The sequence below is a fragment of the Triticum dicoccoides genome, chromosome 5A (assembly GCF_002162155.2).
Source record: "Triticum dicoccoides isolate Atlit2015 ecotype Zavitan chromosome 5A, WEW_v2.0, whole genome shotgun sequence".
NCBI lineage: Eukaryota > Viridiplantae > Streptophyta > Magnoliopsida > Poales > Poaceae > Triticum > Triticum dicoccoides.
The window spans coordinates 113,155,997-113,228,085 of NC_041388.1; the positions used below are offsets into that span (position 1 = coordinate 113,155,997).

General features: G+C 45.4%; 1 protein-coding gene and 1 long non-coding RNA gene across 2 annotated transcripts; both read left to right on the forward strand.

The window, feature by feature from the left end:
* The first annotated feature begins 44,628 nt into the window (after positions 1-44,628).
* LOC119297067 lies at positions 44,629-45,062 on the forward strand. Its single transcript, XR_005145507.1, has 3 exons — positions 44,629-44,659; positions 44,838-44,909; positions 44,983-45,062. It is a non-coding gene; the product is annotated as an uncharacterized LOC119297067 (long non-coding RNA).
* A 140-nt stretch (positions 45,063-45,202) lies between these two features.
* LOC119299257 (probable LRR receptor-like serine/threonine-protein kinase At2g28960) lies at positions 45,203-47,403 on the forward strand. The gene is made up of 5 exons (XM_037576508.1): positions 45,203-45,349; positions 45,429-45,670; positions 45,741-45,867; positions 46,288-46,356; positions 46,541-47,403. The coding sequence occupies exons 2-5, from the start codon at positions 45,437-45,439 to the stop codon at positions 47,224-47,226; spliced, it is 1,116 nt and encodes a 371-aa protein (XP_037432405.1). The 5' UTR covers positions 45,203-45,349; positions 45,429-45,436; the 3' UTR covers positions 47,227-47,403.
* The last annotated feature ends 24,686 nt before the right edge of the window (positions 47,404-72,089 follow it).

Consider the following 72,089-nt stretch of genomic DNA (forward strand, 5'->3'; position numbering starts at 1 on the left):
CTTAGGAGTCAAATGAGAACATTTGATCATAGGTCATACTCATCGTTTAAGCACAAGTGGGGTTACCACTTTTACATAAAGCGTTGTTGTTTTCACACTATTAGAGTTGATTTAGCTCAATTCTTAGAGTAAAGCTCCCCCTAGATGTGAGATCCCCCCTAAGAGGGATGAACTAACCTTGGGTTTTGTCGATGATGACTTCATGTAGGTGTTGAAGATGTGGATGCTCAATGTTGATGTAGATCATTTGGAGAAATCCTTTGTAGTGAGTTGCACTTTCAATACATACACGGGTTAGTCCCACAAGGAACAAACAAGGATATCCATAGACATAGAGTGATGCACACACAAGATGATGTCTATGAAAGCATTAGGTTACCTTGTCCCTTGTCTTACCAACAAGAGGGTTTGTGACTCCTTGAACTAGTGCAAGATGTGCAAGTTGATTGCACTTGTTCTTGCCAAAATGATAAGAGTGAAGTACGTTGGCGGAGTCACCCTCAAGAACTCTCTAGTTCTTCTTCTTCGGGATCCACATCATCTTGATGGGAATCCTTGGAGTTGTAGTCGTACTTGATGAAGTAAAACTTGATGTAGTCTTGGGAACCCACTTAACCAAGGCCTTGGGTGCTTCTTCAAATGCATCAATTTCCTCTTGAAGCTTATCCTTGCCTTTTTGCTTGTGGTCATGTGGTGGAAGATCATCTTGAGCATGTGTCCCTTTGAAGGAAGTAGGATCATACTTCTCTTGTTGAGGAACAAACTTTGTCTTGGGGTATTGATCTTCTTCCCACTCAACTCCATTGGCATTGAACTTTCGTTCAAAACCAACACCTTGGTTCTTCCGGTGCCTTCCTTGCTTGCGTACAATTTCCTCGAATTGCTTACTCCCGGCAAGGCTCTTGTAAACACCTTTATCTATAATTCCCTTCAATAAGCTATTTTCTTGCTCAAGTGTAACTTGGCTAAGAGAATCATTAGTGGAATCAAGAGAACTACTAGAAGCAACAACATTAGATTTAGCATGATTATTGTTACTACTAGAGGAAGAATCTTTCTTGTTCTTGTTACTAGACTTGACTTGAGGCATGTAAGTGGATAAGAGTAAACGCTTGGCAATGTAAGAAGAACTTTTCTTGCGAAGATCATCATTGATTGCCTTTAAGAACGCATGCTCTTGCTCAAGGTTGAGCTTTCAAAACGTAATTTCTCATGAGTCCTTAAAAGTTCTCGATGATCTCCTAAGATAGTTTCATGAGCTAACTTAAGAGTGTTTAGTTCTTTAGTTAGAAACTCAATCTTCTCCTTATCATTGCCATTCGTTTTATCTTGATTAGCATGATTAATTGACGTTTCGTCATAGTATTCATCACTAGAATTGTCAACAAGTAAATCATCATCACCTAACAAGTCATCTTCATCACTATTGGAATCAACATATTCGAGGTGTGATACCTTTGGGCCTTTAGCCAAGCATCTTCCAAGTCCTTCATTTGGTGAATCAAATATGTCGTAGGAGTTGGTTGACACAAGTGCTAGACCGGCAACACCTTCATCTTGAGTATATTCGGAGTCGGAGTGATTGTCGGAGTCGGAGCCGGATACCCATTCACCAACATGATCTTGATGTCTTCGTTTTGTGTAGCTCCTTGATGACTTGTCCTTCCTTTCCGAATCCTTGCTTCTCCAGGATGTTCTTCATTCATAACGATCATCTCTACTCCTTCTCTCTCTTGATGGTGATTCTTCTCTTCTACTTCTTATTTTAGGAGAATCTTCTCTTCTCTTGTAGGGTGCCGTACACTCATTGGAATAGTGTCCGGGTCTTCCACAATTGTAACAATTTTGCTCTCGACTAGAAGATCTTTTGTCATTGTAGGACCTTGACTTGGAACTTCTCTCTTTGCTTCTACTCTTGTAGAACTTGTTGAAGTTATTCACCATTAGGCTCAATTCTTCATTGAAGGTTTGTTTCTCACTTGATGATGTGGGAGCTTCACATGAGGCTTTGTAAGCACCACTTGACTTGTTATGGAGCTCCTCCTTATCCTTGAGTGACATCTCATGAGTAACAATTCTTCCAATGACTTCCGTTGGCTTGAGATCTTTGTAATTTGGCATCATTTGGATCAATGTGCATACGGTATCATATTTTCCGTCCAAAGCTCTTAGGATCTTCTTGATGATGAATTTGTCGGTCATCTCTTCACTTCCTAAGCCGGCGATCTCATTTATGATAAGAGCAAGCCTAGAGTACATTTCAGCGACACCTTCACCATCCTTCATTTTGAACTTGTCAAGCTGACTTTGAAGTACATCCAGCTTGGATTTCTTGATGGAGTCGGTACCTTCGGCATATCAATCAAAGTATCCCAAATTTCCTTTGCATTCTCAAGACGGCTCATTTTGTTGAATTCTTCGGGGCACAATCCGTTGAAGAGGATATCACAAGCTTGAGCATTGTATTGCAGCATCTTCAACTCTTCCGCGGTAGCTTCATGGTTCGGTTCTCTCCCATCAAAGAATTCACCTTGCAAGCCAATACACACAATAGCCCATACGGTGGGGTTATGTCCAAGAATATGCATTTTCATCTTATGCATCAAACTAGCAAAATTAGTACCATCAAAGTAAGGACATCTACGGTGGTAATTTCCCTCGCTAGACGCCATACTCTCCTAAGTTGTGAAACCAAGGCTATGACTACCAAAAGCTATGGAAATCAAAGCAAATGGAAACCAAAGCTCTGATACCACTTGTAGGATCGAAAGTATGTCTAGAGGGGGGGGTGATTAGACTACTTCACCAAATAAAACTTATCCTTTTCCCAATTTTAGTTCTTGGTAGATTTTAGCAACTTTGGACAAGTCAAGCAATCTTAACACAATTCAAGCAAGCATGCAAAGAGTATATGAGCAGCGGAAAGTAAAGCATGCAACTTGCAAGAATGTAAAGGGAAGGGTTTGGAGGATTCAAACGCAATAGGAGACACAGATGTTTTTGTCGTGGTTTCGATAGGTGGTGCTATCGTACATCCACGTTGATGGAGACTAACCCACGAAGGGTAATGGCTACGTGAGTCCACGGAGGGCTCCACCCACGAAGGGTCCACGAAGAAGCAACCTTGTCTACCCCACCATGGTCGTCGCCCACGAAGGACTTGCCTCACTAGCGGTAGATCTCCACGAAGTAGGCAATCCCCTTGCCCTTACAAACTCCTTGGTTCAACTCCACAATCTTGTCATAGGCTACAAAGTGACACCTAGCCAATCTAGGAGACACCACTCTCCAAGAAGTAACAAATGGTGTGTGGATGATGAACTCCTTGCTCTTGTGCTTCAAATGATAGTCTCCCCAACACTCAACTCTCTCTCACAGGATATGGATTTGGTGGAAAGAAGATTTGAGTGGAAAGCAACTTGGGGAAGGCTAGAGATCAAGATTCATATGGTAAGAATGGAATATCTTGGCCTCAACACAAGTGTAGGTGGTTCTCTCTTAGGAAAAGTAAGTTGGAAGTGTAGGTTCGTTCTGATGGCTCTCTCCCCGAATGAAGAGGAGGTGGAGGGGTATATATAGCCTCCACACAAAATCTAACCATTACACACAACTTGCCAATCTCGGTGGGACCAAACTGATAAACACAGTCAGACCGATTCAGCAAATCTAGTGACCGTTAGGATTTTCGGTGGGACCGACATGCAACTCGGTAGGACCGATATGGTTAGGGTTAGGGCATAACGTAATCTCGTTGAGACCGATTACACAAACTCGGTGAGACCGATTTTGGCAATCAGCTAGCCAGAGAGTTGGCCAGGTAAACTCGGTGGGACCGATTCGCTCATTTCGGTGAGACCGAAATGTTATGAAAGGGAAACAAAGAGTTTACATTGCAATCTCGGTGGGACCGATCGCTCATCTCAGTTGGACCGAAACGTCACGAAGGGAAACAGAGAGATTACAATCCCATCTCGGTGAGACCGAGATCCCTATCGGTGAGACCAATTTGCCTAGGGTTTGTGGCAGTGGCTATGACATCTGAACTCAGTGGCGCCGGATAGAAAGAATCGGTGGGGCCGAGTTTGACTTTCGGTTTAGGTCATATGTGGATGTGAGAAAGTAGTTGAGGGCTTTGGAGCATATCACTAAGCATTTTGAGGAAGAGCCTCATTAAGCAACACATCATCCCTCCTTAATAGTATTGGCTTTTCCTATAGACTCAATGTGATCTTGGATCACTAAAATAGAAAATGTAGAGTCTTGAGATTTGAGCTTGAGTCAATCCTTTTGTCCTTAGCATTTTGAGGGGTCCACTTTTCTCATCCATGCCATGCCAATCATTGAGCTTTCCTGAGATATTAATCTTGAAATAGCATTAGCTCAATGAGTTATATGTTGTTAGGAATTACCAAAACCACCTAGGGATAGTTGCACTTTTGACCTAAGCCTGAAACTGAGTGCTTCTACTGCAAAGGGACTGGTCACTAGAAGTGGAACTGCCCCAAGTAATTAGCGGATAAGAAGGATGGCAAAGTGAAAGGTATATTTGATATACATGTTATTGATGTGTACCTTACTAATGCTCATAGTAGCGACTGGGTATTTGATACTGGTTCTATTGCTCATATTTGCAACTCGAAACTGGGGCTACGGATTAAACGAAGATTAGCTAAGGACAAGGTGACGATGCACGTCGAAAATGGTTCCAAGGTTGATGTGATCGCTGTCGGCACGCTACCTCTACATCTTCCTTCAGGATTAGTTTTAGACCTGAATAATTGTTATTTGGTGCCAGTGTTGAGCATGGACATTATATATGTATCTTGTTTGATGCAAGACAGTTACTCATTTAAATCAGAGAATAATGGTTGTTCTACTTATATGAGTAATATCTTTTATGGTCATGCACCCATAATGAGTGGTCTATTTTTGTTGCATCTCGATCGTAGTGATACACATATTCATAATATTGAAGCAAAAAGATGCAAAGTTAATAATGATAGTGCAACTTATTTGTGGCACTGCCGTTTAGGTCATATTGGTGTAAAGCGCATGAAGAAACTCCATGTTGATGGGCTTTTGGAATCACTTGATTATGAATCATTTAATGCTTGCAAACCATCCCTCATGGGCAAGATGACTAAAACTCCGTTCTCCGTAACAATGGAGCGAGCCACTGACTTATTGGAAATAATACATAGTGATGTATGCGGACCGATGAGTATTGAGGCTCGCGGCGGGTATCGTTATTTTTTGACCTTCACAGATGATTTAAGCAGATATGGGTATATCTACTTAATGAAACATAAGTCTGAAACATTTGGAAAGTTGAAAGAATTTCAGAGTGAAGTGGAAAATCATCATAACAAGAAAATAAAGTTTCTATGATCTAATCGTGGAGGCGAATATTTGAGTTATGAGTTTGGTCTTCATTTCAAACAATGTGGAATGGTTTCACAACTCACACCACCTGGAACACCACAGCGTAATGGTGTGTCCGAACGTCGTAACCGTACTTTATTAGATATGGTGCGATCTATGATGTCTCTTACTGATTTACCACTATCGTTTTGGGGTTATGCTTTAGAGACTGCTGCATTCACGTTAAATAGGCACCATCTAAATCCATTGAGACGACACCATATGAACTGTGGTTTGTCAAGAAACCTAAGATGTCGTTTCTTGAAGTTTGGGGTTGCGATGATTATGTGAAAAAACTTCAGCCTGATAAGCTCGAACCCAAATCGGAAAAATGTGTCTTCATAGGATACCCAAAGGAAACTGTTGGGTACACCTTCTATCACAGATCCAATGGCAAGATATTCGTTGCTAAGAATGAACCCTTTCTAGAGAAGGAGTTTCTCTCGAAAGAAGTGAGTGGGAGGAAAGTAGAACTTGATGAGGTAGTAGTACCTTCTCTCGAATTGGAAAGTAGTTCATCACAGAAATCAGTTCCAGTGATGCCTACACCAATTAGTGAGGAAGTTAATGATGATGATCATGAAACTTCACATCAAGTTACTACTGAACCTCGTAGGTCAACGAGAGTACATTCCGCACCAGAGTGGTACAATAATCCTATTCTGGAAGTCATGTTACTAGACCATGACGAACCTACAAACTATGAGGAAGCGATGATGAGCCCAGATTCTGCAAAATGACTTGAGGCCGTGAAATCTGAGATGGGATCCATGTATGAGAACAAAGTGTGGACTTTGGTTGACTTTCCCGATGATTGGCAAGCCATAGAGAATAAATGGATCTTCAAGAAGAAGACTGACGCTGACGGTAATGTTACTGTCTACAAAGCTCGACTTGTTGCGAAAGGTTTTTGACAAGTTCAATGAGTTGACTACGATGAAACCTTCTCACCCATAGCGATGCTTAAGTCTGTCCAAATCATGTTAGCAATTTCCGCATTTTATGATTATCAAATTTGGCAAATTGATGTCAAAACTGCATTCCTTAATGGATTTCTTAAAGAAGAGTTGTATATGATGCAACCAGAAGATTTTGTCAGTCCTAAAGGTGCTAACTAAGTGTGCAAGCTCCAGCGATCCATTTATGGACTGGTGCAAGCATCTCGGAGTTGGAATATATGCTTTGATAGTGTGATCAAAGCATATGGTTTTATACAGACTTTTGGAGAAGCCTACATTTACAAGAAAGTGAGTGGGAGCTCTGCAGCATTTATAATATTATATGTGGATGACATATTGTTGATTGGGAATAATACATAATTTCTGGATAGCATAAAAGGATACTTGAATAAGAATCTTTCAATGAAAGACCTCAGTGAAACTGCTTATATATTGGGCATCAAGATCTATAGAGATAGATCAAGTCGCTTAATTAGACTTTCACAAAGTACATACCTTGATAAAGTTTTGAAGAAGTTCAAAATGGATTAGTTAAAGAAAGGGTTCTTGCCTGTGTTACAAGGTGTGAAGTTGAGTCAGACTCAATGCCCGACCACTGCAGAAGATAGAGAGAAAATGAAAGTCATTCCCTATGTCTCAGCCATAGGTTCTATCATGTATGCAATGTTGTGTACCAGACCTGATGTGTGCCTTGCTATAAGTTTAGCAGAGAGGTACCAAAGTAATCCAGGAGTGGACCACTGGACAGCGGTCAAGAACATCCTGAAATACCTGAAAAGGACTAAGGATATGTTTCTTGTTTATGGAGGTGACAGAGAGCTTGTCATAAATGGTTACGTCGATGCTAGCTTTGAAACTGATCCGGATGACTCTAAGTCACAAATCAGATACGTATTTATATTGAATGGTGGAGCTGCCAGTTGGTGCAGTTCCAAGCAGAGCATTGTGGCGGGATCTACGTCTGAAGCGGAGTACATAGCTGCTTCGGAAGCAGCAAATGAAGGAGTTCATATCCAATCTAGGTGTAATACCTAGTGCATCGGGTCCAATGAAAATCTTTTGTGACGATACTAGAGCAATTATCTTAGCGAAGGAATCCAGATTTCAGAAGAGAACCAAACACATCAAGAGACGCTTCAACTCCACCCGCGATCAAGTCAAGGAGGGAGACATAGAGATTTGCAAAATACATACGGATCTCAATGTTGCAGACCCATTGACTAAGCCTCTTCCACGAGAAAAACATGATCATCACCAAGAATCCATGGGTGTTAGAATCATACAATGTAATCTAAAAGTGTGTTATATCGACTAGAGGGGGTGAATAGACAATTTTTATGAATTCTTCACTAAGGAATTTTTGGGTGAGGAAATTCCTGAGTGAAGAACTACTTGCAGCAGAATAAGTACTCAGAAGTAAACATAGCAGTGGATGAGCATGGTCTCCATGATGAAATGAAAACACACACAGAGTACAGAAAGCGTAAACACAGGATAACACGGGATAAGACAAACAGGCTGAAGAAATTGAACTGAGGAAATTGAGAAAGTCTCCAGTCAAAGTCTTCAAAGAGATATGAACAAGCACTCAACACATAAAAGAGGAAATGGAAGGGTTGATGAAATAGAACCAGGTAACTTGGTGAAGACAATGATTTGGTAGACCAGTTCCAACTGCTGTGACAGTTGTACGTCTGGTTAGGGCGGCTAGGTATTTAAACCTGAGGACACACAGTCCCGGACACCTAGTCCTAAACACGCAGCTCAGGACACTCAGTCCTCACCATATTCCCCTTGAGCTAAGGTCACACAGACCTCGCCTAATCACTCGTGGTAAGTCTTCAGGTGACTTCCAAACCTTCACAGACTTGGTCACTCGGCGACCCACAATTTCCTCTTAGATGCTCTAGACCATGACGCCTAACTGTCTGGAAGATGCACAGTCTTCAAAGGTAAAAAGCATCGGATCCACGTAGGATCAATCTCTTCAGTGATGCTCAATCACTTTGGGTTTGTAGGTGTTTGGGTTTGGGTTTTCCTCACTTGATGATTTTCACTCAAAGTCCTCGGAGGATGGCATGCTCTCAAATGACAAGTGTCAGTTTCTCTCGGAGCAGCCAACCAGCTAGTGGTTGTAGGGGGCGCCTATTTATAGCCTAGGGAGCAGACCAACATGATAAGACAGAAATGCCCTTCAATGATATGATAGTTAAGTGGGTAGATATTTTGGGACAGCTGGCGCATAGCACAGCAACGGTCGGAATTTAGAGTATCAAATTCCTCAGGGCTATCATGTTCCTCACTGTGTAGGCAATCCGCACTGGCGAATTCCTAAGTCCTCAGTCAGAAAAAATTCCTCGGAGAAAGAAGAACTTCATCTCTGTCACTGAAGAAATTTGAGTGAACTGTACGAGATTTCCAATGGCTTCACTCGAAAGAATTGGTAGGTAGGATTTGAGTTGAGCATCACATGGAAATTTTTCCTTAGTATTTCCTCGACCCCCTTTAACAGTACGGTGTTTCCTATGACTCAAGAAAGAGAAAATGAAACAGCGAAAACAAAAGTCTTCACCCTTCATGTTCCTCGAATGAATACCAAATATTCAGGATTACACCAATTTCTTCATGTTCAAAGTCTTCAGAAAGTCTTCAGAAATCCAAAGTCTTCAGTCGAAGAACTTCATTTTTAGGGGTCGAATTTTCCTGTAAATATCAAACTCCTCATAGACTTATGGACCTGTGTACACTCATAAACACATTAGTCCCTTAACCTAAGTCTTCAATACACGAAAATCACTAAGGGGCACTAGATGCACTTACAATCTCCCCCTTTTTGGTGATTGATGACAATATAGGTTAAGTTTCAACGGGGATAAACATATGAAGTGTAAATACTGGAATTTAGGAATTTGATTGCAAGATATAGAAGAACTCCCCCCGAAGATGTGCATAGTGAGGAATTTGCTTTTGAAGCAAAGCATACTTGAAGAGTAGAATCATGGAGATCTCCCCCTATATCTTGTAATTCATACACGCATTGACATATAATATGAAGAATTTGAAATGCATGATGAAATATGGTGACTGATATAATCCAGCATGCGTGCATTAACATTAATAAGGAATAAGCATGCAGGAAAGCACAACAAAAGTTTCAGGCCACCATAGAGTTTAAGATTACAACTCGATCCAGCAAAGTCTTCAAAAGAATGAGAGTTGTAACTTAGAAAAAAAACGCCCATAAAAGTAGACCCGCTTGAAGACTAACTCAAATTTCTCCCCCTTTGTCATCGAATGACCAAACGGGTTGAAAATGAAGACTAACGCCCCTGAAGAATATCAAGTTGATGGAGGAGCGCCAACGTTGTTGGGATCATTTGTCGTTGTAGGGCCTGCCGCAGTGTTGTCCAAGTCTTCATACTCGTCGGTGTCGCGGGATGAAGAATATGAACTGGCCACCAAGGTAGGAACTTTGACCTTCTTGAATTTCTTCGGAGGAGGTGCAGACCAGTCAAAATCTTCCTTGAGACCCATTTTCTTCAGATCTTCTTCACCATACAAATGAGATAAGATAGCCCAGGTGCGACCGAAAACTTCATGGAGGTAGTAATGGTTTTTCTTCACTGCATTATGTGTAGCGGTCATGTTGTCAAGAATAGAACCAAACTGGCGCTTAACCCATTTATGATTTCGATCCACCTTCTGGTGAAGACTAAGAAGCAGCTCATGGTCAGTCATCACATGCGGAGATGTGGCTTGAGGAGTAGACACTAGTAGAAAACGGAGCTTTAGCGCCGGTTCGTAAGGGCCTTTAGTGCCGGTTCCATAACCGGCACTAAAGGGTGGGCACTAAAGCCCCCCCCCCCCTTAGTACTGGTTCGGCACGAACCGGCGCTAAAGTGCCACCACGTGGCGTGAGCTCGCGCCCTGGTATGGGGGACCTTTAGTACCGATTGGTGTTACCAACCGGTACTAAAGGTTTTTTTTGATTTTTTTTTCTTTGAAAATTTTGGAATTTTTTTTTGATTTTTAATTTTTTTTGAATTATTTGATGATTTAGTCTCTAATCACCTCTCTTAACTGCTCAAGTGTGGATCACCCATTCCAAATCATCTAACTTCCCGACCGGTCACCCATCCCTCTCACTACTCCAGCCCGAGCACGCTTAACTTTCGGGTTCTATTCTCCTTCGTTTCCGAGTCTGCACTTGTTGTTTTCCTGACAATAGTAAGATGTCAATCCTATTAACCCTCAGGAGTTTAGCTTGAGCATGAAGTCACACATTTCACCGTTTGAGTTTGAAACTATTATTCTAGAAAACAGTAATTATTTAGTAACGCTAATATTTCTTGAATAAGTTTGACCATAGTTTGACCACAGTTTGACCATAGTTTGACCAGATTTGACCAAAATTCAAAAAATTGAAATAATTATTTAGTAACACTAATATTCTTGAATAATTATGTAGTAACATTAATACTTCTTGAATAAGTAGTTTGACCAGATTTAACCATTTTTTTAAACAAACTGAAATTTGACCATATCTTTTTTTCCTTTTGGAATTTGAGGATTCTAAAAAATTCCAAACAGGCCATAAGCTGTCTCCATCGGATGCGGATTTTCATGCTGAATTTTTTGATATATTATATGTTTTTTCCGACATCGTATGCAAAAGTTATAGCCGTTTTACATTTTCCCTACACTTTTTGCAAAACATGTCCAAATTGTAGTTTTTAAATTTTCCTAACTAGTAGATGTAGTAATATAACTACCTCTCGAAGGATTTTATTTTTTGAAGTTTTTATCATTTTCTTTTGATTTTTTCAGAACTGAAATGGCGACACACGAGGGGGGGTAGAGTTTGAAAATTGCCCTATAGTGCCGGTTTGTGTCACAAACCGGTACTATAGGTCAGACCCCTTTAGTACCGGTTCATGGCACGAACCGGTACTAAAGGTTAGACCTTTAGTACCGGTTCGTGCCACGAACCGGTACTAAAGGTGATCGTGGGGCCCCGGCCTGATGCCATCCTGCCACCACCCCTTTAGTACCGGTTCGTGCCACGAACCGGTACTGAAGGTTCAACACGAACCGGCATTAATGCAAATCCGTTTGAACCGACACTAATGGTACCATTAGTACCGGGCCAAAATCAAACCGGCACTAATGTGCTTCACGTTTGACCCTTTTTCTACTAGTGAGACTTGGGTGCATTGGCAGCAGAATCATGAGTGGCAGAGTCATCATTGGTGGAGTAAGATGCAGCTTTGCGAAACTGGCCATCCAATGGACGAATGCCTTCATCAATGATCAGAGGTGCCTTGCCATTTTCATCAGCTGAGGTATAAGTCTGCTTGAGGACTTCAATCGGGGGCAAGTAGCTGAGGTGATTCTGAAAATCAGCCTTGTAGTTTAGTGAACATCTTGTTTTGAGGAATCTCATAATCCAAGGAGCATAAGGCTTCAACTCAAACGGAGAGAGTGCAACATTTGCCAGAGTCCACATGAAGAAATCATAATAATTGGTTGGAATGCTATGAATGATGTTGAATAGTAGATTCTTCATGATGCCAACTATTTCCTCATAGATGAGTCGTGGCCTTTGATGGGACTCATTGTCCTCGTTAGAATGCGATAGGCTGTTCTGGGCACATAGAGTAAGTCCTTTACGAGGAATTTGGTCCTTGGGGCTTGACCGGGCTTCGAAGGCTTCACTAACACTTGCATGTAATGAGCAGTGAGTTCAGGTTCTTGGTATAGGCAGCAAGCTCCTTCACTGGGTGGACTGATGGGCAGGGCGTGAAGCAATTCAGAGGCCGGTGCCTTATAATGAGTATTATCGGTCATCCAGTCCAAGACCCAGGAGTTGATATCTTCAGGATCACCTGTGATATGCAGTGTAGCATAGAACTGAAGAATAAGCTCTTCATTCCAATCAACAATGTTAGAGCAAAAGTTGAGGAGGCCTGCATCATGAAGCACACTGAGCACAGGAGTGAAACAAGGCAATGATTCCATGTCCACATGAGGAATATGCTCATGGTAGAAGATTTTGTCCTTGTTGAAAAGCAGCGAAGAATAGAAATTGGCCTGGCTGGTAGTCCAGAAGTGCTTCCTCCTAAGACGAGCAGAGTCATAAGGATTGTAGTCAGTGAAGAATACATGCTCGCCAAAGAAGTCATCAGCCTTGAATTTTTGTTTTTTGAGAAGGGATCCTTTGGCTTGGGGTGAGGAGTGTCAGTCAATTGCATCACAACCTCAGGGATCTCAATCTCAGGTTCCACAGGCTGAGGAATTTCAGGTACTTCTTCAGTGGCAGCCTGGGACTTCAATTCTTCATTTACATGTTCATCGACACTAGTGGCTGGAATTTCTTCATGGATGGACGGAGTTGCACGAGGTTCTTCAGATCCAATTTGGACTTCAGTAGTTACTGGGGACTGAGGAATTTGTTGAAGAGGTGTGAACAGAGGAGAGTTGGGGTGCTGACTTTCCCAAAAGTCATCATTCAGCACAGGCGTGGTGCATACAATGTCCACATCGACTTCTTCATCCATTTATTCAACGCCGGCCTCTTCAGAAGTGAACTGGGGCATGGGCGATGAGATAATTGGGGTTGAAGGGATTTCATGCACTCCAATTTCTTCATCCAACTGCTCTGACGAAGCAGCAGAGGGATTCTCTTCATCGGATTCACTTGGAATCACATATTCTTCATCAAAAGGAACAAGGTCCTTTGATGGCATGGTTGAGATAGGAACAACATCAATTGGGTTGGCAAATGAGCTGGTCAATGGCTTCCAGGAATGCCTCCGCACCAGCCAGTTGAATTCATCATCGATCTTGAGCCTGGCACGGAACCTGCTTGCAAACATCCTTACAAGCTTGGACCTGGAGAGTTGAAGGAGCTGAAGAAGCAACTCGATATTCAAGAGTTTATGGGTCTCATCCGACCAAGTTCTTCTCCATGGGGTTGTGGAGTTCTTTTTGTGAAGAAGAAGGATGGAACGGACCAACTTTGTGTCAACTACCGTCCATTGAACAAGAAGACTATAAAGAACAAGTACCCACTTCCCAACATCAACAAGCTGTTTGAACAACTCAAAGGTGCTCAAGTATTCTCCAAGCTTGATCTCTGTATGGGCTATCATGAGATTCTCATTCGTGAGCAAGATATCCCTAAGACAACATTCAGAACAAGCTATGGTTCATATGAATACACTGTCATGTCTTTCGGTCTCGTCAACGCTCCTCCAACATTCTCTCGCATGATGAATTTCATCTTCAACGCCTACACATATGACTTCGTCTTGGTCTACCTCAATGACATTTTGGTCTTTTCCAAGAACAAGGAGGATCATGCCAAGCACTTGCGTTTGGTGCTGGATAAACTCAAAGAACATCAGTTCTATGCCAAGTTTTCAAAGTGCGAGTTTTAGCTCGATGAGGTTCTCTACCTTGGACATATCATCTTTCCCAAGGGCATAGCGGTTAATCTTGAGAAGGTGTCTGCAATTGTGAATTGGGAACCACCTCAGAACGTGAAGCAACTCCGCAGTTTCCTTGGGCTCGCAAGCTATTGTCGAAGGTTCGTTGAGAACTTCTCTAAGATCGCGAAGCCTCTTTCCAACCTTCTCCAGAAGCACATCAAGTACGTTTGGTCTCCTGAATGTGACATCGCTTTCAACACCCTGAAAGAGAAGTTAGTCACTGCTCCAGTTCTGACTCCTCCTGATGAATCCAAACCGTTTGAGGTCTTCTGTGATGCTTCTCTTCAAGGTCTTGGTGCAATGTTGATGCAAGAGAAGAAAGTTGTGGCCTATACCTCTCGCCAGTTGAAGCCCAACGAAAAGAACTACCCCACTCACGACCTCGAGTTGGCGGCAGTTGTGCATGCTCTTTTAACTTGGAGACATCTCTTATTGGGAAGAAAAGTGGACATCTTCACTGATCATAAGAGTCTCAAGTACATCTTCACTCAGCCAAATCTCAACCTCAGGCAGACTCGTTGGGTCGAAATGATTCAAGAGTATAATCCGAGAATCGAATATACTCCAGGCAAGGCCAATGTAATTGCTGACACATTGAGCAGGAAGGCTTACTGCAACAGTTTCATTCTCAAGCCTTACCAACCCGAGCTTTGTGTAGCTTTCCGCAAACTCAATCTGCAAGTTGTTCCTCAAGGATTTCTGGCAAACCTCCAAGTCTCTCCTACTTTGGAAGATCAAATTCACGAGGCTCAACTTCTTGATGCTATGGTGAAGAAGGTGAAGATTGGGATTGCCAAGAGTCAACCTAAGTACAAGTGCTATCGCCTTGATGACAAGGATACTCTATTCTTCGAGGATCACATTGTTGTGCCTAAAGGTGACCTTCGTAAAGTCATTATGAACAAGGCTCACAATTCACTCCTCTCTATCCACCCTGGGAGTACAAAGATGTACCAGGACCTCAAGCAGTCATATTGGTGGACTCGAATGAAGCGTGAGATTGATCAGTTCGTGAATGAATGTGATGTCTGTAGAAGAGTGAAGGCAGAACACCAACGACCAGCTGGTCTCCTCCAACCTCTTTCCATTTCAGAATGGAAATTTGACCATATTGAGATGGACTTCGTGACTGGATTTCCAAAGTCCAAGCGTGGCAATGATGCTATCTTCATTGTCATCGACAAACTCACTAAAGTGGCTCATTTCCTTCCTATCAAAGAATCTATCACAGGAGCTCAATTGGCAGAGCTATATACCTCCAGGATTGTCTCTCTGCACGGCATTCCACAGTTGATATCTTCAGATCGTGGAAGCATCTTCACCTCCAAGTTCTGGGATTCTTTTCAGAAGGCCATGGGCAGCAACATCCGTTTCAGCACAACTTTTCATCCTCAAACTAGTGGCCAAGTCAAGCGTGTCAATCAGATTCTTGAAGATATGCTCAGGGCTTGCGTCATCTCCTTCGGTATGAAGTGGGAAGATTTTCTTCCATATGCCGAGTTCTCCTACAACAACAGCTTCCAAGCGAGTTCGGGCAAGGTCCCATTTGAGATTCTCTATGGCAGGAAGTGCCGTACTCCTCTTAACTGGTCAGAGACTGGTGAACGTCAACTTTTTGGAAATGACTTGATCACAGAGGCAGAACAGATGTGCAAAGTCATTCGTGATAATCTCAAAGCCGCGCAATCGCGCCAGAAGAGCTACTATGATAGCAAGCATCGTGACTTGGCTTTTGAGATCGGAGACCATGTCTACCTCCGCGTCTCTCCAATGAAAGGTACTCGTCGCTTCGGTATCAAAGGGAAGCTTGCCCCTAGATACGTGGGTCCTTTCAAGATCGTTAGCAAGAGAGGCGGTCTCGCCTATCAACTTGAGCTTCCGTCCAACTTTGCAAACGTGCACGACGTGTTCCATGTCTCTCAACTCCGCAAGTGCTTCAAGACTCATGACCGCACCGTCAACTTCAAAGACATTGATCTCCAAGACGACCTTTCTTATCGTGAGCACCCCGTTGCTATTCTTGAAGAAACTGAGCGCAAGACTCGCAACAAGTCTATCAAATTCCTCAAAGTCAAGTGGTCACATCATTCCGACCGTGAAGCCACTTGGGAATGCGAGGATCACCTCCGTTCTGAGTACCCGGAGTTTTTCCAGTCCTAGATCTCAGTACGAGATCCTTTCGTAGTGGTGGCGTGTTGTAACACCCCGGATGTAACCTACCTTAGTTATATTCCAAATCTTGCCATTTTCGGCACTAAGTTATGTTATTTTCCTCGTTGTTGGGTTTTTGTCTCCATGTGTTTTGTCTTTGTCATGCATCTCATATCATGCCATCATGTGCATTGCATTTGCATACATGTTCGTCTCATGCATCCGAGCATTTTCCCCATTGTCCGTTTTGCATTCCGGCGCTCCTATGTCCTCCGGTGTCCCTTTCTACCTCTTCTCATGTGCGGGTGTTAAACATTTTCGGATTGTACCAATACTTGTCATGCGGCCTTGGTTTACTACCGGTAGATCGCCTGTCAAGTTTCGTGCCATTTGGACTTCGTTTGATACTCCAACGGTTAACCGAGGGACCGAAAAGGCCTCGTGTGTGTTGCAGCCCAACACCCCTCCAAAGTGGCCCAAAACCCACCTAAACCTCCTCCATCATCTAGAGCGTTCGATCACGATCGCGTGGCCGTAAACCGCACCTCATTTGGAGCTTCCTAGCTCCCTCTACCTCTATAAATAGATCCCCCCCAAAATTTTCGTACAAACCCTAGCGAAATCCACTCCTCGCACGCCGGACAAAGTTCTCACCGACGGACGTGTCCGTTTCGTCCCACCGCCGCCACGTGTTGCTACGTGGTTCGCCCGGCCGCCGCCCCACTTCGCCGGCACGGGAGCCCGCGACTGGCCCCCGCGGCCCACGTCGCCCGCCGCCACCGACCGCGCGCCCCGCGCCTCCCTCCTTGCCATGTGCCGCCTCTCCTTCACCGGCCACCGGCGACCTCGCCTCGCCAGCGACCTCGCCGCCTCACCGGACCGCCGCCTCGACCGACCGCTCCTCGCCGCCCAAGTCCGCCGCGCCGCCCCACTACTCCGGCCGCGCCTCGACGTCGACGCCCGCAAGGCCGGCGAGCTTCTTCCACTACTCCGGCGACCCCCCTCTTCTCCAGTGAACCTCGGGCGACGTGCACTGCTACAGTACCGCCAGATCTGAGATCCAGATTCGGTTGACTTTCCCCCCGAACCCTAATTTTTTGCAATCTTTGACGCATCACAACTTCCTCATTGTAGCTCCGATTCGTGCGAGTAGCATATCAAAATGTTCGTCTCGACGAGTACAACATTCCATCTCATTGCATCATTCTCATTTGAGCTCATCTTGATGCCCGAAATGCTGTTGGAAGAGGGCTATGATGATAACTTCAGGTCTGTTTCAGCAAATGCACTTTTGTCATTTTTTTCATGTTTAATGTGTGCATGCTATGATCCTGAGCTCTACATGTGTTTTGAAGAATGCCATGTCATCTTTACAGGGGTGTATGTCATGTATTTTTTTTAATCTTCGTGGTGACTAGCACAAGCATGCAAAGTAGCTTACTCAATGATGTTGATTTCAGGGACTTAGAATTTCACTAAGTCCTTGCCCTGTCATTATTTTTATGCCATATGTTCATGTTGTTTCCTAGTGATCCGTGCCTCTTTTGAGCATGATCAGTAAGGATGTTTTGTAGATAATGTTGTGCTCTATCCATCCATGTCTTTGTTTGCAATTATGTAGCACCCTAGCTTGAGTCAACCGAGCTCTACTTTTGCTATAAAATGTTCCTGGCAGATTGTTAACATGTTTAGCAATTTTGCCGAGCTTGTTGTTGTTGATCTGTGCATGCTATGTTGTTGTTCTTGCCATGTCTAGCTTCCATGCTATGCATATTTGCTGGGTGTATGCTTATTTTGTCATGCAATGCCTCGTAGTGAGTGCATCGAGCTCGTAAACATGCCTACTCGTTATCTGTTTTGCCATGCTCCAGTTTTTCACTAAGTCTGAATCTGTTTATGTTTTTGCTATGTTCACATGCTTGCAATTGTATTTTCTGATCCCTTTTTGGCTTATGGTCACTAAGGGACTTTTGTTATATGCTTTGAGTAGTTTCATGCCATGTCTTTCTTTTCCATGATATGTTCCTGTAGCATGTAGTTTTCGTGCTCTAAACTTTGCTTCCTGCTGATAAATTCCTGACATGTTGTTAATTTCACTAAGTCTGAAACCTGTTATCATTTGCACTTTTGCCATGCTTGTTTGAACCTGTTAATGAGTGAATTAGCCGTAGCTCAGTGTTCATCTTTTGTCAAGCATCATGAGTGGATCCCTGCCATGTATTTTGTTGTCATGTTGGAGTGATGTAGCATGTTGTTCTTGATGCATTTAGATGATCTCGTGCTGATTATCACAGACCGGTGCCATATTTGTTTTGCTTGCCATTTCCAAACCGTGTATCCGATTCCGGTGATCTTTATTTCGTTTTCGACTGAAATCACCTCACCTTTCCAGTGGCACTCTTAGATTTCCAAGTTGAGGCCAGGTTCAATCATTCCTTTCCAAATCATGCCTATGCATCACATATCGCATCCCGCATATCATACCATGTTTGCATCATGTTGCTTGAGTATTCCACATGGTTGATTGTGTTCCCTTTTGCTTGTTGTTCTTGCTTGGGTAGAGCCGGGAGACGAATACGTGAACGAGGAGCCCGTTGAGTACACTTACGAGGATCAGGACAATTATGAGAACTTTGCAGGCAAGATGACCATACCCTCGAAATCACTTCTATCTTTGCTTGCTAGATGCTCGCTCTTTTGCTATGCCTATGCTTCGATACCTACCACTTGCTTATCATGCCTCCCATATTGTTAAGCCAAGCCTCTAACCCACCTTGTCCTAGCAAACCGTTGTTTGGCTATGTTACCGTTTTGCTCAGCCCCTCTTATAGCGTTGCTAGTTGCAAGTGAAGATTGGAGTTTATTCCTTGTTATAACATGTTCATTGTTGGGATATCACAATACTATCTTGTTTATCTTAATGCACATATATACTTGGTAAAGGGTGGAAGGCTCGGCCTTATGCCTGGTGTTTTGTTCCACTCTTGCCGCCCTAGTTTCCGTCATATCGGTGTTATGTTCCCGAATTTTTGCGTCCTTACACGGTTGGGTTATAATGGGAACCCCTTGACAGTTTGCTTTGAATAAAACTCCTCCAGCAAGGCCCAACCTTGGTTTTACCATTTGCCTCACCACCACCCACTTTTCCCTTGGGAGTCGCGCTCCCGAGGGTCATCTTATTTTAACCCCCCCGGGCCAGTGCTCCTCTGAGTGTTGGTCCAAACTGAGCTGCCTGCGGGGCCACCTCGGGGAAACTTGAGGGTTGGTTTTACTCGTAGCTAGTCTCATCTGAGTGTGCCCTGAGAATGAGATATGTGCAGCTCCTATTAGGATTTGTCGGCACATTCGGGCGGCTTGGCTGGACTTGTTTTACCATTGTCGAGATGTCTTGTAACTGGGATGCCGAGTTTGATCGGATTGTCTTGGGAGAAGGAATATCCTTCGTTGACCGTGAGATCTTGTGATGGGCTAAGTTGGGACTCCCCTGCAGGGATTTGAACTTTCGAAAGCCGTGCCCGCGGTTATGGGCAGATGGGAATTTGTTAATGTCCGGTTGTAGATAACCTGAAACTTAACTTAATTAAAATGCATCAACCGCGTGTGTAACCGTGATGGTCTCTTCTCGGCGGAGTCCGGGAAGGGAACACGGTGTTGGAGTAATGCTTGACATAGGTTGTTCTAAGATCACTTCTTGATCATAGTTGTTCGACCATGCCTTTGCCTTCTCTTCTCGCTCTCTTTTGCGTGTGTTAGCCACCAAATATGCTAGTCGCTTACTGCAGCTCCACGTCATACCTTTACCCTTCCTATAAGCTTAAATAGTCTTGATCGTGAGGGTGTGAGATTGCTGAGTCCCCGTGACTCACAGATTCCTTCGAAAACCAGATGCAGGGACCAATGATACCGCTCCAGGTGATTCAACTGAACACAAGTGGCTGTTCGAAGAGGACTCAGGACGATACTACGTGTCTTTCCCAGATGATCAGTAGTGGTGCCCAGTTGGGGCGATCGGGGACTTTGTCGCATTTGGGGGTTGATCTTTATTTTGGTTTCGTAGTTGGACCTTGAGTGTATTGGATGAATGTAATGACTTATTTACGTATTTGTGTGACGTGGCGAGTGTAAGCCAACTATGTACCTTTCCCTTTATTTATTTACATGGTTTTTTGTGAAGATTACCTCACTTGCGACATTGCTTTCAATGCGGTTGGAACAACATCAATTGGGTTGGCAAATGAGCTGGTCAATGGCTTCATCTTCTCCGGGGCTGAAGAATCTGATGAAGTTGATGCCTTCCTTTTCTTCACTGCTGCACGCTCTGCAGCCTTGGTCTTCTTCACATCTGATGCAGATGGAAGTATCAAAGTTGGTGTAGGCGCAGGAGGAGCAGAGGAATTTGGTTGAATTTCTTGAGGCGCAACTGATGCAGTTGCCCTAACGTCTTCACTTTCTTTAGGCACAACTCTAGTGGTTGCCCTGGCAGTTTCTCCAGTGGCTGGAATGCAGTCATCAGCCCTGGAATTAGCATTTTCTTCAGCAGCCTGATTGTCATCAGCGGTGCTGTCATTTTCTCCGGTAGGCCGAGGAGATGCTTCAGCCTGAGGAATTTCCTGTTGTGTTGGGGTTGTAACATTTGAAGTGAAGTTGTCAGCGAGTCTCATAAAACGAACCTTGGCTCCCAGCGAATCAGCATGGTATGCGTCAAATTCATCACTGAGTTTCTTGATCTCAGACTGATTATTGACGAGTTCTTCAGTTGTCATAGAGACAACGTTTTTCTACAAGTAACGCCCCTTTTTGTACTGCGCTTTCTTGATCTGTCTGGCCTTCTCAAACTTCCATTTTTCTTCTTGTATGAAGTGAGTCAACATATGGCTTTGGCCAGGAGTCAGCTTGAAATCAGGAATAGGAGTATTTGGGTCCTTGTGCCATAGGTCAATGTACTCAAGGATCAACTTTGGATCCAAAAGCAGAGGCACACTTGTGCCCTTGGCTCTAGCGGCCTTGACCTGCCTGTCTCTGATGATTTCTGCAAGTTCATCATCATCAGCTTCGTCTTCATCTGACGGCACTTGAAAAGCGACCTGCTTCTTTTGAGGACTTGGTTAAGAGCCTCGTCCAACAGTTACCTTGGTCTTCAACAGAGTGGGACCAGTTAAAGAATGCAGTGGTGCTGAGGAACTAGCAGATGCTCCTAAGGCAATAGAGATGCCCGTCGTCCTTTGGCATGTGGCGAGATGCGCAGGTGCTAAGGATTTGGTCGGAGCAGCTGAGGATTTGGCGGAGGTGCTGAGAATTTTGAAGTGGGAGCAGCTTGAGGAGTTGGCCGTGAGGGCTTTGAAGAATCTGGACGTGAGGGCATTGCTGAGGAACTTGGCCGTGAGGGCATTGCCGGTGAAGCACTTGGCTTGTGAGCAGGCTTCTTTGTCATGGCCTTCTTTGGCTTGCTTGTAGAGGCCTCAGCAGTGGAAGCAACAGCAGCAGAGTCTTCATTGAATTTCCTCACTGCTTCTCTTGCTTATCTGGCCAACTTGGCCTGGCGCTTGGCCCATTCATTAGGATAATCCTCACCACGCTTGAGGCTGGTGGGATCTGCTTCTTGGCCAGGTGCCAATGGAGGTCTTGGGCATGGAGGATTTAGAGATAATTTATTCATGTACTTGGGAGTAACATACCTGTACTCCCTCCACTCTCTTGCCCATCTCCTCTCTATTCTTTGAATGCACACTTTGCGCTCATTCTTGGTTTCCTTTCCATGAGTGGCCTCATCAGGAGTGCAATAGTCCTTGTATATGTCATCAGGGATCTCAAAAGCAGTATTGACCTCAGGCCTCTTTCCTCCCTTCTGTGGATTCCTTCCATCAGCCATTTTCTTCAGATGGGGAATTTGAACAATGGAATTATTTGAAGATGTATGCAACTTTTCTTCGAGGAACGCTGCAAATGAGTTAAGTTGATGAGAACCTAGTGATTCAGCAGCTGACATGAGTACCTGTGAACAGAGTATAGTTGAGAGGAATATGGAGAGGTCATATGCGTTCTCAGAGTTTTTTTAAAAAAGAAGCAAGTTTGAGGAATTTGACTAGATGAGTCTTGAAGAATTTCACTAAATGTTCTTTGTCTTAGGTTCCAGAGATGTATAGATCGAAAATCCACACATTTGAGGAATCTTGAAGAAAAATATAGCTTTAGAGAAATGAATCAAGAATAGATGACATGTGAAGTGTTCAGTGTGTGATGAATTTGAAGTATAAACACCTTTGAAGATTTTGTAGTTATCATTTGAATCAAAGAGGGCAGTAAAAGTAACTTTTAATTACCCTGGACGAAGAACACGACAAACTAAGAGGTGTAGATGTGAAGTTCATCAGTTTAGATCTTCCACGCCCTAACTTGGCAGAGGAAGACAGCTACGGCAGCGGCGGAGTGAAGAAATCCATAGCCGGTGCGAGTACGACGGCGACGAAATTGAGGCAGTGAAGCTCTTCCTCACCGACGACGATGAAGTACCGGCCGTGCTAGGGTTTGAGAAGCTCGAGCTGGGGTGAGAACGAGTGGAGTAAAAGTGAAGTGAGGAAGGGAAGGGGTATTTATATCCACGATGAAAAAACTGTCCGCCCAAAGAAATTGGATGAATGTGCCCCTGACCCTTCTCATTCGTTTGACATGTGTCACCCACGTACTGAGAAGTGGAGATCGTGTGAGATCATGGGTGAATGGATAAGTGTTGTCATGGGATGTGGAACGGTTTGAGCGGCAAAGCCGAAAATTTAGATAAGATAGGTTTTAAAGTTCCGTTCGCAATTTCTTCGGCTGATAAGGACATAGTGAAGATTTTGAACGAGTTTCAAATAAAACGCACATGAAGAATTTGTGAATATAGTGGGTTGAGTTTAGCAAAGAGGGGGAAGGGTCCAATCGCATTCACTTAGTGGAACAAGCAACTTGAAGTAATAGCAATAAGTGAATGTTGTAGAGGGCATAAACTCATATATATATATCCAATGAAGAAAAATGACGGAAATGATGAAGACAATGCAAATTGAAAAACAACTAAGGAATTTCAAAGAACTGAGGAAAAGCTCAATTGAAGATTTTCAACATTTTGTGGTGGCGTGACCCACCGTATAAGAATGATGATTTCAGACACCGCGTACAATTGTTGTAGGATTCTGAGAATTAAATTCTTCGTTAATTTCTTCACACTTAGAGTGTTAGTCTTCATTGATTGAAGAAAAACATTTCTTCATGTGTTGCACATCTAAGTCATCAATTTTGCATAAGTGTTAGGATGGCTGTCCTTTTCAAAGAACATTCGAAGATTCTAGGATATTTAGCTCACACCACAACTTGCTAAATCTCTTCTCATCCAAGGGCTTAGTGAAGATATCGGCTAGCTGTTCTTCAGTCTTCACATGCTCAATAGAGATGTCGCCCTTCAACACATGATCACGAAGAAACTGATGATGAATCTGAATGTGCTTTGTCTTCGAGTGCTGAACTGGGTTGTGAGCAATCTTGATGGCACTCTCATTTTCACAGTAGAGTGGCACATTCTTCACGTTGACGCCGTAGTCCTTGAGAGTTTGCTTCATCCATAGCAGTTGAGCACAGCAAAAACCAGCAGCAATGTACTCAGCTTCAGTAGTAGACAGTGATACGCAGTTCTGTTTCTTCGAGGACCAACAGACCAAAGATCATGCAAGAAAATGGCATGTGCCAGATGTTGACTTGCGATCCACACGATCACCATCATAGTCAGAGTCTAAAAATCCAATGAGATCAAAAGCAGAGCCCTTGGGGTACCATAATCCAAGTGTTGGTGTGTGAGCTAGATATCAAAGAATATGCTTCACAGCCTTATGGTGTGATTCCTTCGGTGTAGCTTGAAATCAGGCACACGTGCAAACACTAAGCATAATATCTGGCCTAGATGCATATAGGTACAATAAAGAACCAATCATGGAGCGGTATACCTTTTGATTGAAGTCAATACCATTTTCATCAGTGCATAAATGGCCATTTGTGGGCATAGGGATTTTGACTCCTTTGCAATCTTGCATGCCGAATTTCCTCAGTACATTCTTGAGATATTTCTCCTGAGATATGAATATGCCATTGCATTGTTGACGAATTTGAAGACCTAAGAAGAATTTCAATTCTCCCGTCATAGACATTTGATATTCTTCACTCATCATATAGGCAAATTCATCAGTATAATGTTGGTCAGTACAGCCAAAGATAATATCATCAACATATATTTGGCAAACAAACAATTCACCATCATAAGATTTAGTGAAAAGAGTTGGGTCAAGTGAACCGGGTTTGAAGCCTTTCTTCATGAGGAATTCCTTCAAAGTATCATACCATGTCCGTGGCGCCTGCTTGAGGCCATAGAGGGCCTTATTGAGTCTGAAGACTTTGTCAGGATGCTTTGGATCTTCAAAACCTGGGGGTTGAGCAGCATACACTTCTTCCTCAAGCTTACCATTGAGAATGCACTTTTCACATCCATTTGATATAAAGTGATATCATGATGGTTAGCATAAGCAAGTAATATGTGAATAGCTTCAAGTCTAGCAACAGGTGCAAAAGTTTCATCGAAATCAATTCCTTCAACATGTGTGTAGCCTTGAGCTACAAGCCGTGCCTTATTCCTCACCACAAGGCCATTTTCATCTTGCTTGTTGCGGTAGATCCACTTTGTGCCAATGATATTGTGCTTGCGAGGATTTGGATGTTTGACCAATTCCCAGACGTTGTTGAGCTCGAGTTGATGTAATTCCCCTTTGTCAGTGTCAAAACCGGTGGATCTCGGGTAGGGGGTCCCGAACTGTGCATCTAAGGCGGGTGGTAACAGGAGGCAGGGGACACGATGTTTACCCAGGTTCGAGCCCTCTTGATGGAGGTAATACCCTACGTCCTGCTTGATTGTTCTTGATAATATGAGTAGTACAAGAGTTGATCTACCACGAGATTAGAGAGGCTAAACCCTAGAAGCTAGCCTATGGCATGATTGTATGTTGTCCTACGGACTAAAACCCTCCGGTTTATATAGACACCGGAGGGGGCTAGGGTTACACAAGGTCGGTTACAAAGGAGGAGATATACATATCCGTATTGCCTAGCTTGCCTTCCACGCCAAGTAGAGTCCCATCCGGACACGGGACGAAGTCTTCAATCCTGTATCTTCATAGTCCAATAGTCCGGCTGTCCGAGACCCCCTAATCCAGGACTCCCTCACTCTTGCATAGCTTGAATCCACTCAGGCTCCAGAAATGCTTCATCTACCTTAGTGGGCTCTGTGATAGAGACGAAATCAAAGTGCCCACAAAAGTTAAATAAATGTGAAGCTCTTGAGCGCGTGAGAGTACCTGGAATGTTGGTGTCGCTGATGATTTTCTCAATTTGCACTTCATTTGCGACGCGAGGATGAGCGGGTTGACATTGAGGAATTTGATCAGCATTTTCTTCAGCACCATTTTCCTCAGGTGCATTAGCATGACGTTCTTCATGCTCTGGAACAACTTCTTCAGCTGATTCTTCAGTAGGAATAACATCCTTTGTAGCCTTGAGCTTAATAGATTCCTCAGGAGGTATTTCATCCGTCACAGGAGGTAGGTGCTCTCTTTGCGAGCCATTAGTCTCATCGAACCGCACATCTACAGTTTCAACAACCTTCTGATGACAGGTGTTGAAGACTCTGTAGGTGTGGGAATCCTTACCATAACCGAGCATAAAACCTTCATGTGCTTTCGGTGCAAATTTAGAACTATAATGAGGATCTCTAATCCAACATTTAGCACTGAAGACTTTGCAATAACTCACATTGGGTTGCTTGTCAGTGAGAAGTTCATATGTTGTCTTCTTGAAGAATTTGTGAAGATATACCCTGTTGATGATGTGGCATGCAGTATCAATTGCCTCAGCCCAGAAGCGAGGAGGCGTCTTGTACTCATCAAGCATAGTGTGGGCCATCTCAACAAGAGTCCTGTTCTTGCGCTCCACGACGCCATTTAGCTGAGGAGTATAAGGAGCAGATAACTCATGAGTAATACCAAGTTCATCAAGATAGTCATCAAGGCCAGTGTTCTTGAACTCAGTTCCATTATCACTCCTGATGTGCTTGATCTTCACACCAAAGTTAGTTGAAGCCCTCGAGGAAAGTCGTTTGAAGACTTCCTGCACTTCAGTTTTGTAAGTGATAATATGGACCCATGTATATCGAGAGTAATCATCAACAATGACAAAGCCATATAAAGATGCAACATTGGTAAATGTGGCATAGTGAGTAGGGCCAAAGAGATCCATGTGAAGCAATTCAAATGGTCAAGTAGTAGTCATGATAGTCTTTGCTAGATGCTTGGCCTTGGTCATCTTTCCAGCTTCACAGGCTTCGCATAAGTGATCCTTGAGGAATTTGACATTTTCAATGCCAATGACATGCTTCTTCTTCGTGAGCGTGTGCAGATTCCTCATGCCAGCATGACCAAGTCGTCGATGCCATAGCCATCCTTCTGAAGCTTTTGCAAGAAGACATGTAGCAGGTTGTGGTCCTGTAGAGAAATCAACAATATACAAATCTCCTCTCCTAAAGCCTTCGAAGACTTTGGAATTGTCAGTTTCCATGATCACAACACAACGATACTTGCCAAAGACAACCACCATATCAAGATCACAAAGCATTGAGACAGACATGAGGTTGAACCCTAAGGACTCGACAAGCATGACTTTGTCCATGTGTCGATCCTTTGAGATTGCAACCTTACCTAGACCCAATACCTTACTTTTGCCTTTGTCAGCGTAGGTGATATGCTTCAGATGTGATGGAGATAAAGCAAAGTCCATCAATAAGCTCCTGTCACCAGTCATGTGATTTGTACATCCACTATCGAGGACCCACTCAATGGCTTTGGGTTGATCATCCTGTAGTGCAACTTACGAACTCATATACTTCATCAGTGAAGAATATGGTATCAACTTCATCAGACAATAGAACAGATAAAACAGTATGAGGACGTGAGAAATGAAAATTCATTTCTTCATGAATAGCTTGCATCCTTTCAAGCATATTTAGGTCTCTAGCAAATTCTTCAGACGATTAAGTTCGTCTGGAGACTTGACCCTGCATAAGAGATTAGTTCTTTTTATTCACCACCCACATCTGAAGGGGTGGCAAAGAGTTCATCATTCTGCGAGCTCCATAAGAGAAAGGTGGCATAGATGCCAATCCACTTCGTTACACATAAGAGGGGTTAGGATAAGCATAAGAGTAGGCAGAGAAATTCTTCGAGGACTTATGGACATAATGATTTGATGAATAATGCACATATCCATTATTCCTAGATCTTCCCTGAGAAACAGACGGGTTAGCATGATGATGTTCATATGAGGACTTTGATCCTTTTGAGGAATTTGATCCATGAGAGGAGTTTGGTCCGTATGAGGACTTGGATCCTTATGAAGAATTTGGTCCATATGAAGAATTTGATCTGGGGTTCCTATTCTTCACAGGTGGTGTCATGATGACATTTACTTGAAGATTTTCAAGGCACCTTTTGGGAACCCATATTTTCTTCATAGGAGGACCGTTCCTGCAGTTAGTGCCAACATATCTAGCAAATACTTCACCATTCTGATTTTTGAACAGTTTATAGTTAGAGTCAATGGACTCATCAGAAGAATATGAAGATTCACATGTAAAGCCACATAAAGTAGATGGATCCACTGAAGGTCCCTTTGCAGCAACCCATGAGGTTTTGGGATACTGCTCAGGTTTCCAATAGGTCCCATCAGCATTGATTTTCCTCTCAAAGAAAATACCCTCTTTCCTAGGGTTCCTGTTGAGGATCTGCCTTTTAAGCACATCACAAAGAGCCTGATGCCCCTTGAGGCTTTTGTACCTGCCTGTCATATACAATTCCTTCTGCCCTGCATCATTAGTGATACTAGCAATGTCCTCAGATGAGGAATTAGTGATAGCAGAGGTAGTTGAAGAATTTGCAGCAATGGAAGTATTTGAGCATTCAGGTGAAGAATTAACAATTTCACGTTCAATGCACTCCAAACATGGAGGAACAAATTCATCCTGAGTAGCGCTGATCTGTGGAGCAAGTAATGAATCACGCTCCTTCTGAAGATCTTCATAACTCACTCTTAGCTTCTCAAGATCTTGCTTTCTTTAAAGAAATTCATAAGAAAGCTTCTCATGATCAGATAGGAGAGTGTTATGATGAGCTTGAAGATTATCAAACTTGGACTGAAGTCTCTGAAGATTTTCAGTCAAGATTTTAGTGCGATCCATTTCCTCGCCTAACATATCATCGCTTTTATCTAGCATATTTTGAACCTTTTCAATAGCCTTTTGCAGTTTCACAGCAATCTTAGCAAGTTTAGAATAGCTGGGTTTGAGGTTTTCATCATATTCATTCTCACTAGATTCGGATGAGGGATATTTGAGTACCTTTGAGCCTTTTGCCATGAAGCAATAGGTGGGAGTGTAGTCCTCATCGCCTTCATCAGTGGTGTTGGGGAGGTCCTTTTCTTCAGAGTTGAAGATGGACTTGCTTACGAACGCGGTAGCGAGGGCTAGGCTCGCCACACCAGAGTATGACTCCTCAGATTCCTCTTCTTCCTCATTTTCCTCAGATTCAGCCTCAGAATCCATTTCCTTGCCAATGAATGCTCGAGCCTTCTTGGAGCTGCTCTTCTTGTGAGATGAGGACCTTGAGGGTCTTGATGACGAGGACTTTGAAGATTTCTTCTTCTTCTTCTTCTTCTTTGAATCATCAGAACTATAATCCTTGTACTTCTTCTTCTTCTTCTTCTTCTTCGATTCCTTTTCCCACTAAGGACAATCTTGAATGTAGTGTCCAGGTTTTTTACATTTATGGCAGAGTCTCTTCTTGTAATCATGGGATGAGGAATCTAATCTCAAGTCACCACCTCTTGAGGATTTACCAAAACGACCACGTCTTGAAAACTTTTGGAACTTCCTCACGAGCATTGCTAGCTCCTGGCTCAGTTCTTCAGGGTCACCAAGGCTGCTGTCAGAATCTTCACCATCAGATTTGGATACTGCCTTGGCCTTCAGAGCCCGTGATCTACCATAACTTTGTCCATAGAGATCTCTCTTCTCAGCAAGCTGGAACTCATGAGTGTTTAGTCTCTCGAGGATATCAGCGGGATCAAGTGACTTGTAGTCTCCACGTTCTTGTATCATCAATGCCAGGGTATCAAATGAGGAATCAAGCGATCTCAGCAATTTCTTCACCACCTCATGGTCGGTGATATCAGCGGCACCAAGTGCTTAAAGCTCGTTTGAGATGTCAGTGAGGCGACCGAAGGTTTGCTGAACATTTTCATTGTCGAGTCTTTTCAAGCGGTTGAGGAGATTTCAAAGAACGTCAACTCGAGAGTCACGTTGTGTTGAGACTCCCTCATTGACCTTGGACAGCCTATCCCAGATAAGCTTAGCTGTCTCCAGAGCACTCACTCTGCCATACTACCCTTTGCTTAGATGGCCACATATGATATTCTTCGCCTGAGAGTCGAGTTGCTTGAATCTCTTCACATCAGCAGCATTGATGGTGGGAGTGACAGAGGGAACACCATTCTCCACAATGTACCAGAGATCGTTATCAATCCTCAAGATGCATGCGCATCTTATTCTTCCAGTAGGGGTAGTTTGTCCCATCGAAGGTAGGACACGCAGCAGAAACCTTGATCATACCTGCGGTCGACATAACTCAAACTCTAGGTGGTTAAACCAAAATCACACAGAACAAGGGAGTACCTTGCTCTGATACCAACTGAAAGTGCGTTATATCGACTAGAGGGGGGTGAATAGGCGATTTTTATGAATTCTTCACTGAGGAATTTTCGGGTGAGGAAATTCCTGAGTGAAGAACTACTTGCAGCGGAATAAGTACTCAGAAGTAAACATAGCAGTGCATGAGCATGATCTCCATGATGAAATGAAAACACGTACAGAGTACAGAAAGCGTAAACATATGATAACACAGGATAAGACAAACAGGCTGAAGAAATTGAACTGAGGAAATTGAGAAAGTCTTCAGTCAAAGTCTTCAAACAGATATGAACAAGCACTCAACACATAAAAGAGGAAATGGAAGGGTTGAGGAAATGGAACCAGGTAACTTGGTGAAGACAATGATTTGGTAGACTAGTTCCAACAGCTGTGACAGTTGTACGTGTGGTTAGGGCGGCTAGGTATTTAAACCTGAGGACACACAGTCCCGGACACCCAGTCCTGAACACGCAGCTCAGGACACTCGGTCCTCACCATATTCCCCTTGAGCTAAGGTCACACAGACCTCGCCCAATCACTCGTGGTAAGTCTTCAGGTGACTTCCAAACCTTCACAGACTTGGTCACTCGGCGACCCACGATTTCCTCTTAGATGCTCTAGACCATGACGCCTAACCGTCTGGAAGATGCATAGTCTTCAAAGGTAACAAGCGTCGGATCCACGCATGATCAATCTCTTTAGTGATGCTCAATCACCTTGGGTTTGTAGGTGTTTGGGTTTGGGTTTTCCTCACTTGATGATATTCACTCAAAGTCCTCGGAGGATGGGATGCTCTCAAATGACAAGTGTCAGTTTCTCTCGGAGTAGCCAACCAGCTAGTGGTTGTAGGGGGCGGCTATCTATAGCCTAGGGAGCAGCCCGACATGATAAGACATAAATGCCCTTCAATGATATGACCATTAAGTGGGTAGATATTTCGGGACAGCTCACGCATAGCACAACAACAGTCGGAATTTAGAGTATCAAATTTCTTAGGGCTATCATGTTCCTCACTGTGTAGGCAATCCGTACTGGCGAATTCCTAACTCCTCAGTCAGAACAAATTCCTTAGAGAAAGAAGAACTTCGTCTCTGTCACTGAAGAAATTTGACTGAACTGTATGAGATTTCCAATGGCTTCACTCGAAAGGATTGGTAGGTAGGATTTGAGTTGAGCATCACATGGAAATTTTTCCTTAGTATTTCCCCGACCCCCTTTAACAGTACGGTATTTCCTATGACTCAAGAAAGAAAAAATGAAACTGCGAAAACAAAAGTCTTCACCCTTCATGTTCCTCGAATGAATACCAAGTCTTCAGGATTACACCAATTTCTTCACGTCCAAAGTCTTCAGAAAGACTTCAGAAATCCAAAGTCTTCGGTCGAAGAACTTCATTTTTAGGGGTCGACTTTCTCTGTAAATATCAAACTCCTCATAGACTTATAGACCTGTGTACACTCATAAACACATTAGTCCCTTAACCTATAAGTATTCAATACACCAAAGTCACTAAGGGGCGCTAGATGCACTTACATAATCTAGATTATTGATTCTAGTGCAAGTGGGAAACTAAAGGAAATGTGCCATAGAGGCAATGATAAAGTTGTTATTTATATTTCCTTATATCATGATAAATGTTTATTATTCATGCTAGAATTGTATTAACCAGAAACTTGATACATGTGTGAATACATAGGCAAAACAAAGTGTCCCTAGTCTGCCTCTACTTGACTAGCTCGTTTATCAAAGATGGTTAAGTTTCCTGACCATAGACATGTGTTGTCATTTGATTAATGGGATCACATCATTAGGAGAATGATGTGATGGACAAGACCCACCCGTTAGCTTAGCATAATGATAGTTAAGTTTTATTGCTATTGCTTTCTTCATGAATTATACATATTCCTCTAATTATGAGATTATGCAACTCCCAAATACCAGAGGAACACCTTGTGTGCTATCAAATGTCACAATGTAACTGGGTGATTATAAAGATGCTCTACAGGTGTCTCCGAAGGTGTTTGTTGGGTTGGCATAGATCGAGATTAGGATTTGTGGGCCCTCTCAGTAATGCACATCACTATAAGCCTTGCAAGCAATGTGACTAATGAGTTAGTTGCGGGATGATGCATTACGGAACGAGTAAAGAGACTTGCCGGTAACGATATTGAACTAGGTATGATGATACCGACGATCGAATCTCGGGCAAGTAACATACCGATGACAAAGGGAATAACGTACGTTGTCATTGCGGTTTGACCGATAAAGATCTTCGTAGAAATGTAGGAACTAATATGAGCATCCAGGTTCCGCTATTGGTTATTGACCGGAGATATGTCTCAGTCATGTCTACATAGTTCTCGAACCCGTAGGGTCCGCACACTTAACGTTTGATGACGATTTGTATTATGAGTTATGTGTTTTGGTGACTGAAGATTGTTTGGAGTCCCAGATGCGATCACGGACATGACGAGGAGTCTTGAAATAGTCGAGAGGTAAAGATTGATATATTGGACGATGGTATTTGGACAACGAAATGGTTTCGGAACGTCTCGGATATTTATCAGAGTACCGAGGCGTTACCGGAACCCCTCGGGGGAAGTAATGGTCCTACATGGGCCATAGGGGAGAGGGGAGGCAGCCCATAAGGGGTGGCCGCGCCCCCCTCCCATATGGAGTCTGAATTGGACTAGGAGAGGGGGAGCGCCCCCCTTTCCTTCTACTCTTCCCTCTCCCTTCCCTCTTTCCCCCTCCATGAGAAGGAAAAAGGGGAGGGCGAATCCTACTAGGACTGGAGTCCAAGTAGGACTCCCCTTTCCTTGGCGCGCCCCTGGTGGCCAGCCTCCTCCTCCCCTCCTTTATATACAGCGGCAGAGGGCACCCCAAAGCACAACAGTTATTCTCTTAGCCGTGTGCGGTGCCCCCTCCACAGTTTACTCCTCAGGTCATAGCGTCGTAGTGCTTAGGCGAAGCCCTGCGCGGATCACATCACCATCACCGTCACCACGCCGTCGTGTTGACGAAACTCACCCTCGACCCTCTGCTGGATCAAGAGTTGGAGGGATGTCATCGAGCTAAACGTGTGCTGAACTCGAAGGTGCCGTATGTTCGGTACTTGATCGGTTGGATCGCGAAGAAGTTTGACTACATCAACCGCGTTAACCTAACGCTTGCGCTTCCGGTCTACGAGGGTACGTGGATACACTCTCCCCCTCTCATTGATATGCATCTCCTAGATAAATCTTGCGTGATCGTAGGAAAAATTTCGGAATTACATGCTACATTCCCAAACAGAACCTGTTTGCAAAATAGGCCTTGTTGCAAAAACATTGGCAACAAAGTTTGTATTCTAGTTTTTTTATTTTCGTCTTCACTTTTTTACAACATGGAGGTTGTTACGAAACGACTTTTGCTAATGATGTTACATAAAATTTTTCTCATGAGGATTGGGACTGGAGATGAAAGGTTGTATTGCAGAATTCGTCTTCACTTTTTTTACAACATGAGTTTTGTCGTGGGAGGACTATATTGCAGAATTTTTTTCTCTCGTGAGGATTTGGCGACAGAGCGGTGACGAATGGATATGTATCATGTGTAACTCTTGATCATCGTACGAGAACATTTGAGTCAACTATTGCTCATCCGGTCGACGAGCGAGCGATCAACCGGGTGAACTGAATTGTTCCCCTTCTGTTTAAGTAAGTATAAATAGAGATATATACTTGGCGATAGAACCTTAAGAATCATCATGTTATAAATTATACATAGCAAAGATACATGAGCTGAAGTAAAAAGAAAAAAGAGAAAATAATTATCATGTTAATCTAGTGCCTCAGCCATCTAAGGGAATTTTTAACTGATCCTGTATAACTGGTTAGAAAAGTAAAAATTCGATTTTACTTCTCTAACCGATACCTAGCCGATCCTTAATCCACTGTAGTGGAGGATAAATTATCCTCAGTTGTGCCGCGCCTCCCTATATTTACTTCATTGCTCGGCAACTAAGTAAAACATCCCATCTCCTCCGCTGCCCCCCCCCCCACGCCCCATCCCGCATAGCATCTACGCCGGCGCCGCCCCTCGCACCCCCTCCGGCCACCGCCCGCCATCGTGGACGCTTCGTAAGCTGCTAATGCAGGCGCCGCCGCTGGATTTGGCGCTTCCCTCGCCCCATCACCGGCGCACAACCGGTAGATCAGCGGCTGTCGGCACCACGAACGGTTTTGGCGCTTCCGGCCGTCAGCGACCGCGCCTTGCTATGGATTGGCTAGGTACCGGACCGCACAACCCCGGCAACGCCTCCGCGCCGCATGCATGTATTGTTCCCTCCTCTAGCCGCTCGTAACACTCCCGTCGGCGGATCACGGCCAAGACACGCCCGGGCTCAGCGCTGGCATAGTGTCTCCTTGCCTCACCGCTGCCGGTCATAAATTGCGACCACCGCGGCAAGTGGTGCGGGAGTTTCTACCACGTCGGAATATCCCGGGTGGGTATTCTTCAAGTGCAAAAAAGATGGGGTATGTGCTTCTTTTGATTCGGTTGTCACCTGATTCGATGCACTTTCATAGCTCATTGCTTGCTCAAATTTGTGCGTAGGATGGATGCAAGTTTTGGTATTGGGAAGAAGATTACATCAATCTATTGATAGCGTGAAATTGGATAGATGCGCGTGCACTCGTTGCTAGAATAGAGGCTAGAGATGATACTAGATGCGAAGCAAGCGTTGAATTCTTCAGAATAGAAGAAGAAATCAGTGTGCAAACTCGAGAAGCCAATACAGAGAAGCAACAATGAAGACATGAAGAAGATATTAATCTAACTAGTGGGAGCAGTTATAGAAGTTGGATATTTTTTAAAGTGTTTAATTGTGGTTCTTATTTTCTTTGGTCTTGCTCTTGTAGCGAAGAATTGGTGAACTATATAATCCAATATATCAAAATGTCGTTGAATGAAATAAAGAAGTAAAGAAATGTGTTTCGGTGGCCGGAAATGAAATGCAGATGAGTCTGGACTCAGAAATGGATATTCAGTAGTAGTCGGTAAGACTGCCCATAGCACGAGTAATTTCAATAGTAACATAAGGTCTAACCCAGTAAATTTGCTTATGTGACAATGATTTAATGAGAAGAGAGATGATATGAGTAACATAGCTAGCTTACCCACAGTAACATCATATATATCAAGATAAGATGAGTCTACAAGCTAATAAATGAAGTGTGACACCACACATAGTATGTTACTCTCCATAGAGCATGATAAATAATATAGCCAGCTGCTGACTATAACATGTTGCCATGTCACTTATAACCAATGTAATACCCAACACGCATAATAGTTGGCTATAAGAAATACTACTTTGTTAACATATGACTCAATTTTCACTCTCACAAAACTTTCTGAAGCTTGTGCTACAGCCAGCTGTAAGTCTACAACCCGATTCTCTTCTCTCTCCTTTTCTCTCTCATCCAACTCAACAATAATATAATATTTAAATTCTTACAACCCACTTACGTCACCTTATTATACTTGCTTTTATAAAGGTAGTAACATATACCGGTAAGATATGTATATTACTAGTAAGTTATTCCCCACTATCAATAGTCTAATCGGCCCTCTCCTAATTCAATCCCGTATGCTCCTTTCGCTTGACTGCTGACTTGTTTGCTGCTGCGACCCCCGAAATTCTCCGGCGTTTCCTCCGCCGATAACACTTCTCACTTGCAACGAACGAGTTGACCTTCACGCGCAACCGCCTGATGAGAGCCCAACCAAACGTCGCCACTACTCCTCCAACACCACCAACCTCGCCGGCCGGCCGGCTGGCAGCGACACGTACGACGTACCAGGCCTTGACTTTCACATAAAAGGACAGAACAACATCAGGAGAGAGGGAAGACCCGCCGGAGGAACAACGTGCATGCAGCAGCCAGCCATGGAGCCAGCTTGTCCTCGGTTGCTCGTGTCCCTCCTCCTCCTATCATGCTTCGTGTCACCCGAGCTCGTCACTCCCATCCACGGCCAGTCCGACGCCCTCGGCTTCATCAGCGTCGACTGCGGGATCGCCGACGGCACGAGCTACCCCCACGAGTCCACGAGCGGCCTGAGGTACGTCTCGGACGCCGGCTTCGTCGACGCCGGAGCGGGGGCCAACGCCGGCATCAGCCCGCCGTACAGCGACCGCGGCCTGGCGGCGCGGTACCTCACCGTACGCCACTTCTCCGGTGGTGCTGCGCGCAGCTGCTACACGCTCCGGGGGCTCTCGCCGGGAGGCAGGTACCTCGTCAGGTCCAGCTTCTACTACGGCAACTACGACGCGCTCAACAGGCCCCCGTCCTTCCACCTCTACCTTGGGGTCAACCGCTGGGCCGCCGTCAACGTCACCGCGCCCGACGACATATTGATCTTCGAGGCCGTCGTCGTGTCCCCGGCTGATTTCTTTCAGGTCCCAGGAGTCCTCTAGGCAGACTTCACAATCTGAGCTTTTCTTGAGTGATGAACGGGTTGATGACAAGTACTATTTTTGGTTTACATACAGGTGTGCCTGGTGGACATAGGGCAGGGTACGCCCTTCATCTCCGGGCTTGACCTGAGGCCGCTCAGGGCGGCCATGTACCCGGAGGCCACCGTGAACCAGTCGCTGCTCCTGCTCAACCTTCGCCGGCCGGCGGCGAGATTCGCCTTGAACCGCTACCACTTCTGGCGGCCGGCTAGTTCCTATAAGCTATACAGGTTCGTCCGGTCTCCGGTGATAACTACTGATGCATATTATAGTTGCCTGCCGATTACTTACTTGATGTGAACGTCGAAGTGGGTTATCTTGACCATTTGCACACATCACGTAGGGCAGCAGCATTCCTTGGTTTCTTGCACAAGTTTCCATTTGGATGAACATTTTAAAATAGGCTTTGCAGAGTCGTAAGAAAACCGCTACTAGTATGCACTTACTCTGCTCCAAAATGACACCGCGTATGCACACTGAATAACATAAAACCCCTTTTTTTCGAAAAGGAGGTATACCTCCGACCTCTGCATCTCTTGATGCACACAGCCATTTATTAAAAAGTATCTCAAAGGTTTCAAAGGTTCCAAACGGAGGTCTCAAAAATAAACAAAGGTCGCACTAAGCGAAGAAAAGCCACAAGTGGCCAAAAATAAAAATCACAACCGGCGTCAGCAAGACTAGGAGACTAAACGTCTATCCTATTATTGGACCGTCATCCAAACCGGTTGTAAGTATCCCGTGCAATTATCTCCCATCGGCTGCACCCAATATCCATATGCTCCCTGTGGTCCGCACGACTGAGTAATGACCACGTACGGATCCAAGTAGACGCTCTGAAGATGACCTGCAAAAAGTTGGTAATGGTTTGTCTGTTAAATGCAACGTCATTGCGAGAATTCCATAGAGACCAAAGTAATGCACATGCTCCCACTCGGATATGTGTCGCGGACTTTGGCTCCACTCCAGTCAACTAGTTATCAAACAAATGTGATATCGTGCGAGGTGGAGTTATGTTGAAAGTAACATGGATAGTTCTCCAAAGCAGTTTAGCAAGTGGACATTTGATAAATAGATGTTCTATTGTTTCATCCTGATCACAAAAGCAACATCTTTTACTTCCTTCCCACTTACGCTTAACTAAGTTATCTTTAGTAAGAATGACACCTTTATACACAAACCACATAAAAACTTTTATCTTCAAGGGCACCTTAACTTTCCAAATATGAGCTGTCCTCGGGATGGTCCCAGTATTAGTCAAATCCATGTACATGGATTTAACCGAGAAGACCCCTGAGCTGGAAAGCTTCCATTGCAAAGTGTCTGGTACATCCAAAAGGTTAACCTCCATTAACCTACGCACAAGATGTATCCACCTAGTCCAACGGTTGCCAATAACAGACCGTCTAAACTGTATGTTAAGCGGGATAGTACCCAGCACTGTAGCAACGGAAACCTCTTTCCGCTGCGCAATGTTGTAAAGGGAAGGATACTGTAAGGCCAGCGGCGAATCTCCTAACCAAGTATCCTCCCAAAATCGAGTATCCCGTCCATTCCCGATGATAAATTTGATCCTGTTAAAGAACGCCACTTTCGTCCTTATAATCCCTTTCCAGAATGGTAAGTCAGTCGCTTTTACTGTAACCTGGGCTAGTGTTTTGGCATAGAGATATTTGTTACGCAATAGCTGAGCCCAAACTCCGTCACTTTCTGTGCATAACCGGTACAACCATTTGCTGAGTAAGCACCTATTTTTCACCTCCAAGTTTTCAATTCCCAAGCCTCCCTGGTCCTTTGGTCTACAAATTACATCCCACTTTGCCAAACGATACTTATTTTTGTTCTCATCAATTTGCCAAAAGAATCTAGATCGATAAAAGTCCAATCTTTTCCGTACCCCAACCGAGACTTCAAAAAAAGAGAGGAGGAACATGGGCATACTTGTGAGTACAGAATTAATAAGCACCAATCTTCCTCCATAAGACAAAAGTTTGCCCTTCCAGCAACTTAGCCTCTTTTCAAACCGATCCTCGATACATTTCCATTCTTTATTTGTGAGCTTGCGATGATGAATCGGAATCCCTAGGTACGTGAAGGGTAGTGTGCCTATTTCACAGCCAAATAGTTGCTTGTAGGTTTCTTGTTCTTCTCTGGCGTGTCCAAAGCAAAATAGCTCACTTTTATTAAAACTAATTTTCAACCCTGATAGTTGTTCGAACAGGCAAAGCAATAACTTCATGTTTCTGGCCTTAACAAGGTCATGTTCCATGAAAATGATGGTATCGTCGGCATATTGAAGAATGGACACCCCACCCTCAACCAGATGTGGTATGAGCCCCCCTACTTGACCGTCCTGTTTTGCTCTATTAACAAGAACGGCCAACATGTCAACCACGACATTAAAGAGAATTGGCGACATCGGGTCTCCCTATCTCAATCCTTTTAACGTCTGAAAATACTGGCCAATATCGTCATTTACTTTGATGCCTACACTACGCCCTTGTACAAATGATTCTACCTGCTTCCTCCAGGCCTCATCAAATCCTTTCATACGTAAGGCCTGCTGTAAGAATGACCACTTCACTTTATCATATGCCTTTTCAAAATCCACTTTGAAGACCACTCCATCGAGCTTCTTCGAATAAATTTCGTGTAAAGTCTCATGAAGAACGACCACTCCCTCGAGGATGTGTCGATCTGGCATGAAGGCAGTCTGTGTTGGCTGTACCACCGAATGAGCAATCTGAGTCAGACGGTTTGTACCAACTTTTGTGAAAATCTTGAAGCTTACATTGAGCAAACATATCGGCCTGAATTGCTCAATGCGAATCACTTCCGCCTTCTTTTGTAACAACGTGATAGTCCCAAAGTTAAGCTTAAAAAGTTGAAGGTGGCCATTAAACAGATCATTAAACATTGGCATCAAATCGCCTTTAATAATACCCCAACATTTCTTGTAAAACTCAGCTGGGAATCCATCCGGACCAGGTGCTTTGTTATTTTCCATTTGGGATATTGCGTCAAACATCTCCTTCTCAGAGAAAGGTGCAGTTATTACTTCGTTCTCTTCATCTTTCAGTTGAGGAATGTCGTCCACCATGCTCTCATCGAGGGCGACATAATTCTCAGCTGGGGCCCCAAACAGTTTTTTATAATAGTTGGTAATATACATTTTAAGGTTTTCATGACCAACAATCGTCCCCTCATCTTGTTCAAGTTGAATGATTCTCTTCTTCCTATGTTTCCCATTGGCAATCATATGGAAAAATTGAGTATTATTATCTCCTTGAACCACCTGGCGCACTTTCGCTCTACGTGCCCATTTCAACTCCTCCTCTCTAAGAAGCTTCGCTAGCAAAACCTTGGCTTCTCTTTTAGACACTCGCTGATCCATATCCAGCGCAGTACTTTCAGCTTTTATGTCTAGGTCATTGAGGATCTTTAACAGTCTTTCTTTCTCCTTTCTATAAACCCCGCTATTGTTCTTAGCCCATCCTCTCAAGAACTGTCTAAGATGTCGAATCTTATTCTACCACCGATCAATATTTGTCTCTCTCGTTTGTTCCGCCGCCCATTCCCTTGCTATCAACGCAAGGAAATCTTCTCTCTCGAACCACGCAGTTTCGAAAGAGAAGACATTTTTGTTGCCTTGGTGAGCCACCTCACCAGAGTCTACAAGAAGGGGTGTATGATCAGATATTCCCCTCTGTAACGCTTGCACCGTCACAAGAGGGAATTTTTGTTCCCATTCTATACTTGTGAGAACTCTATCAAGTTTTTCATACGTCGGATTTGGAAGATTATTTGCCCAAGTAAATTACCTGCATGTGAGGTCAATCTCTCGCAGGTCCAGGCTTTCAATAATCGCATTAAACATGAATGACCATCTGCCATCAAAATTGTCATTATTTTTCTCTTCTCGTCTTCTAATAATGTTAAAGTCACCACCAACAAGAACAGGTAAGGTATCATCCCCACAAATCCTAACTAAATCTGCGAGGAAGTCCGACTTTAGCTCAGGCTGTGCCGCTCCATACACAGCCACTAAAGCCCACCTGAACCCGTCAGCTTTCGACCGCACATGGAACTTAACTGCAAATTCCCCCCAGAAAACATCAAGCACCTCCAGCGACTCGCAATTGACACCTAGGAGGATCCCGCCAGATCTTCCCCGAGGTGGCAAACAGTGCCAATCAAAATCAAGACCTCCTGAGATCGTTCCGAGAAACTGCGAAGTAAAATCTGCCCTACCAGTCTCTAGCAATGCAATAAAATCAAGTTTGTAATCCCGAGATGCATCCGCCAAAAACCTACGTTTAGCCAAGTCCCTTAGACCTCTGCTATTCCAAAAAATGCCGTTCATGAATCATCGTGAAATTTCTTCTTAAACTTAATCTTAGCACTTCGACGCGCCGCAGAAAGGCCATACACCTTTTTTTGCCGTTTACGCGTTGGAGGCTGAGGGAGGATCAAAGAGTCCCTATGACTAATGTCCTCGGCAGGACCTACAGGTGAAGACAGAGAGGCCACATGCCCCTCCTCTTCCAAAGTCTCCTCATGTAGAAGGTTTGCAGGAACTAAATCCTCGCATAAACCCTCCAACTCACACATACCCAACTCATTTATCTTACTTTCTTGCATTGGTTGGACTGCCGCTAAATTATTAAGCATCGCCATTGCTCTATCAGTTTCTAAATCAAGAAGCTCATTGATAGAAGTAACTACTTCGCGGTTGTTGGCACCTAAACAAATACCCAATTTATCCGCTCTATGCAAGATATCATCTTCAGAAAAATGTAAAACTGAAATATCGGTATTTAAAGACAAACCTGTAGAAGCCTCCGTGTCACGGATTTTGGCCATCCGCATGGCGCGGCCAAGCTGAAACTCATCTGCATCCGGCTGCTCCTGGATGCGCCGGCTGGAGCGCCTCCCTCCCGACGCCGGATCTGGAATACCCCCAAAGGCCACCACCTCTGGGATAAAAGAGTCCGCCCCCCGTCCAGTGTGAGGTGCGGAAGGTAGCACCGGAAAGCCCACCATCGGCTCCGGTTCCGGACCCGTACCCAAAGCCGGCACCTCCACCGTCGTCGCCTCCTGCGACACCTGTGTAGAAGCCACATCCTCCATCGGAGTTAGAGCAGAAGAAAGCCCATACCCCTCCACGACCACATCCGCCTCGTGCGGTCGTGTAGGTGAAGGAGTAGCCCGCCGAGGTGTGACGTCCGCCGAAGAAGGAAGAACTGGGGCCGCCTGCCTCGAGTCGCTTCCCTTAGATGACATCGGTTCTGCCATAGCATCACCACCCTCGAACGAAAACCGGACAGGAGATAACGGAGGTAAAACATGCTCAACGGGGTCATCTCGCTCCATCCGATCTCCCCACAGACGCCCAGGTGCCGAAACAGCTCCAAAAGACCCAAAACGAAGTCCTGACTTGGACTGAGATATGGGGGCGGGGGTCATGCATCTCGCATCCGTAGGAGTGTGGTCATCATCCTTCAATGTTGTGAGAATCCGAGATGGTGGCACTATCGCATCCAGCACCTCACGGCGAAGACCTGCTATGGGCGCCGAACCAGAGGCCTTGCCCACTGGGGCCTTGGGCTCCTTACCCTGCCCCCCGGGAGTAAGTGAATTGTTTGCAGGCTGGTCATGGTCCATAAGATCGTCCTGCCTGCCATCACCACCATCAGTCCCACTATCAGTACTCATGCTTTTGTCTGCATCTTGGATCATCGTAACTCCCTCAATCTCAATTCTTAGATCATAATTCATGCCATCATAAACCCAACCTAAAAAGCACGGGACCGCATTCGCATCCAGAACTCCCACCCGCATACGTGCAATGCCATGCATACGCGTAAAAGGCATATCGACCTCCAGAGTCTTTCCAATAAGAGACCCTAGGCTCCAAGTCTCCAAATAGTCATTAAGCCTTTCCGGGGGTAGGCCAAAAAATCTGACCCAAATCTGAACAAGCGGCACTCCCACCGGATCATTGCGCTTCCACTCATCAAACTCTAGAATACATGCACTGCCAGGAACTTTGCACATGCCAAACTCATTAATCTTGTCAAGATCATATTTCGTGGGATAGTCAACCTTAAACGTCATCTCATCAATCCGAACGAGAACCCACTGAAACGAGCTAGAGACTAATCTCTTGAGTTGTAAAATAATCTGATCCTCAGAAAGAGTGCCCTTAGTCACTCGAATGATGCCAGTTCTAGCATTCTCCAACCGTGGTCTACAAGATCTCATAGTTGGAGTCTCAAAGAACATAAGTTTTTCGTCACACACACCATATAAGTTCACCACCGGCTTAGGAGCTGACAAAAGAGGACATGCTTCATCATGTTTCGGTCGCAAACAAATGTCACAAAGCTCCGTCGTACAACCCACCGCATAGTGCCCAGGTTCTCCACAACGATAACAATATGTCTTTTCCCTCTTACGCTGACCTTTGCTCATCTTATCAGTATCATCCTTGTCCGACGCATTCTCCACCGACGTCTCGGTGCTTACGTAAGGATGCAACTTTTATCCAGGCTAAAGCTAACTGGTGTTAGGTGGAAGTTAAAAACAGTCTCACAGACAAAAATGACACAACCCTGTGACCCTGAGCTTGAGTTTTGTCCTCCATTTGATTGTACCCCTTATAGTTGATGTTGCTCTAAAGGGCCAGTTTTTTGGCAGCTTAAAAAACAAGCCGCCTCTCCCCAACTTATCCCATAAGCCGTCTTTCTTATTCATCGGGGCTTCTAAACTAGTTGTGGGATAGCTAATTTAGAAGTCTCAACGAACTTAAGAAGCGGCTTATTTTTTAAGCCGAGGAGAGGCAGCTTATTTCTTAAGCTGTCCAAAAGAACTAGCCCTTATCTCGCCTGCAAAGCTCATATGATATGAGCAATCATCTAGATATCACCCTGGAAGAGTGGTTAGCAATCTCAGACAACTAACAAGGTTCTACAACCGCAAAAAAAAAAACAAGGTTCTAAACATTATCACCTTTCTAGAACATGGTTTATTATCACAACTCCCTAATCCCAGCAGACACTAACACGCAGTTCCGCTTGAAATGCGGTCAAACTGACGGCTGGCCATTGACCCCACAGCTAAAGATTATATCACTATATAAATTGTTGTTGCACTTCATTCCTGAATGAACTGCCAAGTAGCATGATCGACACTGGCCTTCTCTGCTACCAAACCAAATGCAACATTTTAGGTCGATCATGAGTCAATTCTGCAAAATCTATAGGTGTCAAACCAGAGTCTGGAGTTTAAGACACACCAGTTGCAATTTCTGCCGATTTTCTCACACCGGATTCCGCTTCTTGCCAACAATAACAGGTACCCATTTGACTCCTATGACCGCATCTGGCAGTCTTACGGCGACGTCGCTGCGTGGACCAACATAATGACGACGGCCGACGTGGACGTCTCCAAGGCCAGCAGCTTCGACGCGCCGCCTGTGGTGCTGCGGAGTGCCGCCACTCCGGTGAACGGAACCCGGCTCGACTTCTCATGGAGCCCGGACACCTCCCAGAACAACGACAGCAGCACCGCAGCCTACCTCCTGCTGCTCTACTTCGCTGAGCTACAGCAGCTGCCAGGCAACGCGCTGAGGCGGTTCGACATCCTCGTCGACGCCGCCTCATGGAACGGCAGCCGGAGTTACACCCCGAAGTACCTCTCCGCAGAGGTTGTGGAACAGGTGGTGGTGCAGGGGTCAGGCCAGCACACCGTCTCGCTTGTCGCCACGCCGGATGCCACACTCCCGCCCATCCTGAACGCGTTCGAGATATACTCACTGCGGCAGATGACTGAGCTTGCAACGAACAATGGAGACGGTACCTTGCGCTTTGATCCATGTGTTCCATTGTCAAGGATCCTAATTTGGACTGAAATTTGCTAGTCCAGTAGCTTTGAATTATTTGTTTCTGGATAGCGTAAAGCAGAACCTCAGAAACAGCTTCTCCGTTTTTCCATATTAACAGCCAAGGCCATGATGGGAATTCGCAAGACGTACATGCTGAAGAAAAACTGGATGGGTGATCCTTGTGCGCCGAAAGCATTTGCCTGGAATGGCCTGAACTGCAGTTATTCTTCATCTGGTCCTGCATGGATAACAGCTCTGTAAGTTGTCAAGTGCAAAAGAACTGCACATTCATGCTTGTACTTGAAAGTTGAAAGGTTAAAAAAGAAAGCTTTTCCATGGCATGATACTAATCTACTATGGGATTTGCAACAGAGTATTGTCATCTAGTGTGTTGACCGGTGCAGTTGATCCTTCTTTCGGTGATCTAAAATCTCTTCAATACCTGTAAGTGCCCGATATGATCATCGTACGACATATTCTGACTCTAAGAACACCTTCAGGTTCCCATAATCTTCTAGTATTTAGCAGCTATTTAATATTTGACACAATATAAGAATATTGCTTGTATTTTATTTTTTATTATACGTACTCAAGCATTTTCTCATAAGAATTTTAATTCCAGGGACTTGTCCAATAACAGCCTGTCTGGTCCAATACCTGATTTTCTGGCACAAATGCCATCACTTAAATTCCTGTAAGTATACTTGTTTGCTTCAGTTCACTTCAATATGTGCATCAGCATATTTCAAAATATTTGTGCTCTACAGTGATTTGTCAAGCAACAAACTCAGTGGATCAATTCCTGCAGCTCTAGTACGAAAGCGTCAAAATGGATCCCTTGTATTAAGGTTTGCATAGCTAACTTACACCTTCACTCTTTCTTTTTTTTAACGTCAAAATGGATCAATTTCTTCGCATTTTCTTGCTCCAAATTTAGCTAATTCAGACATTGTTGCTTTAATTCTAGGATTGGTAATAATGCAAATATCTGTGACAATGGTGCTTCTACATGTGCTCCAAACGACAAGAAAAATAACAGACAACTCATCATTGCGATAGCCGTTCCAATAGCTGTAGCTACTCTACTGTTTGTGGCAGCAATTATCATCCTTCATAGAAGGAGAATTAAACAAGGTAATATTTCACCGAGGAAACCAGCAAATTTATACATAGTAAGTAAAGATCACCCATATAAAGTCAGGTTTGATTCCAGATACATGGATGGCAAATAGCGCAAGGCTTAATAGCCCCAGGGACAGGGAAAGGTCGAACCTGTTTGAGAATAGACAGTTCAGCTACAAAGAGCTGAAGCTCATCACAGCTAACTTCAAGGAAGAAGTAGGGCGAGGAGGATTTGGTGCTGTGTTTCTAGGCTATTTGGAGAATGGAAGCCCAGTTGCTGTGAAGATCCGTTCAAAAACATCATCTCAAGGGGACAGGGAGTTTCTATCTGAGGTAGGCTTTTAACTACTTTGAAATTTATTGTTTGTATCCTTGAACCAAATGTTCTTACTGCAAATCGCAGGCCCAACACTTAAGTCGAGTTCACCACAGGAACCTGGTTTCCTTGATTGGTTATTGCAAGGACAAGAAACAACTGGCCCTTGTCTATGAATATATGCATGGTGGAGACCTAGAGGATCGTCTAAGAGGTAAGTCAGTATCTCCATGAAAAAAATCACCTCACTAGTTCCACATAGCCTTTCCTTTGTTACAAAGTTTAGTGCCCATTGTTCCAACTTATTCAATTACATTATTGGCATAAAAAAAGGGACAATTTTAAACAAGCACATAGTTTCTATAGGATGTGATGACTTTGAACAAACTCAAAAGTGTGGCATGCAAAACTATACTTATTTATCCACTTGTCAATTGTGAATGCTAAACTCATGTGTCCAGTACAGTATTAACAGATTAGTGGACAGAGCGGCCAAGATTTTACTAAATGGCACACCTATTCCATGATACAAATTGGGGCCAAATTACACTGATAAATTACATACCTTTTCTTGTCAGAATTTACTGATCTGCAAACCTTCTTATAAGCCATGTTTTTGGATGCTCTGTCACAGGAGAGGTCTCTATTGCTACGCCCCTCAGTTGGCACCGGCGTCTCAAGATTGCTCTCGACTCTGCCCATGGTTCGTATGACTATACACACCTGAAACTGTAATATAGTAGCAAGATTGCACCAGGACTTGTACTTATACCAGCTAAACCGACCAAAACCTCATCCATCTGGCCAATTGTAGCTAATTTTTACCTACATCCTTAACTCATCGCTATCTGCTAACTGGACGCTGGTCGTGGTCCTCATGGATACAGGATTGGAGTATCTACATAAGTCCTGCCAACCGCCACTGATCCATAGGGATGTGAAAACAAAGAACATCCTGCTATCTGCTGACCTAGATGCAAAGATATCTGACTTTGGCCTGACCAAGGTGTTCGCAGATGAGTTCATGACCCATATTACTACCCAACCAGCAGGCACCCTGGGGTATCTTGACCCTGAATACTATAATACATCCCGGCTCAGTGAGAAGAGTGACGTGTATAGTTTTGGAGTTGTACTACTGGAGCTTATAACCGGTCAGTCGCCGGCGGTCGCCATTACTGACACTGAGAGTATCCATATAGCACAGTGGGTGCGCCAAAAGCTCTCCGAGGGTAACATCGAGAGCATTGCAGACTCAAAGATGGGGAGGGAGTATGATGTCAACTCAGTCTGGAAGGTTACAGAGCTGGCACTGCACTGCAAAGAACAACCATCACGGGAACGACCAACGATGACAGATGTTGTGGCTGAGCTCAAGGAATGCTTGGAGCTGGAGGTGTCTCGTCGAATGGGCAATTACAACTCAGTCACTAGCGGCACAAGTAATCTCAGTGCAACAAGAGCTGACTCGCACAACGATGCTCAAGCAAATGATCTGAAACAGCAAAGTGTGCTTGAGTTGGGGCAGGTTGGCGATACATCGTCGACTCACATAGGTCCGGCACCAAGATGAGACCAACAGTCTAATTTTGTATGGTTTTAGAGTCTCGGGTTTGTATATAAGTTTGGTATGCATCAGAAACTTTAGTCCTGTATTTGTAGCAAGTAACTGATGAGGAACTAAAGTTGGATCTATGTGGACTATATAATTAGGATGTGAGCTTGGTGTGAGAACTGAATGGAAGGTATTTCAAATGGGGCTGCACATATGGTAATTCCATCAATAGTTTCTCAAACTAAAGCAAGAAAAAAATATCAAGAATACACAACCTGGTTCAGGTTGCCATACTTTTCCTCTTTTTTTTTTGAGCTGGGGAGAAGCCTGCGGCATTTAATTATGAAGATGTTAGACACTTACTACACTCACGAGTGGTTAATTCCACCTAAAGCATCCGGAAGCTCGGTCGGCACGGAAATACCACTGGGCCAAGATGCCCGTCAAACTTGCCGTGGTGCACTCCTTGGTGCTGTCCCCCAGCGTCGTGACTCCCATGGCCTCTGGGAGCTTGCTGGCTTCACCTTCCATCCGCTGCCACCGCCGTCAGTTACTCTGCCTCTGTTGCCTTGTCTATCAACTCTTTGCAGCAGTGGCATCATTGCCTTGAGAGAGATTGAAGTAGTTTGCATTTTACGAAGAAGATGAAGCAGAGAAGTTGTAGTGGTTTCCATTTTAATAGAGAGATTGAAGCAGTTTGCATTTTATGGAGAACATGAAGCAGAGAAGATGTAGCAAATTCCATTATAACAAAGAAGTTGAGGGACTTTGCATTTTACAGAGAAGATGAAGCAGTTGCAGTGTGGACAAAACTTGAAGCAGCGGGAGCACCACCGACGTGGTGGCGGAAGACCGCACCATCGCCGGATTGATCGGCGACGAGCGCGAGGTCGCTGCCAACCGCGTCCTGTTGGCCGATGCGAGGGGCAAGTTGGAGGAGATGTTTATCGGCCTCGGCAACACCGAAGACGGCAACCACCCGTTTGGCGGGATGCTGGCCGGCACTCACGACGATGAGGCCTCTGGCTCCGGCGTCATCTGCATCTCCTCCAACAAGTAGTAGTTTATCTAGCTAATCAAATACTATGTCTAGTAGTGGTAATACTAATTAAGCACTAGATGCAGTACTAAGGAATGCTATCTACCTATTGTATAATTAAGCACTGCAATCTAGTTAAGTTAAAATTTCTGCGTGGGGGGTTTGGGCTTTAGGAGATATAGGGCTTCTGAGCCCCAAACCTTAGTCGTTCGGAGCTTGGGGGTGGCCACAGCCACTACCATACGCAGCACGGCGACGAGAACGGCCACGCACAACACGGCTACGAGAATGGCCACACGCAGCAAGGGAACGAGACTGGACACGGCCACACAACACGATGACGAGCATTGCCACAGCACGGGAACACGCAGCACGGAGAGCACTCGAGGCTTGGTAGTGTGAGGAATGAGGCAGAGGAAATATATAGGGTAGGTGTTAGAACAACACAAGTGGTTGCAAATCAAAAGCCACCACAAATACTTACGAACTGGAGGCGGTTTCAATTTTCTAACCGTCTCCTTTTCTTAATACAGGTGGTTTTTGTTGGAAATATGAGCAATTTACCGAATGATTTTATTAACAGAAATACTAGATAAAGCATGACTAATATAGTAGAGATAAAATAAGACATGCGTTCGGACAGAGAGAAGGTAAAGAGCATCTGCATATATGAACTTGAACTAAACACATCTAGAACAGACACCAGATGAAGTTGCATATATGAAATAGAACCTAACACATGTAGGACGGAAAGTAGAGCAAAGAACTGTGTCATGATATCTAACAGAAAGAGCAAGAACACGTACGGGACAACAACGGTGGAAGTGCTGGACTTGGGGTTGATGTCCTCGCCTGTCATGTCGTCGAGGAGATCGTGGACGTCGGGGAAGTAGTCGTCAGTGACCGGACCGTCCGTGATGAAGCAGCCAGTAGTCGCGCTGAGCGCTCCCCAAAAACCTTATCACCCTTCTCCCGTACATGACTCAAAAGGTGCGGTTTCGGAGGCCTACTGTCCCGACCTGCGGTGCACGCCGCAAGACGGGATGGGGAAGATCGTAGCAGCAGCACAGTGCTTAGGAACTTGTGGCGAGAGGAGGAAGAGGTTCTGATGCGTCTCTCTGGGAGGAGCGACCTCCCTTTTATAGGCGCAAGAGAAGGAGGCGAGAGGGCAGCGACGGAAGGTGAAACGAATAGCCAGCAGCCGAAGGGCTGCACCGTTCGCATTCGAACTCCACTTTCGCAAAAATATTTTCAACTTCCGTGTGACCTTTCGTATACCCGTAATGCATGGCAAAAATTTAGATATCGGCTCGGCTCATTCCCGCAACCCGCAGCGCGTCGTGGCGTGGCGTGGCGTGGCGAGGCGGGCGGCGGAGGAGGAGCGCGCGTGGATATCCCTCTTGTTCTCATGCTCGTACAAGTGGGGAAAGAACCTTCCTTATAAGGAGGTCCAACTCCCACTAAACTAGCAATGTGGGACTAAACTTTAGTAGTATCCCTTGCCTTGCACAAATGGGCTAAGTGGGCCTCTAGGATTTATTAGGAATTTCTGAAATACTTATTGGGCTGCCCAAAATAGACTAAATTTTAGCAATCCCCGACCAGATCCCAGAGGCACACAGAAATTTGCCTTTAGTTCCAAAACACTGTTTTATATACCGGTACTGCAGTGGAGACTGTTAAGTTGAACTTTCACCTAGAACTCTATGCTACACTAGTAAGCAACTTGAACAGTGGACTGGGCCTTGAACTGCAAGTTTTCTGCGAATCTAGTTTCACATAAAGCCTTGACCGATACGTGGCTACCGTGGGTCTTCCCTGCGGGTGGAGCTTATGCGTCATACTCCGTGACCTTTCATGAGTTTACTAGAGAGAACCCTACTCTCATAGATTGCGACGTTTGACAATCAGACTTATATAGGTGTGTTCTTCAAAATATGTTCTGCAGGATAACATCTCTGCTTTAATGAGCCACTTAGAACACATTAAGATATATATCAACCTGCCATGCAGATTAGGAGAGTATTGCATCTTCATGGAGTGGTATTGTGAATAGTAAGGATACTCTCCTCTCAGTTGATCAACAGCTTGTCTTCCACATCTAATTCACGGGATCTCCGATCACAAAGAATAGGTTACCACTGTGAACAACTCATATTGTGGGTCTCATACCCATCTCCCTCAATGCATTATCTATCACATTACGTGATAGACCCTTAGTAAAAGGATCTGCCAGATTTTTAGACGTTTGGATATAATCCAATGCAATAACTCCGGAGTTTTTCATTTTCCTGACAGACTTTAACCTTCTCTGAACGTGTCTTGATGACTTCGTGTTATCCTTTGAGCTGCTCACTTTCGTGATCACAGTTTGATTGTCGCAGTTCATAAGGACACCCGGTACAGGTTTCTCAACAACCGGCAAGTCATTCAAGAGCCAGCGAAGCCAATCTGCTTCAACCATAGTTGTATCTAGTGCTGTGAGTTTTGCTTCCATTGTTGACCTCATTAAAATGGTCTGCTTGCAAGACTTCCAAAAAACAGCGCCACCTCCATGAGTGAATACATAACCGTTTGTGGCCTTTATCTCATCAGCATCTTAGATCCAGTTTGAGTCACTATACCCTTCAAGCACCTTTGGATGCCTGGTGTAGTGAATTCCATAATTTGCAGTGCCTTTCAAATAACGCAAAACTCTCTCTAGAGCTTTCCAATGCACATCTCCTAGTTTTGAGACAAACCGACTCAGTTTGCTAACAGCAAAAGAGATGTCGGGTCTTGTAGCACTTGCTAAGTACATAAGCGAGCCAATAATCTGAGCATATTTCAATTGATCTCTAGCAATTCTTCGATTCTTTCGAAGTAACATACTTGCATCATATGGTGTTGGAGAGGGCTTGCAGTCACTATAGCCAAAGCGACTCAAGATCTTTTCCACATAGTGAGATTGAAGCAATGTAATCCCACCATCATAGTCTCTCAACAACTTGATGTTCAGAATGACATGGGCCACTCCTAAATCCTTCATCTTAAAACAACGAGATAGGAAAACCTTGACCTCCTTAATAACATTCAGATTTGTTCCGAAAATCAGTATGTCATCAACATACAAGCACAGGATAACTCCCTCGCCCCCACCATGGCGATAGTACACACATTTGTCAGCTTCGTTCACAACAAAGCCTGCAGCTGTTAAAGTTCTTTCAAACTTCTCATGCCATTGTTTGGGTGCTTGCTTAAGTCCGTACAAAGACTTCAGCAACTTGCACACTTTCCCTTCCTGACCATCTAGTACAAACCCATCTGGTTGTTCCATATAAATTTCCTCGTCCAACTCTCCATTTAGAAAAGCAGACTTAACATCCATTTGATGAACGAGAAGACCATGCGAGCCAGCTAGTGAAAGTAGAACTCGAATAGTGGTCAGTCGAGCCACAGGTGAGTAAGTATCAAAGAAGTCTTCACCTTCCTTTTGGGTATAACCCTTAGCCACGAGCCGAGCCTTGTACTTTTCAATAGTACCATCAGGCCTAAACTTCTTCTTGAATACCCATTTGCATCCTATAGGTTTGCACCCATAAGGACGATCAGTTATCTCCCAGGTTTCATTCGCCAAGATGGAATCCATCTCGCTACGAACCGCTTCCTTCCAGTAGTCAGCATCTTCAAATGCATAGGCCTCTGAAATAGAACTGGGAGTGTCATCTATGAGATACATAAGAAAATCATCACCAAAGGACTTTGCAGTCCTTTGTCTCTTGCTCCTAGTAGGAACTTCATTGTTCTCCTCCACAGGACTTTCAAAGTGTTCCATCGAAATGGCATGTTCGGTAATTGTAACTGGTTCCTAATTCGATGAACTAGGCATCTCCTGATTAGATGAGGTAGCCATATCCTTCATGGGAAAGATATCTTCAAAGAAATTCGCATCATTCGACTCCATGATCATACCGACATGTATGTCAGGTACCTCAGATTTTACAACCAAGAATCTATAGCCAATGCTATGAAAAGCATATCCCAGCAAAACACAATCCACAGTCTTTGGTCCAAGCTTCCACTTCTTTGGAATTGGAACATTGACTTTCGCCAAACAACCCCATGTTCGTAGATAAGAGAGTTTTAACCTTTTCTTCTCCCATTCCTCGAATGGAGTTATCTCTTTGTTCTTTGTGGGAACTCGGTTTAGGACATGACATACAGTCAATATCGCCTCCCCCCACCATGCCTTGGAGAGACCCGAAGTGTCTAACATGGCGTTAACCAAATCTGTTAGAGTACGGTTCTTTCTTTCGGCCACCCCATTTGACTGAGGTGAATAGGGAGGCGTCCTCTCATGGATTATACCATGTTCCGCACAAAAAGCATCAAATTCATTGGAAAATACTCTCCACCACGGTCGGACCTAAGCCTCTTGATTTTTTCGATCAAGTTGGTTTTCCACTTCAGCTTTATAGATCTTGTTGGGGATATGACTATTTATGTAAGCCGCCCAGGAGGGGCCGGGTTACGCAAAGAGAAGCCCATCTGAAGCCCAAGACCAAGACGTGAAGATGGCGGTTCAGTAAAGGGTCTAAAGGCCCACAGGCGATTTATGGCCCATGGTGATAAACCGCCATGAGGGCGTGACTTGTATTGTAAGGTAGAAGTAACTAGTCACGGAGACGGACACTGTTTATGAGCCGGCCAGGACTCTGTAAGCCATAGGGTGTCGACCCGTGTATATAAGGGGACGACCCGCTGGCGGCTTAGGGTAAGAAACAACAAATCGAGAACCGGGCATAGCGTATCTCGCTCCCTGGTCATCGAAACATCAAGCAATTCCAACCCAACTAGACGTAGGCCTTCCTTCACCGTAAGGGGCTGAACTAGTATAAACCTCGCGTGTCCTTTGTCCCGATTAACCCCTTCAAGCTTCCTAGCTGCAATGGCTCCACGATTAAGTCCTTGCAAGAGGACATCTGCCGTGACAATTCCACGACAGTTGGCGCCCACCGTGGGGCTAGCGCATGGTGGATTTGAGTTCTTGAAGGGCAGCTTCGAAGGGCTCGAGGGATACGCAGTTGGCCGGATGACCAAGAGTCGTCGCGGCAAGATCTACATTGACGACGAAGGCTGGGGCCCCGACGCCGGCTCAATTGAGTACGGATACTGGGTCCCCTTTGGCGGAATTCACGTCTTCATCGGACGGATTGGTGAGCCGGGCCCTGAGCCGGACAGCTGCACCGACCTCGTCGAGACGGCTCAGCGTGCGAAACCCTCCCGAGCTCAACCCATCGTGAAGCGTGCCTTTGTGGGTTGCATCCACGGAGGTGAACTTCTTGAAGGATCTGAAGGTGATGGTGAGCCGGCCGTCCTCTCTGACGGTGATTCGTCCGCTGGCTCAACAGATTCGCTGTATCAAGTTCAAGATGGTGTGCTTGGGGGCTGTTCCGATGGCAGCACTATTCCGGACCCTTCAGAGTCGCCAAACTGGGCAGGAGTCTTCATGGCTGGTACTCAACCCGGCCAAAATTCTATGGCCTCAGCGGCGATAACGTCCGGGTTAGGAGCAGCCGGGGCAGGAGGCCCTGTGCGCTCACCGGCTCAGGTGCTGATGGATCTCATGGATAAGCTTATGGCTTTGGTAACTGTTACAGTCATCCCTGCGAACCAATCTGAGCATGAGGCAGAGGTGGCACAGGTTCGCGATGAGATCGCCGGGCCAAGGAAACCTTAGCAGCTGAAGATGCTAGATTAGGAACAGAGCGGGCGGCTTTGGACGTGTGGGCGCAGCTACTTCAGGCAGAGGCCTTGCAGCTCACGTTGAGCTTAAACGCATCTAATGAGGTAATGAGGAGGAGACATCAGAAAACTCAGTCCCGTTTACCTCAGATCTATGATCCTCGGAATCTCTTCGCTACACCCGGGGCCGGCCCAAGTAACCGCCCAGGTGCAAATCAGTTTATGACATCCGGAGCGGGAGGCCCCGTCCAGCCTCCGGTGACGGCGCCTCTTCACGGCAATATGGCACCGCCCCATTACGTGCCAATACCACAGGGTCACTTCTCCAACCCCATGGAGAACTTAATCGCAGCATCCGCACGTTTGGCGGCTCTCCCAGTAGATGGTGATGATCCGATAGTGGTGGAAACCTGGAAGATCAGGGAGCTTGTCCAAACAGCCCTGCCTCAGCAAGAGACCTACTCCTACAGCCGGGACAGGATTCACTCAACTCCTCCGCCCTGGTTAGCTCCGCCTCGTCAAAACCGGAGCCCGAGTTACAGTAGACACATGGAGTCAGAGGCCTTGTCAAGTAGCGCTCAGCGCTGGGACCAGCCCGGCGGGTATAACCCGGTTCAGGATCAGATACGTCAGGAGGACGAGCGGGCAGCTCAGCTAGCGGCTCAGCTAGCAGCCCAACAGGACTCACCGGCTCACCCGACGACTTTTGTTGAGGCGGGTGTTGCTACTAGAACCGGAGGAGTTCCTTGTCTGATACCGGCTCTACGTAATGTCCGTCTGCCCAAGGATTTCAAGGGACCTCGAAAGGTGCCGAATTATACGGCCGATTTACAGCCTGTGGTGTGGATTGAAAGTTACGAGATGGCCATGGATCTGCTGGAGGTTAGCGATGAAGCGATGGCTAAATACTTCACCATGATGTCGGACGGAACGGCCCGTTCTTGGTTAAAGGGTTTGCCACCCAATTCCATTTGTTCATGGGCGGAGCTAAAGGCCCGTTTCATCCAGAACTTCAAGGACACTTGCAAGCAGTCTATGTCGATTGTGGACCTGACAAATTATAAGCAGGAGGAAGGTGAATCTACGACTCATTGGGTACGCCGGGTCAAAGATATAATACATTCGTCTGACAAGATGGATGCCGGCTCAGCAGTTCTCATGCTAGAGAAGAATTGCCGTTTTGAGCCTCTGAGACAGAAACTGGGGCGCCTTAAGCGTGATTGCAATGATATGGGGACGCTAATGGCGGCTTTAGTCAAGTATGTCGATTCTGATAGTACCAAGGATCCCGCATATGATGAGGAAAAGACAGGGAAGGGAAAGAAGAACAACAATGGAAAGGGTCAGCAACATAACCCGACGAGTCAAGGAGGTAATAAGCGTAAGGAGGACGGTAACCTGGAATTTGTGGCCAATGCACAAGGGTAACAATCAGAAGCGCAAAGGAAAGCCACCCCGGTTTGGCGGGTCAAGCCCGTCTCTTGAGCAATTACTCAATGAGCCCTGCCCGAAACACGGCACCCGGGAACGACCAGCGACTCACTTATGGAAGGATTGTGCAATCATGAAGGCCTTCAAGAATTCTAGTATGTTTGATGGCAATCAAGGCCCAGGCGGCGGCTCAGGAGCTGGCGGCTTTCATGGCCCGGGCGGCGGCTCAGGATCCGGCTTTCAAGGAAGCCAGGGTGGTTATAATCAACAACAGTCTGGTCAAGGAGGTCAGCAGCAGTAGCAGTCGGGTTATCAGATTCATCCAAAACAGCTAAACAGTGGGCAGTATCACGTGTTCACCACAAGTTTGTGTAAACGTGATCAGAAAGCTCATAAGAGGGCTGTGAATTCTGTTGAGCCGGCAGTCCCTCGTTACTTGAGGTGGTCGGAACAGCCTATTGTCTGGAGCAGGGAGGATCACCCTCCCCGGGTTGATAATCCAGGTCAACTGGCCTTGGTAGTGGCACCACAGGTTGGTGGTTATAAGTTTACTAAGGTGCTCATGGATGGAGGTAGCAGCATCAACATCCTTTATTACGACACCTTTCGGCGCATGGGCTTAACTGACAAGAATTTAAAGACTTCCAACACCGTCTTCCATGGAGTAGTGCCTGGTAAATCGGCGTATCCTGTGGGTAATATTGAGCTAGAGGTGGCCTTTGGAGACGAGCATGATTCTAGGGCAGAAAAGTTAACTTTTGAGGTGGTAAAAATCAAGAGTCCATATCACGCTTTGTTCGGGCGGCCGGCTTATGCCAAGTTCATGGCGCGGTCGTGTTATGTTTATTTACAGCTCAAGATGCCGGGTTACAAGGGTACCATCACCGTGCATGGAAGCCGAAAGGTGGCCCTGGAATGTGAAGAAGGCGATGTAGCTTATGCCGAGTCTGTCTGTGCAGCAGAGGAGCTCAAATTTTATCAAGATAACATTGACCCGGCGGATATGACTTCTCTCAAGAAGCCGACTACGGAGCATGACCCGGCCATGAAGTTTAAATCGGCTGCAGAGACTAAGCTTGTTGATTTTACTCCGGGCGATTCAACTAAGCAATTCAGCATCAGTGCCAACTTGGATCCTAAATAGGAAAGTGCGCTCATCGAGTTCATCCGTGAGAACCGGGACATCTTTGCATGGAAACCTTCTGACATGCCAGGTGTACCGAGGGGATTCGTTGAGCACACTCTTAATATTGATCCGAAGTATAAGCCGGTCAGGCAGTTTCTGCGGCGATTCAATGAAGAGCGACGAAAAGCTATAGGAGAAGAGGTCGCCCGGCTCTTGGCGCCTGGGTTCATTGTCGAAGTTTTTCACCCGGAGTGGTTGGCTAACCCGGTGCTCATACTCAAGAAAAACAGCACCTGGCGGATGTGTGTGGATTACACGGACTTAAATAAGGCTTGTCCGGCTGATCCTTTTGCTCTCCCCCGTATTGATCAAATCATTGATGCTACCGCAGGTTGTGCACGTTTGAGCTTTTTGGATGCTTATTCTGGTTATCATCAGATCAAGATGGCAGTTAAGGACCAGGAGAAGACGGCTTTCATCACCCCGTTTGGAGCCTTCTGCTATGTGTCTATGCCTTTTGGGCTCAAAAGTGCCCAGGCGACTTATCAACGGTGTGTACAGATTTGTCTCCACAATCAGATTGGGCTCAATGTTCATGCTTATGTGGATGACATAGTGGTGAAATCCAGAGAGGCGGAAACCTTGATATCTGTTCTCAGAGAAACCTTTGACAATCTCCGGGTTTACAAAATGATGCTTAACCCGGAGAAGTGTGTATTTGGTGTGCCTGCAGGCAAGCTTTTGGGATTCTTGGTCTCAAACAGGGGTATCGAGGCTAATCCGGAGAAGATTAAGGCAATCACTTCTTTGGCTAAACCGGCATGTATCAATGATGTTCAGCGATTGGCGGGTCGTGTTGCCGCTTTAAGCCGGTTCATAAGCCGGTTAGGGGAGAAGGCCCTACCGCTGTACCAATTGATGAAGAAGGCAGACACCTTTGTCTGGAGTGATGCTGCTAATACTGCTTTTGAGGATTTGAAGAGGCAGTTATCTAAGCCGCCGGTTCTTGCGGCTCCCATTGACAAAGAGCCTTTGCTGTTATATGTGGCTGCTAATTCACGAGCCGTCAGTGTGGCAATTGTGGTAGAGCGCAAGGAGGCTGGTAAGGAACATCCAGTTCAACGGCCGGTTTATTATGTCAGTGAGGTACTCATCGAGTCAAAACAAAGATATCCTCATTGGCAGAAACTTGTTTACGGGGTGTTCATGGCAGGCCGGAAGCTGAAGCAATACTTCTAGGGTCACCCTATCACTGTGGTAAGTTCTGCCCCCTTGGGAGACATTATTCACAACAGAGAGGCTACATGACGAGTCGCCAAATGGGAGACACCTTTGTCTGGAGTGATGCTGCTAATACTGCTTTTGAGGATTTGAAGAGGCAGTTATCTAAGCCACCGGTTCTTGCGGCTCCCATTGACAAAGAGCCTTTGCTGTTATATGTGGCTGCTAATTCACGAGCCGTCAGTGTGGCAATTGTGGTAGAGCGCAAGGAGGCTGGTAAGGAACATCCAGTTCAACGGCCGGTTTATTATGTCAGTGAGGTACTCATCAAGTCAAAACAAAGATATCCTCATTGGCAGAAACTTGTTTACGGGGTGTTCATGGCAGGCCGGAAGCTGAAGCAATACTTCTAGGGTCACCCTATCACTGTGGTAAGTTCTGCCCCCTTGGGAGACATTATTCACAACAGAGAGGCTACAGGACGAGTCGCCAAATGGGCCATCGAGCTCGGGCCTCATGGTCTGAAGTACGTACCGCGCACTGCCATTAAGTCTCAAGCTTTGGTGGATTTCATCAACGACTGGACAGAGCTACAGGCACCTGAAGAGAAGTCTGATAACACTTATTGGATTATTCACTTTGATGGGTCCAGACAGTTGGAAGGCTCGGGGGCTGGAGTGGTATTAACTTCCCCTCGAGGTGACAAATTTTGTTATGTGCTCCGGCTTATGTTTCCTTGTACTAACAATGCAGCTGAGTACGAGGCCCTGCTCCATGGTCTCTGGATGGCCAAAGAGATGAACTTGAGCCGGGTAAGATGCTTAGGAGACTCAGACCTTGTGGCTCAACAGGTGTCAGGCAAGTGGGATTCTAAAGATCCCCTCATGGCGGCTTACTCTTGAAGTCGATGCTGTGGCTGGACATTTTAAGGGTTACGTAGTGGAACACATTGATCGAAGGAAGAATGAGGCGGCTGATGCCTTAAGCCGGCTGGGGTCTCAGCGTAAGCCGGTGCCGCCTAACACCTTTCTTGATGTTTTGCATAATCCTTCTGTTAAGTTACCTACAGAGGAAGACCTGGCAATACCAGACCCGGAGGCACAGCTGGTGGCGGCTCTCCATGTTATCCCGGATTGGACAGTGCCTTATTTGGCTTACATGACCCGGGGAGAGTTGCCTGAAGATGAGACCTTGGCAAGACAAATCTCCCGGTGGTCCAAGTCCATGACAATTGTCAATGGCGAGTTACATCATTACAGTGTCACTGGAGCGATTCAATGTTGCGTGTCACCTACAGAGGGTCAAGAGATCCTTCCTGAGATTCATGAAGGCGGTTGTGGTCATCACGCCGGCTCAAAATCTCTTGTGGCTAAAGCTTTCCGTCATGGGTTTTATTGGCTGATGGCTCATGCTGATGCGGAAGACCTGGTCAGTAAATGTGACGGATGTCAGAAATTCTCACGACGAGCCCATGTGCCGGCTCAAGAATTGAGGATGATTCCAATTACCTGGCCATTTGTAGTCTGGGGGCTTGATATGGTCGGGCCTTTCAAAAGGTCTAAAGATAAAAAGACTCACCTCTTGGTGGCGGTTGACAAGTTCACAAAGTGGGTGGAGGCGGAGCCAGTCAGTAAGTGTGATGCAGCCACGGTGGTCCAGTTTATGAAAAAGGTGATTTTTCGCTTTGGTTTTCCACATAGCATCATAACTGATAATGGCACTAACCTTTCCAAACGAGCTATGGAAGAGTTTTGTCAATGAGAGCATATCCGGCTTGACGTTTCAGCTGTGGCTCACCCTCAATCTAATGGTCAAGCAGAACGAGCTAATCAAGAAATCTTGAGGGGTATCAAGCCCCGGCTCTTGGTCCCCTTGCAGCGGACGTCGGGTTGTTGGGTGGAGGAGTTACCTTCTGTACTCTGGAGCATCAATACTACACCTAATAGATCTACGGGTTACACGCCTTTCTTTACGGTGTATGGAGCAGAGGCGGTCCTGCCAAGTGACATCCGTCATGACTCACCCCGTGTGGCGGCTTATGTTGAGGAAGACAACGAAAAAGCTCGGCAAGATGCACTTGACTGGTTGGATGAAGAGCGAGACTTGGCAATAGCCCGCTCGGCGATTTACCAGCAAGACCTGCGCCGCTACCACAGCCGCCGGGTTAAGTCCAGAACCTTTCAGGAAGGCGACTTAGTGCTCCGACTCATCCAGGATCAATCTGACATGCACAAGCTATCCCCTCCTTGGGAAGGACCCTTTGTGGTCAGCAAGAATATGAACAGCGGATCATACTACCTTATCGACGTTCGGGAACACAAAGACTCACGTAAGTCGGAGGAGGAGACCTGTCGGCCGTGGAATATCGCTCATCTTCGGCCTTATTATACTTGAGCCGTCGGATCTAATGTGTATATACTTATACTATATATATTACATAAAGCAATAAAGCAAGACCTCTGTCCTTTTTTCCACTCCCAAAAAAGGTTTATGTGTTTTCTTTGTCAGGTGGTGGAGATAACCAAGGAGAAGAGGATCATATCTGAATCCGGCTTTCCTTTGGTCCGGTTTATGATCATATCTGAATCTAGCCGTGATCACTTGGGGGCTTCCTGTTCAAACATAGGTCGTATTCGAACCAAAGAGAACATAGCTGTCGATACCCACTTGATCAGCATACTACCAAACCCACTTGGGGGCTTCTTGGTCATATTTGAATCACAGCTTAACCTCTTTTGGGTCTGACGTGGATCGTATTCGAATCAGCGTCATTAAACAACTCTTATGGTCACTTGGGGGCTTCCTGTTCAAATATAGGTCGTATTCAAACCAAAGAGAACATAGCTGTCGATACCCACTTGATCGGCATCGCCACAGCCACCGGGGGCTAACAGATTGTATCCGAATCTTAGCTCAACCCCTTTGGAATGGTTCACTGATCGTATTCGAATCAGAAACCCTTGAATTTTGTTCATCATATTTTACAAGTGTCAACATTGGATATCTTGTGACCCTCTTGAAAATATAATGGAATACATTACAATCCTCCAGGATTAATATTGGTTACATCAGGTTGTTAAGTACCAGGTGAACTTGTGTGTGCCAATTTTTCAGGAGTTAAACTTACCCTCGGGGGTTGGTTTATATAAGCTGGAAAAGCAGCCGTAAGCATCACAGGGCAATGCAAGGTATTTCTGCAAAGGACATAACAGATTCATATAAACTACAAAGTGCATAGTGATGGCGGCTTATGCAAGTATTAAGGGCCATAAGCATGCGCGAAGGCATAGCAAAACTCAAGGTATTTTTTACTCTATTACAAGACTCCCCGAGTCTGAATGATGCGGCATTGTTTTTCTACAATGACATAAGTAGGTGGCACCTAACAATCTACTCCTGGGGTTGATTTGAAGCCTTCGGGTTATCCTTCTCCATCTCTCCGCCGGCTGCTTTGTCGTGGAAGGATGATGAGGCCCAGTCAATGCCACTCAAGGCCTCAAACTCAGCTTCATCATCTATTAAACCGGTTGGGTCGACTTCAGGAGCAAAGGTGTGCTTACAGGTTGGAGGAATCAAGCTGACATCGTCATAATGCGGCATGGGGATTCTCTGATTCTCCTTGTCATAACCCGACTGACACTTGGTGAGGTCAGTGTCGTTCCCAATAAGAGTAGCCACCGGACGTATATCCTTCACACAGGCGGTGAAATCCTTATCATTAAACACAGTGCCATCTTCCTTTAAACTTGGATACCCAAGAGCAATATCAGCGGGGTCTAGTTCTGGAAGCCACGCCTTGGCCTGGCTCAATGCGGCTATAGCTCCGGCTCTTGCAGTTGCTCGTCTTAATTCTTGGATTCGCTGAGGTAGCACAGCAAGCCGCTTCAGCACATCTTGCAGGAGATAGGGAACATCATTTGATAAAACCACAACGGCCAGAGCACCTTGTGACCCGGCGTAGAGCTGTTCCACCAGAGTATAAACCGCCTTCAGCTTGATCACCATGTTCTGCTTGAGATTTGTGCTCCTGGGGCCTGCATTATTAAGCATAAGGTGAGTCAGAGGAAATAGCTGAAATAGTCATTTAAGGTTTGAGTAAGTCACTCACCAAAGATTGATGAGACCATTTGAGATATCTGGCGCTTTAAGTCGGACAGTTCGGCCGTTGCTTCCTCAAGCGATGCCTCTGCTGTCTCGGCCCGGGTCACCAGTGCGGCCTTTTCATCAGCCCAAATTTTCTTCTCCGATTCAAAATTTTTCTTCAGCTTCTCTTGTTCAGAGACGCTGAATTCAAATTTGGAGTTAGCCTTTTGAGTTTCAATTTCCTGGGCTGCCACGCAGTTCTTCAGGTTAACAATCTCTGATTCAAATTGACTTCGGATGGCCTGCATTGCACCAGATAGTAGTCAAGATTACAGTAAATAATATTAAGTCCCAAGCACTTTGCAAGCAAAGGTACTTGACACTTGGGGGCAAATGTATACTGAAGAACTTTCAATTACTACTCCGACTCATGAAAATTAAGTCCCAAGCACTTTGCAAGCAAAGATGTTTGGCACTTGGGGGCTAATGTGTATTGCAAGTGCTACAACCGGGTTAAATGTCTTTTTCCTAAGCCGGATAAGCAGTGCTAGGCAATTTTCTAAAGTCTACAGCATATTTACTTATAAGAAATAGACTTGGGAGCTGGCATAGTAAGTATGGTTAAAGAAAGCTAGCATAAATCATACCTCAGATTCTTGCTGTATCTGCTTCACCATGCCAATTTCCAGGTCACGGCTGCTATGTACTTGATTGATATAGCCGGAGACGATCTCTCCAATACTCAAATGAGTATAGTCAGTGACGTCCAGCTTGGCCTTTCGGCGTTCTACCAATTCCTCTTTAGAACACTTGGCAAGTACAGTTGGCTGTGCCGGCTCAACAAACTGAGTCTTGAGAATCTCAACTTCTGGATCATTTGCCTTGGCGGGGCTAGGAGCCTCCGGGTTACAAGAATCATTGAGGGTTTGCTCAGTAGGCGGGTCAGAGGAAGATATAGGAACATCATGAGATGGTTGAGGCGGCGGCTCATGAGCAGAGGCGTCAGGAGCAGCTGTGCGCAGCTCTGGTTCAGTCACAACCGGCTCTTGGGGCGGCTTATTCTTTTTTGCCCTTTTGCTGGGTTTTACTTGCACACTGTGGAAAAGGTAGACAGGTTAAATACAAAAAATATGAGTAAAATAAGGCATAAGGTACAACAAGTTCATATTACCCGGTAGCAGTTTTGAAGGCTGGCATGTTGGACTACATAGACTCACCGGAGGAAGGTGAAATATCCTGAAAATTGGAGTCAGAAGAATTGAGAGGCTGACGAATGAAACCCGCCAAAGGAAAAAAGGCGTAAATCGGAAGATCACCTCAGCCTGGCATTTCCTGGTCACATCAGGTAAGCCGGAGGAGAGTTCCGCGCCTTGGCTGGTCCGGGTCTGCCTCCGGCTCTCATAAATCTGTTGCTTCAAAAGAAATTGAGGGTCTTGGTAAGCTAAAGGATGTGAAAGCTTACTTTCTGGGTCACTCTTCGGATTTTCAACCTCGGTAAAGGCTCTGCGTCGGAGGATATTATAGTTACCTCTTCAATAGCTTGGTTGTTGCCTGTATCCCCCTGAAAGGAATTAATGTCAATAACATGATGATAAAAGAGTCAGAGGAATTAGGAGTTACCTCTTCTTCATCATCCTCGGTATCATCCAGTTTCATCATATCTGAGGTGTTGGGTTTCCTCTTCCTTGAAGTTCCAGTCTTAGCAGTTCTTCTTTCGGCTCTTTTCACTGCTCTGGCTTGTTTGGCAGCCTCATGGTCATACTTGACCTTCCAGAAGTCGCTATTTGCCTATGAATAAGGATAAAGGGTTATGAGTAAAGGTAAGGTATAACATAATAAAGATAATTGTGGAGGATAATAACTCACTGGAGGGGCCGGGTTCTTCTTGCAGAAAGGAAGTAAGCCAAAGGCATTACTAGTCACCGTGCCCTCTTTCAGAAAAGACTGGGTTGTAGCTTCCACCGCATCATCTGGTAAGTCGTCAGGACTATGATGCAGTGGGTCATCCTTTTCGCCTGAGTAAGTACACATTAAGCCGGGGCGGCGGCTTAACGGAATCACTCGCCAAGCAACCCAGACTCGGACCAGGTCGATGCCATCTAAACCATTCCCCAAAAGAGCTTTGATTTTCTTAATGGTGGGGGTGAGTGACAGACGCTCGATAGCAGTCAACTTGTCCGGCAGCGGGTGGTTGGATTCAAGGCGCAAGGCGCGGAAGCCGGGCAGCGAGTTTTCACTAGCCGAAGAAGTGTCCTGGCAGTAGAACCACGTTTGGTTCCAATCTTTTGGATGACTCGGCAGTTCAGCATAAGGGAAAAGGTAGTCTCTCCGTCGCTGAATCGAGATGCCACCAAGTTCTAGATTGGGTCCATTGGCGCGCTCATTCTGTCGGTTCAAATAGAACAACTCCCTGAACAAAAGTAGGCTGGGTTCTTCTCCAAGGTAGACCTCACAGAAAACTTGGAAGTTGCAGATATTTGACACGGAATTGGGCCCGATGTCTTGAGGTCTTAAGTCAAAGAAATGCAGAATGTCTCTAAAGAATTTTGAACCGGGAGGAGCAAATCCCCGGCTCATGTGATCGGTAAAAATGATCACCTCCCCTTCCTTGGGCTGAGGTTTCTCTTCAGACGGTTCAGGAGCACGATAAGACAAGACATCCTTCTTGGGCAGATGGCCAGACTTTACAAACTCGGACAGTTTGTTCTCTGTAACAATGGATGGGACCCAGTTGCAGGTAACCGGAGGTTTAACAGCTTTGGGTGCCATTGGGTAAATTGAAGCCTACAATAAGATAAAGGAAAATTTTCCGGTTCATTATAACCCAGAGAATAAACTTTATTGGATTATTTAAGATGGCGGCTTAAGAAGGGGCCTAATGACATGCAAGTAACTATGTGATAATGTTTAATAGCTGCAGGTATTAAAGATGATTAAGGTTTTCTTAAGTCGCCAGAGGCAAGCAGTGCTGACAGCCGGTATTATCTTAAACCGGCTACGCGGACTACTATGGCTGAAACAGAGTCAACAGACGCAGTTTTTTGGCTAAGTGTGGAACAAACAGGTTTCACAAGTTGTCATCATTATTTTAGATCAAATGATGCTCTGGAAAGGAAAATATTTCTAGATCTAAAACAGTACAGAGAAGTTCATATACTCGCAGAAGGCTTCCAAAACAAGGGAAATGAGATCTGTTCTCATACAGGATAAGCACAAACATTTTCCGCAGCAGTTCTAAGTTGTTTGTATAATCTAAACAAGGCATTGGAGGTGAGAGCTAATGGAGGTTTTGCGTCGGGCGGTGATGAACGATGACGAACTCAAGACGGTTTCAATGCAGATCTGAGAAGGGGGAAAAGAGGAACTCACAGATGCGGAAGAACTGCGGAGGGTCGCCGTCATTTTCTGGTCAAGTTCCGGGTGATGCAGCGGCCTAAGTCGGTGAAGACGAGGGGGTCGACGGCGGCGGCGGCGGCAGAGCTTGAGCAGCAAAGAAGGAGGTGTGAGGAGGAAGACGACTGAAGGAAATGAAAAAGCTTGGTCGCATCTATTTATAAGGAGGGGCCGACCAAGACGGCGCGAGAAACGAGGAGACGGAATATCATTTTACAACAACCCCGACGCCTCGGTTTTCGGGATGGTCAGTAAAGGCAAAGATCCGTGGGAGGATATGACAGAATAAAATATGAGTTTTATTGAAGATGACGTCATGGAGATTTAACCTGGATCCAGATGATGACGTCACATCGGGTTAAAGTTTCCGCACAAAACAGAAGACTGAAGGCCAGTTCATAAGGTTTTTAAAGATTGACATGAACCGGTTCAAATCAATCTGGGGCCTAATGTTGGGGATATAACTGTTTATGTAAGCCGCCCAGGAGGGGCCGGGTTACGCAAAGAGAAGCCCATCTGAAGCCCAAGACCAAGACATGAAGATGGTGGTTCAGTAAAGGGTCTAAAGGCCCACAGGCGATTTATGGCCCATGGTGATAAACCGCCATGAGGGCGTGACTTGTATTGTAAGGTAGAAGTAACTAGTCACCGAGCCGGACACTGTTTATGAGTCGGCCAGGACTCTGTAAGCCATAGGGCGTCGACCCGTGTATATAAGGGGACGACCCGCTGGCGGCTTAGGGTAAGAAACAACAAATCGAGAACCGGGCATAGCGTATCTCGCTCCCTGGTCATCGAAACATCAAGCAATTCCATCCCAACTAGACATAGGCCTTCCTTCACCGTAAGGGGTTGAACTAGTATAAACCTCGCATGTCCTTTGTCCCGATTAACTCCTTCAAGCTTCCTAGCTGCGATGGCTCCACGATTAAGTCCTTGCAAGAGGACATCTGTCGTGACAATTCCACGACAGATCTTGAAAAAGTTCAAAGCCTCATCCTTAGATTTCAGAAGATACACATGGCAGTATCTAGTGGAGTCATCAATTAACGTCATGAAATATTTCTTTCCACCTTTTGTCAAAACACCATTCATTTCACATAGATCTGAATGTATGAGCTCTAGTGGTGCAAGATTTCTCGTTTCCGCAGTCGTGTGAGACTTACGAGGTTGCTTAGCTTGCACACACACTTGACACTTAGATCCCTTGACAGTGGTGAAACTAGGTATTAAGTTCAACTTCACTAGTCGCGACATGCAACCAAAGTTAACATGACAAAGACGTGAATGCCACACATTTGATTCACTATTGTTGCAAATATGATTAACAACTTTATTGCAAATGTCTGATAAGGATAAATGAAACAGGCCTCCTGACTCATAGCCTTTGCCAACAAAGGTTCCATACTTGGATATTACAAATTTATTCGACTCAAAGACAAGCTTGTAGCCATCTCTACACAGAAGAGATCCGCTAACAAGATTTTTATTGACGGAGGGGACATAATGCACGTTCTTCAGCCGCACGATCTTCCCCGAAGTAAACTTCAGATCGACTGTGCCAACACCACGAACAGAAGCACTTGAACCATTGCCCATCAGCACGGTTGAAGTCCCTGCGGTTTGATAAGACGAAAACATGGAAATATCACCACATACATGCACATTAGCACCCGTGTCAATCAACCAGTCAGGAGAATGACTGTGATGCCCGGATAATTAAGCTACAGTAGCTGTCCGCTAATGATGCCACATCACCTTGATTACTGTTGTTAATCTCACGTTAGTTTAGAACAGATCAAATTTCAAATTCAAATCGAGTCAAACAATTAAAGTTTCCAAAAGTCAAAACTAAAATGTTCTTAATGTGACAAATAAATTGTGGATAATATTGGTGGAGAAACAACATCTTTATAGAATATTTAAATACCCTAATGGGATTAAAACAGCAGCATAACCAATTTAATAAATGCCTTTTTTTAATTATAAAAACTTAAACTATTTTATTTTGGGACCTAACTTTTGACGCATTGTCTAATTTCGGAATGTGAATTACGGGGACAAGTTTCCTATTTTACTAAACCTAATTGCTATTAAAGATAAGTACAAAACATAACAAATAAAAAGAAACATAAAAGGAAAAAGGAAAACAAAAAAAAGAGAAACAACAGGCCCCCTATGGCCAACTGGACCTCGGCCCAGCCGGCCCATCCCGCGCCTGGCCTACATGGCCCCCCACTCCCTCCTGAAACCCTAACCGTTCGCCCCACTTCCCCCCCACTCCCTCGATCCACCTCTCCCCTCGTCTGACCCCGATTGGATCGGGGGGATCGAACTGCCGCCGCCGCCGGAATCACATCTCCTCCGCCCCATCGCCGTCTTCTGCGCTTCATCGAGGTAGCCACCCGCCAGCACCAAAGGCCGCCCCACCCCACGGCCTCCTCCTCACGGCTCCACTTCGTCCGCACCTCTGCTTCGCCCTCGCGCTTGCCGGCCAGTCTGGCCATCGGACCTCGCCGGCAGGGTCCCGCTGGCCTCCCCGAGCGCTTCCCCGACACGCCCTGAGCTCGCCCCTGCGCTCCATGTGAGCAACCACCATGATTCCCCTTCTTCCCCTTACTTTCCCTTCTTCTTAGACGCCGGTGTCGTGCACGCCTTCCGCGTGCTCACGCCGCCCGTGCCCGCTGCACGCACGAGCTCTGCCCCGCCACCCCTGCTCGCCTAGCATTGACCTGGCGCGCGCCAACGCGCGCCCGACCACCCACAACACGCTCGCTCGCCCACGCGCGACCACGTCGCCGCCCGGCCGTCGATGTTGCCGTAGTTCCTGGCCATCCCCGGCCACACCGACACCGTAGATTGATCCACCGCTCCGCCCGCATCGCGGGGAGCCTCACGGCCGTCAAGTTAGTCATCGGAGACGTCGCCGGCGTACCTCCGTTGCGCTCTGTGGTCGCCATCGTTTGAACCACCGTATCTGGCACCGATGCGTGGGCCCATGCTGACGTGTTGCATATTAGTTTGGGCCTAATCTTGTTTAGTGCTAAACCATAACATTAAGCACTCACTGACCTCTGGGTCTGCAAGTTAACTAATTTAACTAAAACTATAAAAAAACCTGTTAAAAGGTGTACCTATGACACATGGGTCCCACTTGCCCCATTGACCAGTCAAACCACTGATTGGGATAACCTAGTCAATGACATGCGGGTCCCACAAACACTATTCACTATTTGACCAAGTCAACAGTTAATGCTGATCAGCGGTTGACCAGGCCCACTGTCACCCTCATTAGAACATCCCTGGGTACACTTCTCTATGTACCCATAGCAATTAAGTATTTATTATTTTTTGAATTAAATTAAGTCCAGTAAATTTAGAAATTCAATAAAACTTTGAAAATTAATATAAAATAATCCGTAACTTGGATGAAAATACTTTGTACATGAAAGTTGCTCAGAACGACAAGACGAATCCAGATACGTAGCCCGTTCGTCCGCCACACGTCCCTAGCATAGCGAACACGCAACTTTCCCTATCCGGTTCATCTGTCCGAAAACACGAAACACCAGGGATATTTTCCCGGATGTTTCCCCCCTTCACCGGTATCACCTCGCACCGCGTCAGGTCACCCCTAACACAATGTAATGCCACATCTTGCTTTTTGTTACATTGATTGCTCTGTTATTTATTGTGTTCCCCCTCCGTTACTTCTTTCCAGTAGACCCCGAGACTGCCGGAGACCCCCAGTACGACTACGGAGTTGATGACCCCTCTCTCTTGCCAGAGCAACCAGGTAATCCCCCCCCCCTTGATCACCAGATATCGCCTACTCTTCTCTATGCTGCTTGCATTAGAGTAGTTTAGCATGTTACTGCTTTCCGTTAATCCTATCCTGATGCATAGCCTGTCCTTGCTACTACTATTGTTACCTTTACCTGCAATCCTAATGCTTAGTATAGGATGCTAGATTATCATCAGTGACCCTACACTCTTGTCCGTCTGCCATGCTATACTACTGGGCCGTGATCACTTCGGGAGGTGATCACGGGCATATACTATATACTTTGCACTGTTACATCACCTGTGGTACTGTTCGGAGTTGGGGGCTGAAGGGGCAGGTGGCTCCATCCCGGTAGATGTGGGCCTGGGTTCCCGACGGCCCTCGACTGTTACTTTGTGGCGGAGCGACAGGGCAGGTTGAAACCACCTAGGAGAGAGGTGGGCCTGGCCCTGGTCGGCGTTCGCGGATACTTAACATGTTTAACGAGATCTTGGTATTTGATCTGAGTCTGGCCACTGGCCTATACGCACTAACCATCTACGCGGGGACAGTTATGGGCACTCGACGTCGTCGTATCAGCTGAAGCCTTCGTGACATCAGCGACTGAGCGGCGCACGCCGGATTGGACTGGAACGCCTGCTAGGCTAGGTCTGCTTCCGGCCGCCCTCGCAACGTGCATGTGTGCAATGGGCGATGGGCCCAGACCCCTACGCCGTAGGATTTAGACCGGTGTGCTGACCTCTCTGTTGTGCCTAGGTAGGGCTGCGACATGTTGATCTTCCAAGGCCGGGCATGACCCAGGAAAGTGTGTCCGGCCAAATGGGATCGAGCGTGTTGGGTTATGAGGTGCACCCCTGCAGGGAAGTTAATCTATTCGAATAGCCATGATGTTCGGTAACGGGACGACTTGGAGTTGTACCTTGACCTTATGACAACTAGAACCGGATACTTAATAAAACACACCCTTCCATGTGCCAGATACAACCGGTGATCGCTCTCTAACAGGGCGACGAGGAGAGGATCGCCGGGTAGGATTATGCTATGCGATGCTACTTGGAGGACTTCAGTCTACTCTCTTCTACATGCTGCAAGAAGGAGGCTGCCAGATGCGTAGTCTTCAACAGGACTAGCTATCCCCCTCTTATTCCGGCATTCTGCAGTTCAGTCCACATATGATACCCTTGTTCCATTTGATACCAATGCATACCTATGTAGTGTAGCTCCTTGCTTGCGAGTACTTTGGATGAGTACTCACAATTGCTTTTCTCCCCCTTTTCCCCTTTCCTATATCCGATTGCTGCAACCAGACGTTGGAGTCCAGGAGCCAGACGCCACCGTTGATGACGACTACTACTACTTGGGAGGTGCCTAGTACTACGTGCAGCCCGCTGATGACGACCAGGAGTAGTTTAGGAGGATCCCAGGCAGGAGGCTTGCGCCTCTTTCGATCTGTATCCCAGTTTGTGCTAGCCTTCTTAAGGAAAACTTGTTTAACTTATGTCTGTACTCAGATATTGTTGCTTCCGCTGACTCGTCTGTGATCAAGCTCTTGTATTCGAGCCCTCGAGGCCCCTGGCTTGTAATATGATGCTTGTATGACTTATTTTATTTGTAGAGTTGTGTTGTGATATCTTCCCGTGAGTCCCTGATCTTGATCGTAGACATTTGCGTGTATGATTAGTGTACGATTAAATCGGGGGCGTCACAAGTTGGTATCAGAGCCGACTACCTATAGGAATCCCCCTTTCATACTTCTTGGCCGAAGTTGAGTCTAGTCATTGAAAAACTTTTAGTAACATGGCTGTGTGGCTTACGGGCCCACGTCACCATTGGGTGGTAGTAAGATCTTTTATTCCTCGACCTATACTCTGGGACTCTGATCGTTCTTCTACTCGGGTTAAATAATTTTACTAACACTGACTCTAGGCTCTCGTAATTAATTTCTCCCGGAGATCCCTCATGCCGGAAGATCACCTGCTTCGTCAGAAGATTTTGAGGATACCCATCGATGTTATCCCAAACCCTTTCTGCTCATCGCCCTTGGTAATTCCTACCACCGATATATCCCCGTGGATGATTACCTTGTCATTCACATGATCATTCCTCGTCGCTCTTGTTGTTACAAGATGCCTCGAAATATTCTCTGTTGTTCCGAAAATCCTTTGAGCTTACTGCCTTGCTGTTCTTTGTCACCTGAATACCCCTATGGATAATTCTTGCACTTATCGAGTATCCGCTCACCCCCCAGTTGTTCATGTGTTTCACAATGGTCTTCGAAATACTATTCGATCCTCCAAGAATCCTTAGTAGCTTATTGCTCTGCAATACTTGTCTGCTTGCATTTTGGATGCTTTCCATATGTCTGGCAATATTCGTTAGTATCCTTAGACACCGTAATTTTGATCCTAATAATTCAACATGAGTGCGAATGCACACAATTATCAGTTGATCCTTTTAAATTATCTTTCTGGCTCAGACATCATTTTTGAACATGAGTTTGTTCTCGACCAATCTGTTGCCGTCAATTGTATCCTTAGGTCTATTGAACTTATCCACCCTTGATCAGAGCGTCTGCTTCTGATCCTTCTATTTGGAAATCATAATTCCTTTGATAACTAAGCATCGAATCATTCAGGTGTTCTATAATCTGATGCCCTTGCATCCTATCTTCAACTGATTGTGTGCCGATGCTCACATCAGCCCCACTATGGGCCGTCAGATCCTTTATTGGATTATTATTCGACAGTGTCCTCCTTATTCAATAACCTTGTGAGCCTTTCCTCGGATACATAATGCTTTTGGTGAATTGTATCCTCTGTTTTCTCAACCATGCTCTGTTTTCGAGCTGGTGGTATTTACGATTGAAGCTTGTGGTATATGATTCCACGATACCCTGACGGGTTGAACCTATGCCTTTCTTAATCTGTGTGAACCCGAAAGTTTTCACGGGTCATACTCCTCTGGTAATTCACCAGGTAGGTTTTGACACTGAAATCATTTTTAACTAGAGCAGTGAATGAAAGTTTATGCATTGAAGAAGTGGGAGTCAACCTTGAACCTTGCGTTCATGCCCATGGACA

Bases quoted from the DNA above. Each gene is read 5' to 3' on its own strand.
- LOC119299257 (XM_037576508.1), top strand. From the start codon at position 45,437: ATGGCAAATAGCGCAAGGCTTAATAGCCCCAGGGACAGGGAAAGGTCG. The intron at 45,671-45,740 runs GTAGGCTTTTAA...TGCAAATCGCAG, and splicing joins ACAGGGAGTTTCTATCTGAG to GCCCAACACTTAAGTCGAGT. The intron at 45,868-46,287 runs GTAAGTCAGTAT...GCTCTGTCACAG, and splicing joins CCTAGAGGATCGTCTAAGAG to GAGAGGTCTCTATTGCTACG.